The sequence below is a fragment of the Solanum tuberosum genome, unplaced genomic scaffold, assembly GCF_000226075.1.
Source record: "Solanum tuberosum cultivar DM 1-3 516 R44 unplaced genomic scaffold, SolTub_3.0 scf00266, whole genome shotgun sequence".
Lineage (NCBI taxonomy): Eukaryota > Viridiplantae > Streptophyta > Magnoliopsida > Solanales > Solanaceae > Solanum > Solanum tuberosum.
Window position 1 is genome coordinate 642469 of NW_006239201.1, and position 62741 is coordinate 705209.

Genomic DNA, 62741 nt, shown 5'->3' on the forward strand with positions numbered 1-62741 from the left:
GTTGACCATCCTCCAGATACAATCAGTTGAGTGACCTCATTACGCGAAGGCATACAAGTTATCATTAAGCTTCCATCTTGGTAGCTTTCTTCCTCGGAAATGGGATCAATGACAAAGTTCTTTCCAATACAAGATACAGAAACTGAGGCAACCAAGTCATATAGCAAAATTCCTGCATCTGCTAAAGCTAGACTAGCACATGATATGACCACGGGGAGATCACTTCCACCAGATTCCAATACCAAAGCAAAAACATCCACACAAGTTTTTGGGAAGGAATCCAGAATTATAACACCCTCTAAAGCTTTGTGTAACATTGAAGAAAGTTCCTTGTTGTCGGATCCCTGCCCACGATTAGGGGAGGCAAAACTTGTGTAACTAACATTACAATTCAAGCGTCCTGTATCACTGTACATCATTGCCTTTTTACTTTCCCTTGGCCCAAACACAGATACGATTACCTTGGTGTTTCCAAACTCTGCATATGCTGATCCTGCAGCTGTACTCACAGCACCAGTCCTCAGATAAGCAGGACGGCACTGATAGAAGCCACGATTATCAGGACGAACCCAATCAGCATCAGCAATGGGGATTCTCTTCTTCTTGCGCGTTGCTGGAGACGGTGAATATGTCGTTGGCGTTGACCCTGATTTTCCAGCCATCAGCTTCTGAAAAGAAAAAATTCCCCGGTAGGTGAGTCCAAGAGATGTCTTCATTTAATGATAATACAGAAAAAACAGTAGAACACCACGGATTTTAGTCATTGTAACACATCATTAAATATAATTAAAACTCTCCACTAAAATTGAGCTATATCAAATTGGAAGTATTATGATGGTATTACAGACTCCAAAGGCTCTTTAAACCCAATAGGCCAAAACCAACAAGACAGCTGACCTAGCCAAAAAATCTGGCCTATATTACAGTAAAGTGTAAGTTGACTTCAAACCGATTCAAATCAGACTCTCAATAATTTCAGGCAAGGTGTAGTACAGTTTGATAAAACATAAGCTTATTGAAAGCTTTTAAAAAGTATGAACCTTCAAAATAAACTATAGTAAAATGTAATAACATAACTGGAGAAAGTAATATAGGTATCACTCGACTCTATATAGGCAAAAGCAAACTCACTAACTAGATCATTTTGAACTTGTCTTCCAATTTTGACAAAAACAATGGAGGGGAAGAGCTGGTTAATGTTTGTTCTCTCCTAAAGTCAGGTATATTTTTGCCTATATTTGTAAAAAAGTTCACATTGTGCAATACACATAATCAACAACAACAACATACCCAGTGAAATCCCACAAGTGAGGTCTGGGGAGGGTAGAATGTAGGCAGACCTTACCACTACCTCATTGAGATAGAGAGGCAATACACATAATCAATGAGCACATATCACAATGCTAAGGGGGGATTAGATTGTTAAAATGATAAAATCTCTTGGTACGTGTTACTACCAACATGCAAAAAGATGTTTGTAAATAAGAAATCAATCAATCATTAACTCCTCAATCCCAAACAATATGTTCGCAATTTACAAAGTGAAATACTTCAAACACATATGTTTAGAAGTAAAATTTAAGCACTTTGACATTCCAAAACTGCAAACACAAAAGATAAAATAGGAAAAATGCAAAAAACATATTACTGACAGGATGCAACATTCACCATATATTCCTACCTGTTCACCATACCTCCAGTTACCCTATCGTATGAGAGTTCTATCTTAATTTTTGTTCCTTTATGGCAGAAATATCCGGACACATCTTGCTAGTATCTCGACTAACCCGCTGGATACGTGCAACTAGCATAGGTACCACATAATCCTACCAACCAAGGCTAGTCTGATGAGAAGGATTCACCCCCTTTTTGGAAGAGGGATAAATTCACCAAATGTCACATTTATTGGACAATGCATACATATAGAAATAGGAGGAGGGGGTGTAAGATAACCCAGAAAAGTTCAGCTTGAAAAGTTTCAGATTCAACGTCTCACATAGAATGCAAATATCTAGAAACTTGGAAGGCAAGAATTACTAACAAATGAGTGATGACCATACATACAGAAAGAACTATTCCTTACAGATAATCAATGACTAAAATGATAAGCACATCACAAAAGTAAACAACATTCTCCTTGTCAATTTATGCTGGTAGGTTATTAGCAGCCATCTCTATGGATCTATGAGACAAAAAACAACACTTGGATCAAAAAGTCTAGTTACAGGTCTGATCTCAATGCAAAATAAACAGAAAATACTTTGTTTTTTTTTTAAACCGAGAAATGTCTGAGGGCTAGTGATATTTAGTTTAAAACTCGAGGGATAATGGGCTCACCCCTCTGCCCTTCTCCACTTAAATACAAGGCTTTCTTCAGCAAGGTTCAAACGCGTGACATACACCTAACCCACATTTCACAAGCTACAGTCTTACCACTAGGCAGACCTGGGGGAGGGAAAATATGCTAAAAGAACTTTATCCTAGTAAAGCAGAGAAATGTGAGGATGATGTTAAAATCTGTGCAACGAATCTACTCTATTGTGTGTACCAATAGCTACTGCACCCACTGCCTTCCGGGCTTCAACTCAATGCTGTTTGAGTGTGTTTGTACAGAAGGATGACTTCCAATCGTCATACCATTATGCCCTTGGCAGTGAATCTGCTACATGAGTAGCAAGTTTAAATGCACACACTGCCTTGAACTCCATGTGTCTAAGCATACATTTAACAATGGCTGAGCCAAGAAAATTCTATTAGGAGGATTCAAAAAAATTCAAACTTCCATAATGAGCAAATACACACAACTACACCAATGGGATTCAACAATCAATATAAACAACAACAACATACCCAGTGTAATCCCACAAGATTCAACAATTAATACAACATATAATCTCACAAAATAGAATATGGGGTTACAATATACACTGACCTGAATCAAGGGAAAGATTCAACAATTAGTATATTCACATAAAAAATTAGTCTTTATGCTAACTATACCAAGTAACTTTCCAACAAAAAGGATTCAATTGAACCCTCTTCACAAACATAATTACATTCATATTGAAACAAGCATGATAAAAAACAAGTGAAGAAATTTACCGATAAAATTATCTTTCTGCTCTTTTTTCGTATTTCAAAGAGAGGGGGAGAAGAAATGATGTTTGGCTTATTAGGGTTTAGTTAGGGTTTTTCTTCCAAGTGAAAAGGGAAGTTTGGATGGTACAACCCGACCGACAAGACCCGACCCGAACGTTATGGTTCTTGGGACAAAAAGATGGTACTTGTTTTTTTCTCAATATTTTGGAAAAACTACATAATATAGCAAACATCAATATATATTTAAGGTAAATGACTATAGCTCATTCTTTTTATGTTTTATGGATATAACTAAATGTTAAATAGCAAAGTTAGTATTAGACTCATAATCTGTTTTTTTTTTAAATAAATAAATTATATATGGATATAAATATTCATTAAAAAGCAAAGATAATTTTACATGCCTAATTAATACCAGTCAAACATGCTTTACGGTGCTTTACTCCCCATGTTTACCCTCTTTGCTATTTTCTCTTTCAATATCACCAAATCACCATTTTTTTCTCCAATTTCCTTCCAATTCACAATTCTTTACTTGATTTTCATGAGCAATTTTTGTGACATATCTTCCTCAAATATCTTCTATTTGCATTTTTTTCTCGTTTATATGAAATTTGTATTTGTATACATCTTGTTGAAAGGTTGAATGTATTACATGAAGAACGTGAGCAAAAAAGAGTTTGAGGATTGTCTGATTTTTATTATTTTATATAGTGAAATACTTATATATTTGGATACTTGTATTGTATTATATCCACTTGTCATTTTTTTTTGGATTGTCCCAATATATTGAAATATTAACACAAGTTGAAAGGTTGACCAGGTAATACAAGTATATTTTGATATATAATTACATTATTTTTGTATAAACAAATACTTGAGTTATCAATTATATATATATATTGTAAAAAAATAGCAAACATGAGAAAAAAAGATTGAGTTTTGTTGGCGTTTCAATTTTTTATATAGTCAAATACTTATATACTCACATTGTATTATTTTCCATTTTCTTAATTCTGGATTGTTCACTGTATCTAAATTTTGTTTATTAACATTGGCACTCCTATATGATATAGGTGTATTCATAAGGTAAAATTAGTTGTTAATTTAATATTAGTTATTAATTATTAGTTGGAATCCAAGCGGATAGGGACGTAATCATTAGTTTTTAATTTAATTATGGGAAGTTGAGAGTTTTAGAAACATAATTAGGGGGCATTCAGTCACTATAACAAGAGATTACCTTATTTAGTGCATTGTAATTATAATTGTATCATTGTATAAATAAAAAAATTGAAAAAAAAATACAAATATACAACAAGATTAAGACATAAAATATAGTCATTTTTTATAAATAGCATACTTATAGCTATTGAACTTCAATAACCCTACAACTATAGTCATTTTTGTAAGTTACTTTTTTTTTTCCTAAAAAAGATATTGTGTCAATTTTTTACATTAAATTTGGAAAAATATAATTCAAGAGCTAAATGCATGTTCAGATAAAATTTTATTTTTACATATCATTTTTAAAATTTAACTTCAAATATCATAACAAAATATTTGTTACATAAATTAAGATAAATTTATGCTAAAAGTTAATGTAAAGTCTGTATCAGTTAGTGGAGTTTAATAAGTACTTTCTCTATTTCATTTAGTCCATAAAAAATGATGCATCTTTTATTTAACAAATATTTTATTATATCAACTTTTTGATCCTATTGCGTCTCACTTAATTAGCAATTTTTTTTTATAAAGATTAACTTTTCTATTTAAAAATTTATTTTAATTAAAGAGTAATTTTGAGATAGTACAAAGTCTCACATATTTCTGAAATTCTATGTCTAATTAAATTTCATCACATAAATTAGGATATATGAAATAATAATTATCATTTAATATGTAGTTGTTTGGCTAAGTTTTTGTGAGACCTATTTTCTTTTTTAAAGTACTTATTTTTAAAAGAATAAGGTGTTTAACCAAAGCAAAAATAATTTTATCATAAGATAAAACAAATTGCAGCCTTTTTCAAAATATTGTCAAACACTACTTGCTGCTCAAAAATATTAAATTTATTGATCAAATATAAACTGCTCGTTATAAAAACACTTTTTAAAATAATGTGATTTTAGGAGAGACTAAACAAATAATCTATTTCGGTTGAATTAAAACTATTCACTTTAACAAAATTAATATAATATAAAAATGAAATAACTTAAATGAGATTAAACCTAGGTCCTTTGCCCAAACAGCCAAACCCTCTTAAAACCCTCAGCTATTTTTCCTCTCTCGCTTCTCCTCTTGGGCCCTTTTGCCATCACTTCTCTGTTAGATTTTCTTTTTTTTTTCCAACAAAATTTCAAGCTTTTGCTTGTGGTGGAGCAGCAAAGTTTACATCTTTGGCCTTGAATTAAGGTACCCTTTTGTTCTAAGTGTTTATTTTCATCTAAAAAAATTCCTTTTTGCTCAAAAGATTCAAGTTTCTTTATTATATTTCACAATCTTAGTTAAGTGGGTGAAATTATGTGCTACTACTTCTTTTGTCCAAATTTAGGTGAATGGGTCAAAGCATCTTATATTTTTGTTTGTGTCTATTGGGGCATAGATTCTTTAAGTTGTTTTAGAGTAAAATTTACATTTTTGGAGACTACATAATTGGTAATTCAAAGGATTTAAAAAAGAGTTTGAGAGAATCATAGTTGGTTTCGTTGATTTTTGTATCTGAAAACACAAGGGTAAGTAGGCTTGACACGGAATTATCATTGTTGAAAAAGCTAAACTTTGCATTTTGCGTTCTACAATGTAATGGGACTATTGATGACACCATAGACTATGGTTAAATATATTTACATAGAACAATTAGGGGTCGTTTGGTAGTTTGTTTGGAGGTGAGTTATCCATTCCTATATAGGTAATACCACGTTTGGTAGCCTGATTAGTTGGTAAGTTATTCATGTATTAAATTAATACGGTGTTTGATTTTCAATTTAGAAAGCCACATAACTAATATATATACAAGTTATACATATATAAGCTAATACATGAATAACTAATTCCTACATAAGATAATACATAGATTCCATCGTAACTAATCCCTAGATTAAAAATATTTGCATAACTCTAACCAACTACCAAACTACCCCGTATAGTCTCTTTTGAAATTTGTACTTATATTAGATGTGATATGCTTTACACTTTTACCAATCAAAAAATATCCTTGGTGCTCAGTTAAATGGAAGGACCTTGGCCAGATTGAAATAAACTCTAGTGGTTTGGCTGAAAATTGAACAAATCAAAACTTAAATTTCAATTGCTTTTAAACCTCAAAATTGTGTTAATACTCCTCCGCAGCTAACTTGCTCCCCCTCTTTCCAACAACAACATACCTAGTGTAATCCCACTAGTGGGGTTTTGAGAGGGTATGATGTATGCGAACGTTACCCTACCTTTGTGTGGTAGAGAAACTATTTTCAATAGAACCTTGGCTCAAAAGGAAAGTATCCGATGTAGGATTATAAGAAAAGAGCTAGCGAAGTAGCAAAATACAAAACAAATGCAACAGGAAATAGTAATACACATTGAAGAACAAGAAGCTATGTGATAACTAAATAATACTACTAAAAGGACAAAAGGAGAGGGGGAGGCTAGCCCACTCTCTCTCCCACACAGAATGTGACAACATCCAACTACTTGCTAGCCTTCTATCCTAATCTTCAAGACCTCAACTTTGATATGATAGATCCTTCTATATATGACACCCCATTGATATTATGTCTTCTGAATTTAACCGGATAGTATTTTTCTTATTTGCTTCCCATGTGAGTCATGCAGTGGCAAGAAGCAATATGCCCCATTGCCTCCAAAATAGTGTGTCACTGGCCAAGGAACTCTGAGACATACATTTGCTTCTATTGCTATTTTATCTGTGGTTACTTGTTTCCTAAAGTTACCTTTCTTTGGGCACTTTTTCATGTTTTTTTCATCCATTTGGACCTCTGTTGAATGTTTTTAGATATGAAGCAAAGCTAGAAAACAGTACCTCTGACTAGTTGACTCAAAGGAGACAACCGCAAAACGCCTCTAAGGTCTATTGGGGCTTTAAGTGCAAAGCGCAAAGAAAACGTGACCTTTAATGAAGAAATGCACAAATGGAGAAAACATACAAATATGTATGTGTAGTCTGGTTAATTTCATGAAATAGAAAAAATAGATATTGGCTAAGAGATATACTTAAGATCTGAAAGCATGAAAACATGTTAGGGATAATGCATTAATTCTGGAAAATTAGGTGATACGACCAGCTTTTGGGCCTGCTATGAGATCTTAGTCATTGTTTGAAAAGTAGTACTCCCTCTGTCTCAATTTGTGTGAAGGTGTTTGACTAGGCATAAAGTCTCAATTTATGTGAAGGTGTTTGACTAGGCATGAAGTCTAATACTTATAAGCATGAACCGAAAGTATATAAACAAAGAAATTGAAAAGTATGTCTTAGAAGCTTCGTGACGACACCACATGTTAAGCGAGGCGAAACACTCAACATGTTTTGCACCTCTGACAACACTGGTTAAACATTCATAGTTGATTATGCTTTGGTATTGTAAAACATTGGATCACATAATTAAGGTCCTTAGGGTTTTGACTGTTTCTTATTGTAGTACAATATGGTTTGCTCTTTAGGTAATAGTTCACTGAAAGCACTAATCAGGAGAAACATGTGTTAGGTGAAATTGCTTTCTTACCATTTGACAACTCTTGTCTCACTTCTTATATGGTTCTTTTCTTCTTTTTCAATCCATAGATTACATTACATTCGAAATTTCAAAAATTTGCTAATTATTTTCAAATTATCCTCATTTCTGGAAACAGTCAATGGAGCACGGTTCATTCGAAGATCAGTCAAAAGCAACATTCTCGCTTACAGATGAGGACCATACACTGGCAAATGCTGTTAGATTCACTCTAAATCAAGAGTTAGTAATTCATCTCTTCCTCTTTCCTTTCTTCTTTCATTATGCAGTGATCACTGCAAGTACTAATATCAGGGCCGTCTTAACCACTAGGCCACTAAAGCCATCGCTTGTGGGCCCATATTTTTTGGGCCCCCATTTTTTAGAAAAAAAGTACTTGTACATATTATTAAAAAAATTATATTAATTTTTTGAAAGAAAAAAAACGTGTAAGGGGGTTTTAGAGTTTTTCTTGAAAAATTGTTATTGTTGATATTCTTAGTTCATAAGTATATGTAAATTGTATTAAAATTTATTCAATTTCAATATGTCAACTAGAAAACATGATACCGATTTTGCAAAAAGAGAGAAAACTTGAAGAATTAAATAAATCTTAAAAAAGAGCCCTTGATAGATTTTTAACAAATAATAAAAATTTTGAATAAAAAATATTGGAGGATGTTCTTCAAATGAACAAGTCACCAATAGAATTGAGTTAGATGATAATAATATTCAAGAAGAAAATCTAGAAGAAGTTGGTGAAAATGTGACATTGTTCCCGATATCAAGAACTCCTAAATAATTTAAATAGTTGCATCCCTAAAAATATATATGATCCAAGTCAATGGAATAATGTAGATACAAAATTGAGAGTATTCAAAGTGAATTATTAAAATTATTGGCAAGTGAAGTCAAGAATAAAATTATTAAAAAGATTAAAGAAACAAAATACTTCTCAAAATATTAGGGCATCTCTTGAAGGTTTGGCTTTAGGCCCCCGATCTTGTTGAGTCGGCCCTGACTAATATAAACCATCTTCTAGAATTTTGCTTGAAGATTATTACTCAACTCGTCATGTAGATAGCCTCCTTATCTCATTTTGTTACATTCCACTGATCTTATGTTTATGTTGTTGCATGATCTGTCTGCCACTCCCCACCCCCCTCCCCCTCTCTCTTTTTTCTTAAGAGTGGTTTATGAAACAAACTTAGGGCAATGATTAACTTATGTCTATTTTCTTGCAGTCCCAGAGTAACATTTTGTGGCTACAGCATTCCACATCCCTCTGATGCTCGAGTGAATATAAGAGTTCAGACTACTGGTAAAGCTTAAATATGTAGATATTTCTACAACTTGTACAAAAAGAAAACCTTATATTTTTTGATTTTTTTAAAACTTATCTTATCTATGACGGGAATATGCATCCTGCTTCCACATTAACATAGCATGCTTGATACTAGCTAAAGCTTTCATCATGGACTTTTTAAATAGCTGTTGGACTTTCTGGCCAGTTGGTTTTGGTGGAGAATATATTGTGATGCCCTTCCCATTAAAAAATCGCCTTTTTCTTTCAGCTTATTTGATCTGGTTCATGCAGTAGATTGTGGTGTTAGATATTTCTACAACATGCCTATGTACATAGTATGATAATTTTTTTCGATAACCGTGGTGTCCGGGCTAGTTTAAGTGCACCTCGACTAAGTCCACGGAATACCTATCAGCTGCCACCTCCCACCAGCAACAAGTACTGGTATCTCTGTCCACCTCGGCTAGGACATATGGGAAAAAATCGTTTACTGTTTTTTGTCTCTGCTGGGATTTGAACCCTCATGGTTCTCAACATACTTTATTGACCACTAAGCCACACCCTTGGGTATATTGTACATCGTATGATAGGACTGCTTGGAAATCCTTTATAACAATTTATAATAGTCTTTTTATGCTTCCATATGTTTATACCCTTCTATTCTGAGAAATGTTGTGGATCTCTGTTTGTGTTTTGGTACATCAAGATTTTATGCAACTTTTAGTGGTCTTCTATTGCAGGGGATCCAGCAAGAGAGGTATTTAATGATTCATGCCAGGATCTAATGCTTATCTGCGAGCACGTTAGAGTCACATTTGATCAGGCTGTTTTAAAGTTTAAAACCGGAAAAGGTCTGAGAGCTATGGATATCAAGAAATGATTTGACTAATAGTTTATATAGCCTTCTATAAATGTGAATTTTTTTCCCGTTTTGCAAACACTGAGGAAACTTTTAAATGTAATTGTTCCATTTATTTGGTGCATTAAGTTTCTTTTTTTGCAAAACCATGCTAAAGAATGCACCTTGGGTTGTATGGAAATATTAATCTGCACATTGGTTGTTGTAAGTAATAATTTTGTGTTCTAGTTTATGTGATAGTGAATCATAGATCTCTTATCTGCTTGCATTCATGCGCGTATTGTCTCAGTTTGTGCATTATGAACTCCATCCATAGAAACCTTAGTATGTAAATGAGGCCTACAAGTTATCAAATTTGGTTGGCCTTTGTATATATCCCTTTGTTTTTAATTTACTATTCTTTAGTTGTTACGTAGAGTGACCTTATCTTCTGTTATTTTAATCGTGTAAGCCATCTTTCCATTTGGTCCAAGAACTAAGAGCACCCTCAGAGAATGTGCTTGAAGGCTAGTGGTCATATTAGTTGGTGTCTGAGAAATACTTTTTGTAGATGATTGTGATGATAGAGGTGGTTAGTGACGATGATTTCATGGTAGAGTTGGTTGATGCTAGTAGTTGGGGGTGTTGCTTGCTAAGGAACGTGTGGTAGTTGATAATGGTGTTGTTGGTAGTTGGAGGTGAAGCTAGTTGTGATGGTGGAGATGGTTGATATTAGGGATTGATTGCAGTGGTGGCAATATTGATAGTGGTGACATTGGTGATGGCAATTGCAATACTGGTGGTGGCGTTGAAAGTGGATATAATTATAATGTTGGGGTGATCGATACGATAGCGAGTACCAACAGATGACAACAGTGGTGGTTGTGATAACAAAGGTGGTGGTGACTAACGGTGGTTGTGATGACAAAAATGGTGATGGTAGGTTGTGGTTGTGGACAAAGTGATGGTGAAAATTATCTACATAAAAATACCTCTAAATGATATTAAAACTTTGCTGAAGATGTTAATGATTAAGACCTATTCAGACCAAATTAGTGCTTAAATCTTAATTTTCTAAGGTCTGAACCATTCAAATTCAGACCTTCATCAAGTGCAAACAGATGAAGCCTAAATCATTCTTCTATCAAGCCTATCTAGATGTATAGAGTTTGTATATCATATCCAAGATAGAAACATAATTTTCAAAAGGCCTAATCTATCGGTGGCCCCCTAAAGTTGACACTAACTTTCACTTAGACAAACTAGACTTTGTTCATTTTAGACACTTCATGTAAGATTTTGTTGTGTCATTTTGACACTTTCTTTACAATCAGCAAAAATGTGTAATAATGCACTCGCGAATGATGTGTAAAGTGTCCAATTAAATGACGACATTTGTCATTTGTGCCTAAAATCATTCTTAAATAATGAATTTTGAGAAAAACAAAATGTAGTCAATGAATCGATGAAATGTGGCATTTTTGCCCACATAATTAAAAGAACATTTAACCAATTAACAAAAAATATTTTGCAACCTTCTCATTGTCTTCTCCAAAATAACTATTTTGCAGAAACGCTGCACCAACTCTTTTATTATAGAAGAATAAAGCTAAGTCATGGATTAGCATTCTTCTTAATCAATAACAAACAGTAAAATTGAATAGAAATAATTAAAATTAACTGGAAAAAAAAAATAAGAAAGCGCTTACTGTGAGAGCAAAGTTTGAAGGACAGTGAAGGAAGAGGAAAAATCAAATCCACTTCCATATTATAATAGTAAATTCCTCCAAAAAAGAATTTCATGATTATTTCAATATTTAAATCTTATAATAGGTCTTTTTTGAAAATTTTAAAACATTCGCCATGGATGGAGTTGAGCTTGAAAAATGGAGGCTAAAAATGGGGAAGAAGAAGAAAAAATAATTAAAAAAGCTTTTCACGCGCAATAAATGAGTGGATCACACACTCTATGACGTGTCTGCAAAAAGTGTCAAAATTACACAATGAAAACTTATATAAGGTGTCTAAAATAAATTAAGTCTAGTTAAGGTGTCTAAGTGAAAATTGGTGCCAACTTTAGAGGGCCACCGATGGGTTTGGCCTTTTCAAAATGCATCTGCTTATCAGTACACTTCTAAAATAGCTAATATAATAGTATATCAAAACTACATATATCAAGAAACTAGTTGTTTCCTACAACCTTGATTAAATACACTTGAGTAGAATTGAAATCTTAACCTAATTGGCATAGGTAATCAAATAATATACAAGAGCAGACAGTCTGATTCCACCTAATGCCGATTATTGACAAGCTGTAGCCTGATCTTTTTGAGTGTTGAAAGAGCATCTTTCATGCTAATTCTTGCATCAGGTTTCACTAAAGTGCAGTTCAAAGATAATTCCATGATAGATAACAAACATCGCATCTTTGCATCAATTTGTTCATCCCCTGGCTGTACCAAATTGCAATCCACCACCTTATGAATTTCACCCGGAAAGGAATCACTAACCCAACGCTGTATGCTCAATTCACCGGTAAATGTTTCATCACTTGGTCTTCTTCTTGTGAATGCCTCCATCATCAGGATGCCAAAACTATAAACATCACAACTCGTGGATACTATGCCATCTTGTCCATACTCTACGATTATTTTTAAAAAATTATCATAAAAGCTTCCTAGTTAAAATGGAATATGCCAAAACTGAAAGGAGAAACAAGAAAAACTTTAAGAAGTTTTAATATACCTGGAGCAATATATCCAATGGTTGAAATTGTCCTTGTTTGAACAGAAGCCTCCCCTTCACCTAGCAATTTCGCAATGCCAAAATCACTGACATGACCAACCATTTCCTGATCAAGCAAGACATTACTTGGCTTCAAGTCACAATGAACCACAGGCGTTGTATAGCCATTGTGGAGATAGTCAATTGCAGATGCAACATCTATCATTATATCCAATCTCTGTAATAAGTTCAAGAACAAGTTGTGGGAGTATAACCATTTATCAAGTGTCCCATTGGGCATGTATTCCAACACCAGGGCCTTGAAATCAAGGTTGGCACAGCTTGTAATAACTTTGGTCAGATTTCTGTGGCGAAGGTTCCGGAGTATCTCACATTCCGTATCAAAACTTTTAAATGCACCCTCCAATTGCACATTGAATACCTTTGCTGCCAAAAGAGTACCATCCTTAAGTATCCCTTTGTAGACCACACTAAAACTCCCTGTACCAAGCAAGTTGCTTTCGTCGAATCCTTCTGTTGCATGTTCAAGTTCATAATAGGAAATTCTTTCATGTTCTTTTACCAGAGACACATCTGCTTGACTTGCATTCTTCTTTGTCTTTCTCAATCTTAACACCACATATCCAACTACCAACACAAAGAGCGACCCAATCCCTAACAGCGTATATAAACCTATAAGCACTCTTTTTCTTCTTGACTTCTTTGTAGATTTAGTTTGACATGGTTTTATGTTAAACCGGGAGTCACCACAAAGTGCATCATTGGACAAGAAGGATTGACTAGTGACATTTACAAAAGGACCACCAATGGGAATTTCTCCACTGAGTTTATTGAATGAGAAATTCATGTATTTGAGATACACTAGAGCTTCTAATGACTTTGGAATTTCACCACTAAGATTGTTATAAGACAAATCCAAGAATTCCAATGCCAACAATTTGCCAAATGAATCTGGAATAGGCCCCTCTAATCTATTATGTGCTAGAGGAAGATTAATCAATTCAGCTAGACCTCCTAAAGTGCTAGGAATTTTACCAGAAAAATCATTTTTTGACAAATCAATTAGTGTTACTGCCTTTAAATTTCCCAACTCCAGAGGAATATGACCACTTAATGAATTGGATGAAACACTTAATTCAATGAGATCTTGAAGGCTCCCCAAGTTTGCAGGTAATCTTGAATTCAGCCTGTTGTAAGCTAGATTAAGATACCTCAAACTAGTTACATTCCCTAAGCATGAGGGCACTGAACCAGAAAAATGATTTCCTGACAAGTCTAATGCACCAAGATTCTTTAAACTGCATATAACATTTGGTATGGTACCTTTAATCTCATTGCTATGTAGATAAAATTCTTGGAGGTTCAACATGTCTTGGACAGTATTTGGAATATGTCCAGCCAACTTATTGTTAAACAGACTCATATGTATCACTCCAGTAAGATTACCGATTTCTCGAGGAATGACGCCCTTTAGCTTACAGCCATTTCCTTGAAAATTTTGCATCGAGTTTGAGAAATTACCAACAGACGCTGGTAATGCCCCATCCAATGCATTCTCATTAAATCGGAGTGCTCTTAGTTTCCTACAGTTTGTTAATGATGTAAGGAAGCTCAATGATGAATCACTGATAAAATTATTCATCTCTAAGTTAAGAATCTCAAGGTATTCTAAGTTACCAAATGATTTAGGAATTGGACCTGTGAAACTGTTGAATGAGATGTCAAACATTCTGAGTCTTGAAGAATTTGTGATTGAATCAGAGATAAAACCACTCAGATTATTTCCTCCACAAAGAAATACTTCTAGGTTGGGAATTCTACGACCTAAATCTGAAGGTAGAGTACCTGAAAGCTTGTTTTGTCCAAAATCTATAATCTTCAGTGCTGACATGTTGAAAATGCTGTCAGGAACAGAGCCAGTAAGCTCATTTTCTGCTAACTGCAGTACCTGAAGTTTCTTAAGATTACCTAGCTCCATTGGTATCTCTCCTGTCAATTTTGGGAAATATATGAGTTACACTTACCTTATGCAGAGCTCCGAAAGGAAGAAAATTTTCATTTTTCTTGTAAAGAAATATCATACTACCTTCCAAATGCAGAGTTTCGAGATATAATTCTGTAAGAGCTGTTAAGTTGGCTATCTCTCTTGGTATAGTTCCTATAAACTCATTGAGCGACAATGCCAAGACTTGAAGCTTTCTGCATTTCTCGAGGCTTGGTGGAAGCTTACCAGTAAGATTATTGTCAGTAAGAGTAATGATTTGCATTGTGGTAATGTTGAAGATTGATGGTGGTATAGAGCCACTAAGTTGATTAAATTGCAGATCTAGGATAGTCAAGTAACGAAGATCACTGATTTCTCGAGGGATCTCTCCTGTCAATTTCAGGAAGTATATGAGTTACCAGTTTAGCGGAAGAGAGAAAAGGAAGAAAAATTTCATTTTTCTTGTAAGGAAATATCATACTACCTTCCAAATGCAGAGCTTTGAGATATAATTCTGTAAGAACTGTTAAGTTGGCTATCTCTCTTGGTATAGTTCCTATAAACTCATTGAGCGACAATGCCAAGACTTGAAGCTTTCTGCATTTCTCGAGGCTTGGTGGAATAACTCCATCTAGGGAGTTGCTTGTGAGGTGAAGCCCTTCCAAGTTTGGAAGATGGTCACATATAGTTGTTGGAAGCTTACCAGTAAGATTATTGCCAGTAAAATCAATGATTTGCATTGTGGTAATGTTGAAGATTGATGGTGGTATAGAGCCACTAAGTTGATTAAATTGCAGATCTAGGATAGTCAAGTAACGAAGATCACTGATTTCTCGAGGGATCTCTCCTGTCAATTTCAGGAAGTATATGAGTTACCAGTTTAGCGGAAGAGAGAAAAGGAAGAAAAATTTCATTTTTCTTGTAAGGAAATATCATACTACCTTCCAAATGCAGAGCTTTGAGATATAATTCTGTAAGAACTGTTAAGTTGGCTATCTCTCTTGGTATAGTTCCTATAAACTCATTGAGCGACAATGCCAAGACTTGAAGCTTTCTGCATTTCTCGAGGCTTGGTGGAAGCTTACCAGTAAGATTATTGCCAGTAAAATCAATGATTTGCATTGTGGTAATGTTGAAGATTGATGGTGGTATAGAGCCACTAAGTTGATTAAATTGCAGATCTAGGATAGTCAAGTAACGAAGATCACTGATTTCTCGAGGGATCTCTCCTGTCAATTTCAGGAAGTATATGAGTTACCAGTTTAGCGGAAGAGAGAAAAGGAAGAAAAATTTCATTTTTCTTGTAAGGAAATATCATACTACCTTCCAAATGCAGAGCTTTGAGATATAATTCTGTAAGAACTGTTAAGTTGGCTATCTCTCTTGGTATAGTTCCTATAAACTCATTGAGCGACAATGCCAAGACTTGAAGCTTTCTGCATTTCTCGAGGCTTGGTGGAAGCTTACCAGTAAGATTATTGCCAGTAAAATCAATGATTTGCATTGTGGTAATGTTGAAGATTGATGGTGGTATAGAGCCACTAAGTTGATTAAATTGCAGATCTAGGATAGTCAAGTAACGAAGATCACTGATTTCTCGAGGGATCTCTCCTGTCAATTTCAGGAAGTATATGAGTTACCAGTTTAGCGGAAGAGAGAAAAGGAAGAAAAATTTCATTTTTCTTGTAAGGAAATATCATACTACCTTCCAAATGCAGAGCTTTGAGATATAATTCTGTAAGAACTGTTAAGTTGGCTATCTCTCTTGGTATAGTTCCTATAAACTCATTGAGCGACAATGCCAAGACTTGAAGCTTTCTGCATTTCTCGAGGCTTGGTGGAAGCTTACCAGTAAGATTATTGCCAGTAAAATCAATGATTTGCATTGTGGTAATGTTGAAGATTGATGGTGGTATAGAGCCACTAAGTTGATTAAATTGCAGATCTAGGATAGTCAAGTAACGAAGATCACTGATTTCTCGAGGGATCTCTCCTGTCAATTTCAGGAAGTATATGAGTTACCAGTTTAGCGGAAGAGAGAAAAGGAAGAAAAATTTCATTTTTCTTGTAAGGAAATATCATACTACCTTCCAAATGCAGAGCTTTGAGATATAATTCTGTAAGAACTGTTAAGTTGGCTATCTCTCTTGGTATAGTTCCTATAAACTCATTGAGCGACAATGCCAAGACTTGAAGCTTTCTGCATTTCTCGAGGCTTGGTGGAAGCTTACCAGTAAGATTATTGCCAGTAAAATCAATGATTTGCATTGTGGTAATGTTGAAGATTGATGGTGGTATAGAGCCACTAAGTTGATTAAATTGCAGATCTAGGATAGTCAAGTAACGAAGATCACTGATTTCTCGAGGGATCTCTCCTGTCAATTTCAGGAAGTATATGAGTTACCAGTTTAGCGGAAGAGAGAAAAGGAAGAAAATTTTCATTTTTCTTGTAAGGAAATATCATACTACCTTCCAAATGCAGAGCTTTGAGATATAATTCTGTAAGAACTGTTAAGTTGGCTATCTCTCTTGGTATAGTTCCTATAAACTCATTGAGCGACAATGCCAAGACTTGAAGCTTTCTGCATTTCTCGAGGCTTGGTGGAAGCTTACCAGTAAGATTATTGCCAGTAAAATCAATGATTTGCATTGTGGTAATGTTGAAGATTGATGGTGGTATAGAGCCACTAAGTTGATTAAATTGCAGATCTAGGATAGTCAAGTAACGAAGATCACTGATTTCTCGAGGGATCTCTCCTGTCAATTTCAGGAAGTATATGAGTTACCAGTTTAGCGGAAGAGAGAAAAGGAAGAAAATTTTCATTTTTCTTGTAAGGAAATATCATACTACCTTCCAAATGCAGAGCTTTGAGATATAATTCTGTAAGAACTGTTAAGTTGGCTATCTCTCTTGGTATAGTTCCTATAAACTCATTGAGCGACAATGCCAAGACTTGAAGCTTTCTGCATTTCTCGAGGCTTGGTGGAAGCTTACCAGTAAGATTATTGCCAGTAAAATCAATGATTTGCATTGTGGTAATGTTGAAGATTGATGGTGGTATAGAGCCACTAAGTTGATTAAATTGCAGATCTAGGATAGTCAAGTAACGAAGATCACTGATTTCTCGAGGGATCTCTCCTGTCAATTTCAGGAAGTATATGAGTTACCAGTTTAGCGGAAGAGAGAAAAGGAAGAAAATTTTCATTTATCTTGTAAGGAAATATCATACTACCTTCCAAATGCAGGGCTCTGAGATATAATTCTGTAAGAGCTGTTAAGTTGGCCAGCTCTCTTGGTACAATTCCAATAAACTCATTGTAAGACAATGACAATATTTGAAGTTTTCGGCATTTCTCAAGGCTTGGTGGAATAACTCCATCTAAGGAGTTCTTTGAGAGGTAAAGCCTTTGCAAGTTTGGAAGATGGTCACATATAGTTTTTGGAAGCTTTCCAGTAAGATTGTTGCCCGTAAGAGCAATTACTTGCATTGTGGTAATGTTGAAGATTGATGGTGGTATAGAGCCACTAAGTTGATTAAATTGCAGATCTAGGATAGTCAAGTAACGAAGATCACTGATTTCTCGAGGGATCTCTCCTGTCAATTTCAGGAAGTATATGAGTTACCAGTTTAGCGGAAGAGAGAAAAGGAAGAAAATTTTCATTTTTCTTGTAAGGAAATATCATACTACCTTCCAAATGCAGATCTCCGAGATATAATTCTGTAAGAGCTGTTAAGTTGGCCAGCTCTCTTGGTACAATTCCAATAAACTCATTGTAAGACAATGACAATATTTGAAGTTTTCGGCATTTCTCAAGGTTTGGTGGAATAACTCCATCTAGGGAGTTGCTTGTGAGGTGAAGCCCTTCCAAGTTTGGAAGATGGTCACATATAGTTTTTGGAAGCTTTCCAGTAAGATTGTTGCCTGTAAGAGCAATTACTTGCATTGTAGTAATGTTAAAGATTGATGATGGTATAGAGCCTGTAAGTCCATTATATTGCAGGTCTAGGATACTCAGGTAACGAAGATGACCGAGTTCCCGAGGGATCTCTCCTTGGAGAAAATTGTTCTGTATTGACAACACTTGCAGTTTTGTCAGATTGGAAAGGGAGGATGGAATTTTACCTGAAAATTGGTTTCTCCAGAGGTACATAATGTGTAAATTTGGTAACAAACTTAAAAATGACGGAAATTCTCCGGTGAAGTTATTGCTTGTGACATCAATCACTTTCAACCTCTGCAAACGAGCCAACTCTTGTGGCAAATCTCCATGAAAAGCGTTATTACTGATGTTGAGGGAAACAAGAAATGAGAGGTTTCCAAGGTGTGGAGTAATGGTACCATGAAGTTGCATGCTAGAAATGTCTAAAGCAGTGACTCGATGGTGGCGGGAGCTGCAAGTGATTCCAATCCAGCTGCAAACCGAGGTTGAAGAAGACCAGTTGCTTGCTAAGATGTTGTTAGGATGAGAAGAAATGTGTGATTTAAGTGCAAGAAGAGCAGCTCCATCAGTGCTAATATTAGCAAGTGAAGTATGGTTAAGAAGCAGAATGAAAATTGAAAGTTGAGCAAAGAGGAGAGTATAACTTGTGTCCATAACTATGGCAAGAAGAATTGATAATGCAAAGCAATGCTGTTAGAAGACCTATTTAATCATATCAAATTCATTAAAATAACAAGTAAAATTATTCGCACCTCGCGTGGGAATTTAATATCATGAAATTTATAAAATAATACTTAAAACTTATCAATCATTAAAACTAAAACATTATATTATCTTACATACAAGATTACGTAGTGCCCGACCCTCCCCATTCAAAAAAAATATATATTAAATTTTCTTATTTTTTAAATTTCAAATATATTTCAATTAAAAAAAAATCATTTTAATGATGTCAAATTTATTGGATTGGTTAAGACTTAAGAGTGCCAACTTTAGGTAATCAAAGTTGTATTAGTGCACCACTTATGGCATTGGAGAACCTTATTAAGCATTAACCCATAAAGTCAAAAAAATGTGTAGAAAAAGCTAAGTACACTCAAACTTTTTCTTGGTAATAACTCATTAATATGTAAAATGACAATAGTACTAGTTGACCTAAACTTTTTCTTGGTAATAACTCATTTACCCCCTTTCCCTAAATTATTTGTACATATTAACTGGATTTATTAACATAAATATAGAGTTTTTCGTTAATCTATATTGAGTTCTCTTTTGAACGTGTAACTAGAACTCTAACTCTGTTTAGAAACTACTTGAAACATCACAAGAAGACGAATTTCTCTATTTTTATGTGATAATAGAAATAAACCCTAACGTTAAAAAGAAAGATATTTTTATGTTCTAAATGAATTGATATCGCAAAGGAATGGCCTAGTTAATGATGTCAAATTTATTGGATTGGTTAAGACTTAAGAGTGCCAACTTTTGGTAATCAAAGTTGTATTAGTGCACCACTTATGGCATTGGAGAACCTTATTAAGCATTAACCCATAAAGTCAAAAAAATGTGTAGAAAAAGCTAAGTACACTCAAACTTTTTCTTGGTAATAACTCATTTACCCCCTTTCCCTAAATTATTTGTACATATTAACTGGATTTATTAACATAAATATAGAGTTTTTCGTTAATCTATATTGAGTTCTCTTTTGAACGTGTAACTAGAACTCTAACTCTGTTTAGAAACTACTTGAAACATCACAAGAAGACGAATTTCTCTATTTTTATGTGATAATAGAAATAAACCCTAACGTTAAAAAGAAAGATATTTTTATGTTCTAAATGAATTGATATCGCAAAGGAATGGCCTAGTTAATGATGTCAAATTTATTGGATTGGTTAAGACTTAAGAGTGCCAACTTTTGGTAATCAAAGTTGTATTAGTGCACCACTTATGGCATTGGAGAACCTTATTAAGCATTAACCCATAAAGTCAAAAAAATGTGTAGAAAAAGCTAAGTACACTCAAACTTTTTCTTGGTAATAACTCATTAATATGTAAAATGACAATAGTACTAGTTGACCTAAAATGCACAGCCAAGTCAACATGAAATAAATCGATGAAATTAATTAAGTATCCTTCTTACATAAACCTTATGAATAACTATTAACTAAATCAATCAATTTCTAAATTATCTAAACAAGAAAGTTTCGATAGTTCATAACTAAAATTTGCCCCTTTTCCCTAAATTATTTATACATATTAACTGGATTTATTAACATAAATATATAGTTTTTCATTAATCTATATTGAGTTCTTTCGAATCTGTAACTAAAACTCTAGCTCTATTTAGAAACAACTTGAAACATATATCACAAGAAGGCGAATGTCACTATTTTTATGTGATAACAGAAATAACTTCTAATGTGATAAAGAAAGAGATTTTTATGTGCTAAAGCAGATAAAAATAACACATTTTTCTTAGAAAAATATGAATTCATGGGAATTGTCAGAGCATTTTTAGTAGTCTTGTTTTCTTGTAATTTATAATTGATTAATCAAGCAGTGAATATATAATTGTCAAGATAATGGTTGATGAGTCCAAGAAAATGAAGACATAGAAAGAAAATTAGTGTCAAAGTAAACCAACAACTAGGAATTAATTGTTGCTAGGATGTTGTTAGGATCAAAAGAAATGTGAGATTTCAGTGCAAGAAGAGCAGCTTTATCAGTGTCAATATTAGCAAGTGAAGTAATATGGTGATGAAGCATAATGAAAACTGCAAGAGCAAACAGAAATTGCAATTTCTTCCCATAACTATGACAAGAATTGATAATACAAAGTAATGATATCAAATTTATGGTGTTTTTATATTGGAATGTCTTTTAGCTAATGGTGTCACATCAACTTGTTGGATACAACAACTAGCTAGTTAAACTTATTATAATTTGTTGGGTCCCAAGCTGTTTAATTGCTTTAATTTAACATATATAATTTTCTGTGCTTCACCTTAGAACTTTATCTTATAAAGACAGCGTTGTGACTTTACCAACAATTAAAATGATCTTTTTATCCACGTAACTAACGAACAAAGTTGTTTAACTAGTGATTCTGTTTTTAAATCCTCAAATGGAACCGTTTTTCATAGGCAGATGAAACTTTTCAAATTCCAAAATAATCGGGACTTATCCGACACCGAGTGGTAACAAACAAAAATCCTTACACAAATGTGGTAGAAATATAAATTTAACATGATTGAAATAGGAAGATAGGTAGAGATAGGTTTTAACACCACATCTTATTCACAGAAAGCAAATAATTTAAACTAAAATCCTATAAAGAAGAAGATTCTGCAGATTCTTTCTCGTCTATATATACATGTAATTCTGATATAGTGAAATAAGGACTTCTGTTAAATTTCAAAAAGAACCAGCTGCAATTGTTAAGTTGCTCACCAAGTTGATTTTGTGAATCATAATCTTGTTTGCATACCAAATTGATATGCCTCACAACTTCGGAGTTCCTCTTCAAGTGGAGGTAAACCTTTACGGTAGCTCATTTTTCTGAATATACAAAAGATCCTGGTGGTGGAAGTGACCCAACCGTTTCTGCAACAGTGGACTCACTTGGTAAAGCTATATGTTCTTCCCCCATCGGATTCAAGGAAATACTTTTTTTACTGTATTTTAATTCTGAATAATTCCTGACCACTTGAATCAATGATCAGACACACCTTATCCGCAAAAAAAAAAATGATGTGCGCGCTGTCGCACAGATACGTCTTGTGCACACACTGTTATGAACCAGCCTCGGCCCAAGGCCACACAACTAGTTATTGGGCCGAAAAGAAGCAACAAAATTGGAAGGCCTTTACCAGGGTTGATTTGGGACCCAGACCCAATTAACAACTAGCTAAAAGGACCAAGGATGAGAAAGAACGGGTTATGAAAATTGTTATGAAGAGTCTATGTTCCCTCGTCCCCTTTCTGAGTATCTGGCTTCTCATCTCTTTCTAGTTCTTGTTGTTGTTTAATTTAGTTGATTAATTATTGCTATTTCCCAGAATTGCTATTGTGTAATTGGAATACCATTATGAGTTTGCTGAAGATTGGGTACATAACACACACCCGATGCGCATCAAGGCAGTAGCACTGCCGTCAGTGAACTATAGCACAGCTGATAGCTTGGGCACGCAACCGGCGTGCAACATGGCAATGTCAGTAAAATAGGCATAACTTCTTACAAAAATATCGGCTTGACTGATGAATTATTGCGTTGGAAACTATAATGAAACAACTTTAATTTTATAGGTTATAGGCCACGTAACTTTTCCTATTCTAGTAGATATACTTTTTTGAAGTTGACTCTTCTGTAAACTTAAATGAGTTTTGTTAGAAAATTAAGATTTGTCTAGAAACTCCTAGATTGGAGATATTTTTGTATTAGATATGTTTGAAAAGTAAGAATTTGTCTAGAAACTCCTAGGTTGGAGATATTTTGTAGTAGATATGTTAGTCTTGATTTAAAATGAGTGGTGGTTAGTGAGCCACATAGGTACATAATTTGGTGTGAGATATTTTGCTTATTATGTGGTTGTAATTCTCACACTTTATAAAAAAATTGAACTCAAGAAAACTTAAGCCTTCTTCTTCACTTTCAGATTTTCAGTAGCAATTTACAGCTGCGATTTCCTATTGTTTACACCTTGTAGACCTGAAGTTCTTCTTCCTTTTCGTTGTAACATGGTATCAGAGCCTACTTCCTAAGGGATTTGAATCAAATTTTGTTTGTTTCGCTCATCTATTTTATGTTCTTTCTTGAATTTGCTTGCTGAAAAAATTTATGGCACCTGAAAATCAACCAACGACAGGTCCTTCGACTTTTATCGGAGAGAATTATCACATATGGGCCATCAAAATGAAGGCTTATCTAAAGGCTCTCAATTTATGGGAAGTTGTTGAGCTTGGAGAACCTGTTGTCCATTGAGAGTTAATGCAACTCTCAATGAAATTAAGAAGTATGATGAGTTGGTGACTAGATCCCACGAGCTCTCACTTGCAGACATCCAAGTCTTACAGACGTGATGTTTACGAGGATTATGACTTGTGAAACAGCCAAAGAGGCTTGGGATAAGTTAAAAGAGGAGTTTGAAGGCACCAGTAGAATAAAGTCTGTTAGACTCTTAGCATTGAAGAGAGAGTTTGAGCTTTTGAAGATGAAAGACTCAGTGTGAAAGAATATTGTTCAAAGCTGATGGAGATTGTGAACCAAATAAGAATACTTGGTGAAACCTTTCCAGATCAGAAAGTTGTAGAGAAGATCTTGATTAGCCTTCCAGACAAGTTTAAATAAAAAATCTCAGCTATTGAAGAGTCTTGTGACTTGACTACTCTTACAATAGCCGAACTAATCTCCAAATTGCAAGTCCAAGAGCAACGGGTCACTATGAGAAGTGAAGGGATAGTAGAAAATGCCTTTCAAGCAAGGCATAAATTCAAAAATCAAAAGGAAAGTAGAAAAGTCTGGTTGGATAAATCTGGAGAGGTAAAATCTGATGGAAACCAAGGTGATTTGTCGATAAAAGGAAAATTTCCACCTTGTGGCATTTGTAAGAAGACAAACCACTTAGAGAAGAATTGTTGGCAGAATTCAAAGATGTCTCCAATTCAATGTAGATATTGTAAGAAGTATGGTCACATTGAGAAGTATTATAGGCAAAAGCAAAATCAAAGTGGCCAGTCTTCCCATCGAGTGAATTTTGCGAATGATCACCAAGTTGGAAAATCAAAAGAGGAGGTTTTCATGGCCTCGCACACATCACATTTTGACCAATGTAAATGGTATGTTGATAGTGTGTGCAAAAGGCACATGACGATTGATGAAAATCTGTTTGTTACCTTGGACAGATCGGATAGAACCAAAGTGAAGCTTGGAAATGGCGCATTGGTGGAAGCTCACGGTAGAGGGTCAGTAAAATTTTCTACTGATGAAGGTATGAAAATTATTAATGATGTTCTTTATGTGCCAAATTTGACTCAAAAGTTGTCAAGTGTTGCTCAATTGCTTCATAAAAATTATTCTCTTAATTTTAAGGACAAACAATGTGTCATGATCCTAAAGGATGTGAAGTAGCTAAAATTAGCATGATTGACAATTCCTTTCCAATTTCATGCTATTCTATTGATACTTTCTCTTTTAATGTTGAATTGAGCGATACTTAGCTTTGGCACAAAAGGTTCGGTCATTATAATCTTAGCTCACTGGTGTATATGCAATCAAAGGGCCGTATGGTGCTTGAAGTACCCAAAATTGACCTGTGTAGAGATGTTTGTGAGTCATGTCAATTTTGTAAAATGCATAGATAATCCTTTCCTAAAGGAAGTCTTTGGAGAGCTAAGGAAAAGCTAGAGTTGGTTCATACAGATTTATGTGGACCAATGAGGACGGGAGTGGCTCTAAATTGAAGTATATTAGATCCGATAATGGAACTGAATATACTTCGTATTAGTTCAGCAAGTATTGTAAAGATTTGGGTATCCAACAACAATTCACTGTTAGCTACACTCCACAGCAGAACGGGGTTTCCGAGAGGAAGAACAGTGATGGAGATGGCGAGATGCATGTTGGCAGAAAAGAAGATGCCTAAATACTTTTGGGCTGAAGCAGTCAATACCGTTGTCTATTTGCTATATAAATTACCAACTAGAGCAGTCCAAGATATGACACCAATTGAAGCATGGAAGAACAAAGCATATCAACATAAGGTTTCATGCTTTAAGAGATGCCGAGAAGAATGGTGAAGTTAAGTTGGTGCATTGCATCAGTGAAGATCAGCAGGCCGATATTCTGACCAAGGCTCTTTCCACTAAGAAGTTTGAGTTTCAAAGGTTGTTGCAAGGAGTTTCAATGAAAAATATTAAGGAGGAGTGTTAGAAAATTAAGATTTGTCTAGAAACTCCTAGATTGGAGATATTTTGTATTAGATATGTTAGAAAAGTAAGAATTGTATAGAAACTCCGAGGTTGGAGATATTTTGTAGTAGATATGTTAATCTTGATTTAAAATGAGTGGTGGTTAGTGAGTCACGCAGGTACATAGTTTGGTGTGAGATATTTTGCTTATTATGTGGTTGTAATTCTCACACTTTATCTATAAATAAACCATATGTAATGAAACATCTAGTGAAAAAACAATTGAACTAAAGAAAACTTAAGCCTTCTTCTTCACTTTCAGATTTTCTATAGCAATTTATAGCTGCGATTTCCTATTATTTACACCTTGTAGACCTGAAGTTCTTCTTCCTTTTCGTTGTAACAAGTTTCATCATAGTGATGCTTTTAACTCAACTTTGTGCAAAATTTTCCTTATGACCTTAAATCACATCCAACACAATTCTCACACTTGAGACTTGACATACACAAATTCACCAAGTCCGAGTTTAACTAGATACGTAGAACGGTTCAATTCTTAACCCGAAAGTATGAGGTGTTACAGGATCTAATACCAATTTGTTAATGTTTAATTAACAAATTAAAACAAATGGCAAAAGAAGCAAAGGAGAGATATATTATAAGTTGAAAGAAGAGTTTATTAAATAAAAAAGAAATGTTGAACAGATTTCATGCCAGCTCAAGCTCATGAGGTAGATTTCAAGACATGCATAATACAACAAAAATTACTACAACGCCTCAATCCCAAACAAATTGACGTTAGATATAAGAATTCATATCACTTCATTTGATCTCATCTTAGTCCAATTACATAAAATAAAATTAAAAATAGAAATCCATGCAAATTCTCTATTTTACCAAAAGACTGTCCGAAAACATTGGACCTAAAAGTAACCTACTAATGTGACTAAAATATAATTCCTTGTGATAACTCCATTAATGGAGATTAAGATCTTAAGTAATTGGAGAAAGAGTTGAGAAGAAGAGAGGAAGAGAAGATATTATTGAGCTCACATCAAGTTGCCTTTACATTGTTTTACACGTGAATGAATAATGCATCAGCTACCGAAGTGTATATATACACACTTATGACTCTAACAAACTTACTAACTGATTCTTGGGATCTGGACCCTTTTAACTAACTAACTAACTAACTCATACATGTAGCTTGTTATTTCTCTATACTGATCAACACTCCTCCTCAAGCTCATGGTTGAAATACATTCTTCAGTCCAAGCTGATCCATCAACTCATTGTGTTGCATCATCCCTAGGCCCTTAGTAAGTAGGTCGGCTGGTTGGTCTTTAGTCTTCACATGTTCAGTCCTGATCACTCCTTGACAAAGTCTTTCTCTAACAAAGTGACAATCAATGTCAAAATGTTTTGTTCTCTCATGAAAGATAGGATTAGCTGCAATCTGTATTGCTGCTTTGCTGTCACATATCATTTTCACTGGCAAGGATACTTTAATTCCTAGCTCTTTGTACAAACCAATCAACCAGGTTACTTCAGCAGTGCATGCAGCCATACTTCTAAACTCTGCTTCAGCAGAACTCCTTGAAACTGTGTCCTGTTTCTTAGACTTCCAAGAAATGAGTCCTCCTCCAAACTTAACCAAGTATCCTGTGACTGACTTCCTGGTTTCCAAGCATGCTCCCCAGTCAGAGTCACAGTAGGCTGTTAGTATAGTGGTGCCTTCTGCAGGCATAAACAAACCTAATCCAGGTGTTTTCTTGATATATCTGATGACTCTTAGAGCTGCATCCATATGTGATTGTTTAGGGCAATGCATAAACTGACTTAAGACCTGTACTGAGAATGCAATATCAGGTCTTGTCATGGTAAGATATAAAAGCCTTCCTACTAGTCTTTGGTACTGTGTAATATCAGTTAGAATGTCATCATCCCTAGCATGTCCATTGTTAATGTGCTCATCATATTTGACTGATGTGAGCTTTTGATTAATCTCCAATGGTGTGCAAGCTGGTTTTGCTCCCCCTAGGCCAGATTCAGATATCAACTCTAAGGCATACTTCCTTTGCGACATTATTATCCCCTTGTTGGACCTAGAGAATTCAATGCCAAGAAAGAACTTCAATTCCCCCAAATCTTTCATCTTGAACTTTTTTGAATTTCTAGTCTAGTGTCACACAGCAGCTGGTGATTGTTTCCAGTGATCAATAAGTCATCTACATAGACTAGTATTACCACAATATCACTCCCAGCCAATTTTGTAAACAAGGAATAATCATAATGACTTTGCTTGAACCCCATAGTTACCAGAGCCTCTGTTAGTTTCACATTCCACTGCCTTGGTGCTTGTTTGAGCCCATACAAAGACTTGTGTAATTTACAGACCTTATGACTCTCCCCCTGTCTGGAAAAACCACAAGGAATGTCCATGTAGACCTCCTCAAGAAGATCTCCATTGAGAAAGGCATTGTGAACATCCATTTGAAAGATGTGCCAGCCTTTAGAGGCAGCTAGTGCGACAATTGATCTGACTGTAACCATCTTAGCGACTGGGCTAAATGTTTCTCCATAGTCAAGGCCCTCTCTTTGGCTAAACCCCTTGGCTACTAGTCTGGCCTTGAACCTTTCCACCTCTCCAGATGACAAGTATTTAACCTTATAAATCCACCGACAACCAATTGGCTTTTTACCAGGCGGAAGATCAACAATACTCCATGTCTTGTTGTTTTGTAAGGCATCAATTTCTAACTGCATTGCTTTTACCCAAGCAGGATCAGAAGCAGCTTCATTGTAAGACACAGGCTCACAGACAGCTGAATATGCTTTTAACACTAGCTGATAAGATTTGGACAACTTAGAATATGTGAGCTGATCAGCTAAGGGATAGAGACAAGTGTTGCCTCGTGGCTGAGTAACAAAGCCCTGCAACCAAATGGGAGGTCTGCTGGCCCTGGTGGATCTTCTAGTGGATTCAGCTGGCAAAACAGAAGGTGGAAGGGGAGCTGTAGGCACAAGAATAGGAGAACCAGTTGTACCTTCAGGCAATAAGTCAGACACCTCAGAAACCTGCTGTGTAGGTGAAGTATTAGCACCTGGTATGACAGTGGGACTGTCATCTCTTGGCACTAAATCCAGTACTGGAAACATAGGATTGATGCTTCTTGAGCATGCTTAAAGGGAAATAAATGTTCATGGAACACAACATTGCGGCTAACAAAGAAATCATGACCATGAAGATCATACAAAATATACCCTTTTTGTGTGGAGGAATATCCCATAAGAATTGCAGGAATTGCCCTAGGTGAAAATTTGTCCAACACTTTAGGACAGGCTGCATAACATAGACAACCAAATACCCTCAGATGAGACAAAGAAGGAGGATGCATGTACAACCTTTCAAACGGGGATTGGAAACCAAGAACTCTTGAAGGCAGCCTGTTCAATATGTATACAGAAGTGGAAACACATTCACCCTAGTACTGAAGTGGAATAGAGGCTTGAAACCTTATAGACCTTGCCACATTTAAGATGGTTCTGTGTTTTCTTTCAGCAACACCATTTTGTTGTGGTGTGTACACACAAGTTGTTTGATGGACAATGCCAAGGTCTCCTAGCATGCTTTGAAAAACATGACTAAAAAATTCACATCCATTATCTGTTCTCAAGGTTTTAACAGTGGTGGAGAATACATTTTTAACCTGTGTAAGAAATTTCCTTAGGACCACTATAGTATAAGCTTTGGAAGCAAGTAAAAACACCCAAGTATATCTGCTGTAATCATCCACAACTGTAACAAAGAACCTTTTTCCATTGTAGGTGGGCACTTTGTATGGTCCCCATATATCACAATGCAACAATTCAAATACACCTTTAGACACAGTAGTACTTAGGAAAAAAGGGAGTTTAGTGTGCTTAGCTAGAGGGCACACTGTACAATGTGAATTATCCTTGCTAGTTAATGCACTAAGAGATTTGTGTCTCTTTATTATATCAATGGGTGTATGTCCTAACCTTTTGTGCCATACATCAGCTGACTCACAATGTAAAGAAGGTAAAACAATGGACTTAGCAACAGAGGTGCTATGACTATGACTCCTAGAACTCATACTACTATTGACCAGCTTCCTTGGAGCTTGATTAGGTCCTCTTGTTAGTATGTAGAGTCCATGATCTTCCTTACCAATCCCCTTCACCTGACCAGTGTAGAGATCCTGAAAAACATAAAAGTCAGGAAAGAGTGCCACCATGCACTTGAGTTCCTTAGTGATCTTGGAGACTGACACTAAGTTAACTTGAAAGTCAGGTAAGTACAGCACATTGGATATGGTTTGGTTAGCCAAGATACATGTGCTACCAATGTGAGACACTGCAACTATGTTACCATTAGGTAGGTGCACTTTACTAGTTGAATCACCTGGAGCTGCATTGTTAGTAGCAAGGGAAGCTAGAGAAGAGGTGATATGGTGAGTAGCTCCAGTATCTATAATCCATTCACCTGGACCATAGGAACACAAAGATGCAGAAGGAGAATTACCTGCATCTACAGAAGCCACTTTTGCAGGGGACTCCACTGATTTGTCACCATCAGTTTTTGAGAGCAGTTGAAGGATCTGTTGGTATTGTTCCTGAGTGAAGAAAGCTGCAGATTGCTGCACTTGAGGAGGACTGGTCCTGTGATTGCTCCCCGAAGAAGTCTCAACCTGGTTGGCAGAAACACTTGGAGTTGAGCCTTTTCTCTTTGACTTAAAATCTGTGGGATAGCCAACAATTTTGTAGCATTGCTCTTTGGAGTGACCTTTGCATCCACAGTGAGAACATATTAACACATTCTGCCTAGGTTTGTAACTTCCAGATGAGCTTGCACCACCACTATAGACTCGACTAGGACCAGCGTTACTACTTGATCCTGTATGATAGGTGTTCCTATGACTGTACATAGCTGCACCTTCAATCAGACCAGTTCCTGAACCAGGTGAAGTGGAGTGCACTAGGTTCCTTTGAGACTCTTGATCCATAAGAAGAGCATAGGCTTTGTTCAATGTAGGAATAGGACTCATCATGAGAATTTGACTTCTAGGTGGGGAATAAGACTCATTTAGACCCATCAGAAATTGAAGTAATCTCTGATAGTCACAATGTTCACTAAATTTCCTTGATTCTGCACAAGGACATGATGGACAGGGCATAATGGCATCATATTCATCCCAGAGATCTCTCAGTTTGGAGAAATAGTCAGCAATGGACATTGTTCCTTGTGTGAGAGTATGAATTTCTCTATGAATGTGAAAGATCCTAGAGCCATTCACAGTATCAAATCTTTCCCTAAGATCTAGCCAGACTTTCCTTGCATCAGAAGCATACACCACTGAACTTAGTAATCCTGGTCTAACAACATTCATGATCCAGGACAACACTACAGCATTACACTTCTCCCACTGATCATGTAACACTGGTTCAAACATAGATTTAGGAAATCTACCATCCACAAATCCTAACTTGCTACGACCTACAAGTCCAATTCTAAACGATCTACTCCACAGTGCATAATTCTCAGAACCAGTTAATTGCAGAGAAATTAAAGAGCTACCTGGAGTATCTGTATGTTGTAGAAACAGAGGATGATTGTGATCTATGATTGGAAATGTAGTCACTGGAATAGCACCACTATTTGTACCTTCACTTGCACTGTCAATCGCCATGTGCAGAGATATGAATTGCAGTTGAATTTCAACTTAGTCGAACCTTTGATACTTCCTTTTGAGTCTCACTTGATTAGTGATAAACTCTGAGTATACAGTGGTCAAGTAATACTCACAAACGCTACCCTACGATCAGTAGCTCTGATACCATGATAACTCCATTAATGGAGATTAAGATCTTAAGTAATTGGAGAAAGAGTTGAGAAGAAGAGAGGAAGAGAAGATATTATTGAGCTCACATCAAGTTGCCTTTACATTGTTTTACACGTGAATGAATAATGCATCAGCTACTGAAGTGTATATACACACACTTATGACTCTAACAAACTTACTAACTGATTCTTGGGATCTGGACCCTTTTAACTAACTAACTAACTAACTCATACATGTAGCTTGTTATTTCTCTATACTGATCAACACCTTGTATCTGCTATATTTATATCGAGATCGAGAGAGATCTTTTTCTCCCATTTTGCCCCTATCTTTTGCTATAATTTACATGGATTGGTGTGTAAAAACTAACTAGTTTCCGTATAAAGAAGATGCTACTTTTTTTCTATAACAGACAAAAAAATTAGTGAACTGTCCAAACTGAAAAGAGCAAAAATGAAACTGAGGATTGAAAATTGTGAGTGAACAGAATGACTCAACTTTACTGATCTGTGATGGAACAGAAAATGCAAGTCTTCCTAAGTTTTTAAGTCAATAAATCTATTAATTAGTTGTTGTGTGGAGGCAACTAACCATTATAAAGTCTCTTTATTCTTTGATTATCTGGCTTGACCTTGCTGTGTGAAATCTGCCTTTGGAAAGTGAATCTTTTTCTTTCAAGATTGCTTTGCTTTTTTGCATAAAAGGGGATATTATTGTTCCTTTTCACTTTCCTTTTTATAATGGAAGACTCCTGAAAGCAGTTATAGTTTATTCCAACTTTTATTTCTTCCTTTAACTTCTTGTTCAAACAAAAATAAGTTTTTCAATCATGTCTTCTGAGGTGATTGAAGTGGTCAACAATAGTTACTAATATTCTCATTGAAAAAACTAAAGTACTTGTGTTGAACTAATCTTAACACGACCAACATATGTAATCAAGCAACATACAAGAGGCTATACTACAACTATATTCCACCTAGTAGCAACTAATGACAAGTTGGAGCCTAATCTTTTTAAGTGTCGAAAGAGCATCTTTCATGCTAATTCTTGCATCAGGTTTATCTAAAGTGCATCTCAAAGCTAATTCCATGATAGATAACAAACATTGCATCTTTAAGTCGATCTGTTCTTCCCCTGGCGTTACCAAATTTGAATCCACCACCTAATGAATTCCACTTGGAAAGGAATCACTAACCCAACGTTGTATGCTCATTTCTCCTGTAAATATTTCATCACTTGGTCTTCTTCTTGTGAACGTCTCCATCATTAGTATGCCAAAACTATAAACATCACAACTCGTGAATACTATTCCATCTTGTCCATACTCTGCACATGATCGAAAAATATCATAAAAATTTCCTTGAGAGTATTGATATACATCTAGGGGCAAGAATTATTTTGAGTATTTAAATGATATGAGAGAACTCTAAAGCATTTTGATTATATACCTGGAGCGATATATCCAATAGTTGCAATTGTCCTTGTTTGAACAAAAGAAGCCTCCCCTGCACCTAGCAATTTTGCAATGCCAAAATCACTGACATGGCCAACCATATCTTGATCTAGCATGACATTGCTTGGCTTCAAGTCACAATGCACCACAGGTGTTGAATAGCCATTGTGGAGATACTCCATTGCTGATGCAACATCGATCATTATATCTAATCTCTGCAATAAATTCAAGAACAAGTTGTGGGAGTATAACCATTTATTGAGTGTCCCATTGGGCATGTATTCCAGCACTAGGGCTTTGAAATCAAGGTTGGAGCAGCTGGTGATGACTTTGGTTAGATTTCTGTGGCGAAGGTTCCGGAGTATCTCACATTCCATGTCAAAACTTTTGAATGCACCCTCCAATTGTACATTGAATACCTTTGCTGCCAAAAGAGTACCATCCTTAAGTATCCCTTTGTAGACCGCGCTGAAACCCCCACTACCAAGCAAGTTGCTTTCATTGAATCCTTCAGTTGCCTGTTCAAGTTCATAATAGGAAATTCTTTCATGCTCTTTTACCAAAGACACATCTACTTGACTTGCATTTTTCTTTGTCTTTCTCAATCTTAACACCGCATATCCAACAGTCAACGCGAGGAGTGATCCTATCCTAATAGAATATATAAACTTGTGAGCACCATTTTTCTTCTCAACTTCTCTGAAGATTTGGTTAGGCATGGTTTCACGATTAACCGAGAGTCACCACATAATGCATCATTGAATAGGAAGGACTGGCTGGTGATGTTAGCAAAAGGACCACCAGTGAGAATTTCTCCACTGAGTTTATTGAATGAGAAATTCATGTATTTGAGATACACAAGAGCTTCTAATGACTTCGGAATTTGACCACTAAGATAGTTATAGCACAAATCCAAGAATTCTAAAGCTAACATTTTGCCAAATGAATCTGGAATAGGCCCCTCTAATCTATTATGTGCCAAAGAAAGATTAATCAATTTATCTAGACCCCCTAGAGTGCTAGGAATCTTACCAGAAAAATCATTTTTTGATAGATCAATGAGTGTTGCAGCCTTTAAGTTTCCAATCTCAAAGGGAATTTCTCCACTCAATAAATTTGATGAAATATTGAATTCTATGAGATCACGAAGGCCCCCCAAGCTTGCAGGTAATCTAGAATTCAGCCTATTAACAGCTAGATAAAGTGTCCTCAAACTAGCAACATTCCCTAAGCATGGTGGCACTGAACCAGAAAACCGATTTCTTGACAAGTCTAACGCACCAAGATTCTTCAAACTGCACATAACATCTGGTATGGTTCCTTCTATCTTGTTGCTTTGTAGGTAAAGTTCTTGAAGGCTCAACATTCCTTGGACAGTATTTGGAATATGTCCGGTCAACTCGTTGTATTGCAGATCTATCCTTGTCACTCCTGTAAGATTACCAATTTCTCGAGGAATGGTGCCCTTCAATTTACAACCATCTCCTCCAAAAGTTTGCAGTGAGTTTGAGAAATTACCAACTGATGCAGGTAAGACACCATCCAATGGATTTCTATCAAACCAGAGTGATCTTAGCTTCCTACACTTTGTCAATGATGTGAGGAAGCTCAATGTTGAATCGCCGACAAAATTATTCCCCCACAAGCTCAGAAACTCAAGGTACTCTAACTTACCAAGTGATCCCGGAATCGAACCTGTGAAACTATTGCCTGAGAGCTCAAGTATTCTGAGTCTTGAAGAATTTGAGATAGTAGGAGAGATAAAACCACTAAGATGATTTCCTCCACAAAGGAATTTTTCTAGGTTGGGCATTGCACAACCTAAATCTGAAGGTAGAGTACCTGAAAGTTTGTTTTGTGCAATATCTAGGGCCTGCAGTGATGACATGTTGAAAATGTTTGCAGGGACAGAACCACTAAACCGACTCCCTGATAATCCTAGTGCTTGTAGTTTCTTCAGATTACCGAGCTCCACTGGTATCTCTCCTGTCATTAATTTAGGGAAATATATGAGTTACCACTTCTGCAGAAGAACATTTTCATTTTTCTTGTAAGAAAATATTGTATTACCTTCCAAATGAAGACCTCCGACATATAATTTTGTAAGAGCTGTTAAGTTGGCTAGCTCTCTTGGTACAGTTCCAGTAAACTCATTGTAAGTCAATGACAAAAATTGAAGCTTTCTGCATTTTTCTAAGTTTGGTGGAATCACACCACCGAGGTAGTTTCTTGAGAGGTAAAGCCCTTTCAAATTTGGAAGATGGTCACATATAGTTGTTGGAAGCTGACCAGTAAGATTGTTATAGGTAAGACCAATGTTTTTCATAGTTGTAATGTTGAAGATTGATGCTGGTATAGAGCCACTAAGTTCATTAAATTGCAGATCTAAATAGGTCAGATAGCAAAGATCACCGAGTTCCCGAGGGATCTCTCCTTTTAGAAAATTATTTTGCATACTCAACACTTCCAGCTTTGTAATGTTGGAAATGAAAGAAGGAACTTCTCCTGAAAATTGATTCATCGAAAGGTACGCAAAGCGTAGATTCGGTAACAAACTTAAAGATGATAGAATGGCTCCGGTGAAGTTATTACTTGTGGCACTTATAAATTTCAGCCTCTGCAAATGAGCCAACTCTACTGGTAAATCTCCATAGAAAGCATTGTAACTTATGTTGAGGGAAACAAGAAATGAGAGGTTTCCAAGGTGTGGAGAAATGGTACCATGAAGTTGCATGCTAGATATGTTTAAAGCAGTGACTCGGTGGTGGCGGGAGCTGCAAGTGATTCCAATCCAGCTGCAAACTGGGCTGGAAGAAGACCAGTTTCTTGCTAGGATGTTGTTAGGATCAAAGGAAATCTGAGATTTCAACGAAAGAAGAGCGGCTTTATCAGTGCTAATAGTAGCAAGTGAAGAAGTATGGCGATGAAGCATAATGAAAATTGCAAGAGCAAAGAGAAGATTGCAAGTTCTTGCCATAACTATGACAAGAGTATTTGATAATACAAAGCAATGATCTTAGAAAGTTCTATTTAATGATATCAAATTTATTGTGTACCAATCTACTGTTTTTATATTGGAATGTCTTTTAGTCAATGGGGTCAATTTAATTAGTTTGATAGAACAACTAGTTAAACTTTTTAAAAAGTTTGGTTGTTAAATTGTTTTAACATAATTTTCTGTCCTTCACCTTTGAACTTTATCTTATCAAGACTTGTCGTGGCTTTACCAACAATTAACATGATCTTTTTCTCCACGTAACTAACAAATAAAATTGTTTAATCTTTTAACTAGAGATTCTGTGTTCGAATCCTAAAAATGGATTCGCTCTCTCTCTGATGCGCTCAAAGTTGTTGGATCACCACTCACCAGTAACAGATGATGAACTTATTGTTAAGATTTTAAGAGGACTGGGCCCCGAGTACCGTGACATCTCAGTTGCCATAAGAACAAGGGATTCTTCCTTGAGTTTTGAAGAGTTGCAAGCTCACAAATCATGAGCTTTTTCTCAAGCACCAAGATCATGAAACCATCCACAAAAGTGATTAATAACCTATCCCTAACTTAAGAAACAACAAGACATGGTCCACAAATATCCGAATGAACTAACTCAAAATGTCGATTCAACTAGAATAAAACTTTAAATTAAAGCAATCCAACAAACTTTGCAGAATTTGAAGGAGAAAAGAAGCAGGGATCAGATATACAACAACCCAAATCAATAAATTTCACAACATTCAGCTACCCACCGCGGCTGTCAAATATTACAAATCTCCCAAACAGAAGTAGTATTTATTTATTTCAGGATCAACCAGACTTGTACCGGAATCGCCAAACTAAATGTGTCAGAATATTCTCACACTCACAACCAAAGTATCTAACGAATTCCAAAATAATGCATCTAAAGTTTCATGAAAGGATACTTGAGTAGACTACCATTTTCAACTTTTATATATCATCAAATTTACATATATCAAGAAACAAGCTGCTTCCTACAACAGTGATTACAACACTTAAAACTACTTGTGCAGAATTGAAATCTTAACCTAACCGACATAGGTAATCAAATAACATACAAGAACACAGGGGTCCGATTCCACCTAGTGCAGACTACTGACAAGCTGGAACCTAATCTTTTTCAGTGTTGAAAGAGCATCTTCCATGCTAATTCTTGCATCAGGGGTCACTAGTGTGCAGCTCAAAGCTAATTCCATGATTGATAACAAACATTGCATCTTTGCATCGATTTGTTCATCCCCTGGTTGTATCAAATTAGAATCCACCACCTTATGAATTCCACTTGGGATTGAATCACTAACCCAACGTTGTATGGTCAAGTCTCCGGTAAAAGTTTCATCAGTTGGTCTAATTCTTGTAAACGTCTCCATCATTAGAATGCCAAAACTATAAACATCACAACTCGTGGATACTATTCCATCCTGTCCATACTCTGCAATCATGGTAAAAAATTATCATAAAATCTTCTTAGTTAAAATGGAATATGCCAAAACTATGAATATCGATCTATATCTAGGGGAAAGAGTTGTTTTGAGTATTTAAACAATATGAAAACTCTAAAAAAAGCTATAATATACCTGGAGCAATATAACCAATGGTTGCAATTGTCCTTGTTTGGACAAAAGCCTCCCCTGTACCTAACATTTTTGCAATGCCAAAATCACTTACATGAGCAACCATTTCTTGATCTATCAAGACATTGTTTGGCTTCAGGTCACAATGCACCACTGGTGTTGAATAACCATTGTGGAGATAGTCTATTGCAGACGCAACATCTATCGTTATATCAAGTCTCTGCAGTAAGTTCAAGAACAAGTTATGAGAGTATAACCATTTACCAAGGGTCCCGTTGGGCATGTATTCCAACACTAGGGATTTGAAATCAAGGTTGGAGCAGCTGGTGATGACTTTGGTCAAATTTCTGTGGCGAAGGTTCCGAAGTATCTCACATTCTGTGTCAAAACTTTTGAATGCACCCTCCAACTGCACATTGAAGACCTTTGCTGCTAAAAGGGTACCATCCTTAAGTATCCCTTTGTAGACCATGCTGAAACTTCCATTACCAAGCAAGTTGCTTTCGTTGAATCCTTCTGTTGCTTGTTCAAGTTCATAATAGGAAATTCTTCCGTGCCCTTTTACCAGAGTTACATCTTCTTGACTTGCATTTTTCTTTGTCTTTCTCGATCTTAACACCACATATCCAACAGCCAATGCAAGGAGTGATCCAATCCCTAACATCATATATAAACCTATAAGCACTTTTTTTCTTCTTGACTTCTTTTCCGATTTGGTCAGGCATGGTTTAATGTTAAACCGGGAGTCACCACAGAGTGCATCATTGGACATGAAAGATTGACCTGTGGCATTCGCAAAAGGACCACCGGTGGGAATCTCTCCACTGAGTTTATTGAATGAGAAATTCATGTTTTTGAGGTACACAAGAGCTTCTAATGACTTTGGAATTTGACCACTAAGATTGTTATAGGACAAATCCAAGTATTCCAAGGACAACATTTTGCCAAATGATTCAGGAATAGGCCCCTCTAATCTATTATGTGCTAGAGAAAGATTAATCAATTTATCTAGACCACCTAGAGTACTAGGAATCTTACCAGAAAAATAATTCCTTGACAAATCAATGAGTGTTGCAGCCTTTAAGTTTCCGCTCTCCAGTGGAATTTCCCCACTCAATAAATTGGACGAAATATCGAATTCTATGAGATCTTGAAGGCTCCCCAAGCTTGAAGGTAATCTAGAATCCAGGTTATTGTTAGCTAGATGAAGTTTCCTCAAACTAGTAACATTCCCTAAGCATGAGGGCACTGAACCAGAAAAATGATTTTCTGACAAGTCTAATGCACCAAGATTCTTTAAACTGCATATAACATCTGGTATGGTTCCTTCTATCTTATTGCTTAATAAATAAAGTTCTTGAAGGCTCAGCATGCCATGGACAGTGTCTGGAATGTGTCCTATCAACTCATTGTTATATAGACTCATTGATGTCATTCCAGTAAGATTACCGATTTCTTGAGGAATGGCACCCTTAAGTTTACAACCATTTCCATCAAAAGAATCTAGAGATTTGGATAAATTACCAACAGATGGAGGCAAAACACCATCCAACGGATTATCACCAATCCAGAGTACTCTAAGATTCCTACAGTTTGACAATGATGTAAGAAAGCTCATTTTTGAATCACTGAAAAAATTATTAGTTTGCAAGCCTAGAATCTCGAGGTATTCTAAGTTACCAAGTGATTCGGGAATAGGACCTGTGAAACTGTTGACTGTGAGATCAATTTCTCTGAGTTTCGAAGAATTTGAGATTGAATCAGAGATAAAACCAGTTAGATTAGTAGCTGCACAGTAAAGTCCTTCTAGATTGGGCATTCCGCGACCTAAATCTGAAGGTAGAGTACCTGAGAGATTGTTTATTGAAAGTTCTAGGATCTTCAGTGCTGACATGTTAAAAATGCTTGCAGGGACAGAACCAGTGAACCCGTTCTCGGCTAATATCAGCCTCTGTAGTTTCTCAAGATTACCTAGCTCCGCTGGTATCTCTCCTGTCAATTAAGGAAAATATATGAGTTACTAGTTTCATGAAAGAGAGAAAAGAATGAAAATTTTCATTTGTGTACCTTCCAAATGCAGAGTTGCAATATATAATCTTGTAAGAGCTGTTAAGTTGGCTAGCTCTCTTGGTACAGTTCCAGTAAACTCATTCAGCGACAATGACAAGACTTGAAGATTTCTGCATTTCTCCAGGGTTGGTGGAATAACACCACTTAGGTAGTTTTTTGAGATGTAAAGTCCTTCTAAGTGTGGAAGATGATCGCAAATAGTTGTTGGAAGCTTACCAGTAAGATTGTTATTGCTAAGACCAATATTTTGCATCGTCGTAATGTTGAAGATTGATGTTGGTATAGAGCCAGTAAGCTGATTATCTTGAAGGTCTAAAAAAGTCAGGTAGCGAAGATCACCGATTTCTCGAGGGATCTCTCCTTCGAGAAAATTATTCCGCAAGCTCAACACTTCCAACTTTGTTAGATTGGAAAGGGAAGATGGAATTTTCCCTGAAAATTGGTTGCTCCAGAGGTACAGAAAGCGTAGGTTCGGTAACAAACTTAAAAATGGTGGAATGGCTCCAGTGAAGTTATTGCTTGCGACACTAATGACTTTCAACCTTCGTAAATGAGCAAACTCTTCCGGCAAACCCCCATGGAAAGTGTTGTCACTGATGTCGAGGGAGACGAGAAATGAAAGGTTTCCAATGTGTGGAGGAATGGTACCATGAAGTTGCATGCTAGAAATGTCTAAAGCAGTGACTCGATGGTGACGGGAGCCACAAGTAACTCCAATCCAGCTGCAAACTGGGACGGAAGAAGACCAGTTGTTAGCTAAGATGTTGTTAGGATCAGAATAAATGTGAGATTTCAATGCAAGAAGAGAAGCTTTATCAGTGTTAATATTAATAACATTAGCAAGTGAAGTACTTTGATGTAGTAGTAGATTGCAAATTGCAAGAGCAAAGAGGAGATTGCAAATTCTGCCCATAACTGTGACTAAAATAAGAATTGATAATGCAAAACAATGATTTTAGAAGATGTATTTAATACACTATTGGAGTATTATTTAGTTAAGAGTACAAGTTGTATTAGTGAGTAAGTCAATCAACTTGTGGAGTGTCTTTTGAAGTTGAGAATGCTGAATTCTTTGCCATTTCTTTGACTTTAAAAACTTTGATTGCTGAAAGTCAGTCAACTTGTGGAGTGTTATTTGGTTAAGAGTACAAGCTGTATTGCTGAAAGTAAGTCAACTTCTGGAGTGGATTCACATTTACTGAATGTAATAGAAACCATGTGCTAAGATTAATTATGAAAGAACTAGGTAATTTACCTGCGCGAATAATCTTGCTTAGGCTTTTGAACAATCTTTTCAATAATCGACTGTTATAAGAAATAAAAAGAGAGTAAATTTTAGTAGGTTTTAAGAGCATTTCAACAGAAATTAAATGATTTGACATTATCACATATTTGAAGAAATGTAAATATATAATGAATGATTAAAAATATCTTGATATCTAATCATTTTTATCTTTTACATAATTTATCATAATATACGTTTGATGATATAATTGTGTTGGTAAAATTGAGTGATGTTTTTATGTAGCAATGAAGCATCACTTTTTCTATCTTTTTGTACATGAAATTTTTTAAATCTGATAATTTTATGGTTAGAATAACTCCTTGTGAAAAAAATGATGTGAAAGATTTTGATAATCAATATTAGTTATAAATAAGTTCAGACCGATAAAAAATGTACACCACAACAACATAAATAATTATTTTTAGAGACAATCTATTTGTCTGAGGTCAAACGTTCACCACTTTTCGTTATTGTTACTTTGTTACTTTAACAAAATTTATAGAAAGAGAAAAATAAATTTGAACCAACAGCAAAATAATATTATTGACCCTTTCAGAAATTCATTCTTCATTAAACTACTGCTCTCAATGCCCTTCAAGTTGCTTCATCAATGCAACTTTATGACTTTTTCAGAAATATGTATGTATAATTGTTGCATTATGAAAGTACAAGTAGATCAAAATATTGGATTCTAGACTCATGTTAAAGAGTATTCTCGAACATGAAAAAATTAAAAATGAGTCTAACCTAGATAACTCAAACGCTCAGCAATGACTTGGGACATGAAGGACAACAAATCTATGTTAATAGACATATCGTTTGTAGCTTTAGATATTACTTTTATTTAGAGTAGATTTTGTTTCATATTCTTCAAATTAAGCTTGCCGAAAATAGTCATAACTCACACCAATTTTTTTTAGAAGAGCCGAATGAGAAGGAAAAAAGGAAAAAACATTAAAAAGACGAAAACTTTGTCCAAGTGAGATCATATACATACCAAACAAAAAATAATCAATACAATTTTAAGGAGACAACATAACAATGAGAAAAAGCATACATTAAAGAGAGTAAACTGTAACATCCCGTATCCTAAACAGACCAAACCAACAGATTTTCCAGAAGTTGTAGGTGCAACCCACGATTGCCATCCATGGACCGTAGGGTGACCCACGGTCCGTCTTGGTGGTCTGTGGTTCACCACCTGCAACCCCCTCCCAGAAAAGATCCAGAAATTATTCTAAGGCACGACCCACGGCCGGACCCACAGACCGTAGGTCAGACCACGGACCATGGTCCAAGTCCGTGGATCGAGACCCCAAAACTTAGTCCCAAAACCCCGTCGACGATTGACCAGAACAGACCATTGGTCCATCCACGGTCCGTCGGTCAGTTCTATCGGTGGCCCCAACAGCTTTGAAGTTAGGGGTCGTTTGGTCTTTTCCCTATGAGTTGGACCCCTAAACTACGTCGTTTAACCCCTAAACTACGTGGCTTTGGTCAGTTTTAGTTTAGTAAACTAATTAGAACCTAACCTAATCAATTATTCACCAAAATCAAGATAATCTTAGAGCAAAATAGAGGAGAAAGTCGAGCAGTCCTAGTTTAAGAACGTAGCGAGTTTTCATCAATTCTAGCCCCGAAATCGAAAGATTCCTCTGTGAATTTCGTCACCAGGTATGTGGGATTACACTAGTGGGTTCCTTTCACCCATTATCATAATGTTGCTTAGTTTCTTGTATGATATTCAGAACCCTAGCTATGTAGTTATTTTAGTTCATGAATTACACATGCTAGGTCAGTTATTTTAGATATACAAGCTTCAGTTTACGAATGTCACATTATCAGTTATAATTGTTGCATTGTCAGAGTTTGCATGTCAGTAATTGAGTTATCCGATACTTCAACATTTCATTCATAATATTGCTTATATACATTTTAATTGGGAGTAGGCTTAAACCAAGTGGACTAGAGTTCAACGTACCCGAATAGTCTCAGAATTACGTGCCCCCGTAGGTTTATAAGTCCCCTCTGTGGGAATTACATTTTAGTGATCACGTCAGTCATGCCTCTATACCTCTGGCAGGGTATATTGGGTCCTCTCGATGGGGCGTATACATCGGACTCCATATTTAGCTCATGTGGTTTTATGTCAGTTATTAGTAGCTCTTACAGTAAGATTTTATTGCATTGACCATGTTATTAGTTACAGTCAGATTTCAGTCTCAACATGTTGTAAACTTGGTCATTGCATTCAGTTTGTTCATGTTTAGTATTTTCAGTATAGTATCATGCTTATCGCATGTCATTGCTCAGTTATATGCTTTGTTCAGTTATGTATATTGTTCAACTTTACTCTATCTTGCATGCTCAATACCTTTCAAGTATTGATGTATACTCTGCGCTACATCTTCTCGTGATGTAGGTTCAGGTCCTCAATTTCCAGATCACGCATAAATCAGTTCCCGATCTTCAGCTTAGCAGTATCAGTGGTGAGTCCTCATTCTCCGAGGATGACAAACTTGTTTCTTTTGCTTTTAGTCTTTAGTTTCAATTTTGCTAGATTTAGCTGGGGCATGTCTCAACACTTCTAGTCAGTTAGAGGCTTAGTTTCGACATAGTTAGTTTTAGCTTTAGTATTTGAGTTTGACCTTTTAGTTGTTGTTAAACTCTCAATTTTTATATATATTTAGATAATTATGGGTATTCCCCATCATTTCATTTCATTTATCTTATGATTTAGCTTCCGCATAATCTTTTCTTACTTCAGTTTATTTAGTATGCTTATGATATGCCAGCAGGGTTAGCTTGGGGTCACTCGTGATCCTAGGTCCCGTGTCCACGTCTTGCGGGTAGCTTCGAGGCGTGATAAACTTGGTATCAGAGCTTTAGGTTTAAGTGTCCTAGGATGTCTGAAAAGTCGGACTAAGTAGAGTCCTTTTCATGGGTGTGAAGTGCACCACATCTAATGAGAGGGAGGCTACAAAGTGTTTTAGGAAAAACTTCACTTTCTTGATATTCTTATCGTGTGTAAGGTATGATCTAATTCCTCATTTATAACTCGACATTATGCGCTTTCAGATCATGCCTCCTCGTAGAGCTTACGAAAGGAATGTGAATTCCCGCAACACTAATGCAGCTCCTCCAGTCCCAAATCAGGAAGTTTTGAATGCTGAGCTTCGGAACGCCATTCAGCTTTTTGTCTCAAAGTGTGACCAACCAGAACAACTAGCAGGTTCCAGTTCCTCCAAATGCTAGTGGTGGATCAGTGGTAGCCAGGGTTCATGATTTTGTTAGGATGAATCCGCTTGAGTTTTTAGGGTCGCAGATTGGTGAGGATCCCCAAAACTTCATAGATAAGGCCAAAAAGATCTTTGGAGTGATGCAAGTGACTGGTAATGATAGGGTAGAGTTAGCATACTACCAGCTTAAGGATGTAGCTCACATCTAGTATACGCAACGGAAAGAAAATAGGGGTGCGGATGCAGCTCCTATCACTTGGGAGTGCTTTAGTGAGACTTTTCTGGACGGGTTCTTCCCAAGAGAGTTGAGAGATGCAAGAGCTCAGGAGTTCATGAATTTGAGGCAAGGTAACATGACAGTCCAAGAGTATGGACTCAAGTTCACCCAACTCTCCATGTATGCTCCTCACATGGTTGCCGATTCTAGGGCTCAAATGAACAAGTTTCTATATGGGGTATCCGACTTAGTGAAAATAGAGTGTAGGAATGTTATGTTGCTGGAAAATATGAACATCTCTAGACTCATGACTCATGCTCAGCAGGTTGAGGGAGATAAGCTTAGGGAACATGCCAAGGATAATAAGAAGGCTACAACAGGCAACTATGAGTATTCTCAACAGAAATTGGGTGGTGGAAATCGCTCTCAGTTTCAGCAAAAGTCTTCAGCTCCAACACCTTTATCAGCTAGTGTTCCATCTTTTAGGTTTTGACAAGATAAAAAAGGTAGGGCATTAGGCTCTAAGTCTCAAGGGAGTGTTTCAGGCACCAGAACCTACCCAACTTGTCCAAAGTGTGGTAAGAACCATGTGGGTGAGTGTCTTGCAGGAAGGAAGGATGCTTTGGGTGTGGTCAGTCTGGTCATAGGTTGAGAGATTGTCCTTCTGTTAAACAGGGTCAATGAGGCAATAATAGTAGGGTTCAGTCTACAACTTCAGCAGCACCAGCAAGTTGCCCAACTAAGCGGGTAACTCATCTGGTACAGGTGGCGGACAACACCAAAACAGGTTGTATGCTTTTCAGACTCGCCAGGATCAGGAAGATTCTCCTGATCTAGTCACTGGTACGTTATGAGTCTTTAACTTAGATGTTTATGCTTTGTTAGATCCAGGAGCTACTCTTTCCTTTGTAACTCCCTATATAGAAGTCAACTTCAATGTTAGTCCAGAAACTCTCTTAGAACCCTTCTCAGTCTCTACTCCAAATGGTGACCCAGTTATAGCTAGATAGGTATACAGAAATTACCCTATCACAGTTTCCAGAAAGTCACCTCAGCAGATCTTGTAGAGTTAGAAATGGTAGACTTTGATGTCATTCTAGGCATAGATTGGTTACATTCATGATATGCCTCAGTCGATTGTAGAACTAGGATCATTCATTTTCAGTTTCCAGACGAACCAATCTTAGAATGGAATGGTAGTAGCTTAGCGCCTATGGGTCAATTTATTTCTTACCTTAAGGCCAAAAGATGATCTCTAAGGGTTATCTCTATCATCTAGTTCGGGTTAAGGATTCAACCTCTGAAACCCCAACTCTCGAGTTAGTTCCAGTAGTTAATAATTTTCCAGAAGTGTTTCCAGAAGATCTTCCCGGAGTTCCTCCCGAAAGGGAGATCGACTTTGGAATTGATCTTCTTCCTGATACCCAACCTATTTCTATTCCTCCTTACAGAATGGCTCCAATTGAGCTTAAGGAATTGAAAGAGCACTTGAAAGACCTTCTAGATAAGGGCTTTATTAGACCTAGTAGTTCCCTATGGGTGCACCAGTGTTGTTCATGAAAAAGAAAGATGGTTCTCTCAGAATGTGCATTGACTATCGGCAGTTGAACAAAGTCACAATCAAGAATAAGTACCCTATCCCCAGGATTGATGGCTTGTTCGACCAACTTCAGGGTGCTAGTCATCTCTCGAAGATAGATCTTAGATTCGGTTATCATCAGCTCATAGTCAGAGATAGTGATATCTCGAAAACCGCCTTCAGAACACGGTATGGTCATTATGAAATTGTAGTTATGTCATTTAGATTAACCAATACTCCTGCAGCTTTCATGGATTTGATGAACAGAGTGTTCAAGTAGTATTTGGACTTGTTCGTTATCGTCTTTATTGATGATATCCTCATTTACTCTAGGAATGAGTTTTGGTTGCAGTCTGTTGCTTTTCTTGGGCATATTGTGTCTAGCAAAGGGATCCGAGTGGATTCTCAGAAAATAGAAGCAGTGAAACAATGGCACAGACCTATCTCTCCTTTCGATATCAAAATTTTCTTGGGTTTGGCTGGTTACTTCAAAAGGTTCATGGAGGGATTTTCATCCATAACTTCTCCATTAACTAAGTTAACTCAGAAAAAGGTTAAGTTCCAGTGGTCAGATGATTGTGAGAAAAGCTTCGCAGAACTGAAAACTAGGTTGACTACAACTCCTATTTTTGACTCTACCAGAGGGTTCAGACGATTATGTGATCTATTGTGATGCATCCAGAGTTGGCCTAGGTTGTGTGTTGATGCAGCGAGGTAAGGTCATGACTTATGTTCTAGAAAGCTTAAGGTGCATGAGAAGAATTATCCAACTCATGACCTCAAGCTTGCAGCAGTGGTGTTTGCACTTAAGATTTGGAGACATTACTTGTATGGTGTTCACGTAGATGTGTTCACAAACCACAAGAGCCTTCAGTATGTGTTCACCCAGAAAGAGTTGAATCTTTGCTAGATGAGATGGCTTGAGTTCCTCAAGGATTATGATATGAGTGTTCATTACCATCTTGGTAAGGCCAATGTAGTAGCAGATTCCCTTAGGAGACTATCTATGGGTAGTGTAGCACATGGTGAGGAAGAAAAAAAGGAACTAGAAAAAGATGTTCACATGCTTGCTCGTTTAGGGGATCACCTTATGAGCATATCAGATGGTGGTGTAATAGTTCAAAATAGGTCAGAATCTTCATTGGTAGCGGAGGTTAAGGAAAAACAAGACAGTGATCCTATATTGCTTCAACTAAAGAGTGCAATCCATCAGTAGAGAGTTGAGGTTTTCTCCCAAGGGGGAGATTTGTATGCTTCACTATCAAGGTCGATTATATGTTCCTAAGGTGGGTGAGTTGAGACAACAGATTCTTGCAGAAGTCCATAACTCCAGGTATTCTATTCATCCAGGCACCACTAAGATGTACCGCAATCTGCGGGAAGTCTTTTGGTGGAATGGTATGAAAAGGGATATAGCGGATTTTGTGGCTAAGTGCCCTAATTGCCAGCAAGTGAAGGTAGAACATCAGAAAAATGGAGGTATGACTCAAAAGATAAACATTCCTAGTTAGAAGTGAGAAGTGATCAACATGGACTTCATTACAGGTTTACCTCATACTCGCAAACAACATGATTCCATTTGGGTGATAGTTGACAGAGTTACTAAGTCTGCGCGCTTTTTGGTTGTTAAGACTACAGATTCGACGGAGTACTATGCCAAACTTTACATTAATGAGATAGTTAGGTTGCACGGGGTTCCTTTGTCTATCATTTTAGATAGAGGTCCTCAGTTTACCTCTCATTTCTGGAAGTCATTTCAGAAAGGTCTTGGTACTCAGGTTAATCTTAGCACCGCATTTCATCCACAGATGGATGGTCAGGCAGAGTGTACCATTCAGACCATAGAGGACATGTTGAGAGCTTGCGTGACCGATTTCATGGGTAGTTGGGATGATCACACTACAAGAAAAAAGGCATTTCCCATTAGTTTTGTTGCTATATATAGGATGTTGTTGCAAAAAGTACTTTTGGCAACAATATAAAAGTTGTTGCATGTTGTTGCAATAAACGTTGATGCAATTTTTTTTTGCAACAACAAAATATATTGATGCCAAAACTAACTTATTGCAACCAAAATAATTGTTGCTTTACATTAATATAGTTGTGGCTTATAAAAATTTCGCAACAAAATTTAGTGTTGCCACAAATTAACTTTTTACCAACAATATCAGTTGTAAAAAATTGACAAAAAATTAGCTAGTAATTTGTTGGGAAGGCTTTTATCAACAATAAATTTTATTGCAATAAACATATTTATTATATACCTTTAGCAACAATTTGTGAGTTGTTGCTACATACATAATACACATTTTCCTTTTAGAAATTTTATACAAATATTTCTACACTTTAAGCAACAATTTGTGAATAGCTACTATATACACAATACACTTTTCTTTTAGAAATTTTTCACAAATATTTATACTAAGAATTATATAAATTTGCAAAGGTCAATATAAGATTGATATTCCAAAGAACTAAATACTTCTACATATGTTTGTACTTGTAAGAAAAAATAATAAGTAAGTCATTAATTATATTCTAATCCTACTAGTTATAACTTTTGAATAGTCCGATCTTCCAATAGTACTTGTATTGAAGCAATGGTTCAATTATGCATGTTCATCTTGCAAATAAAAGATAAATATAATTATAATTGACAAAGTAAGTTATAAAATACACAAATATAAATCTAAAAAGCAGAGATATTCACATGAATGCACTCACTAATACACCCAAACACAGTTTAACCCTCCTGATAAATCTCCTTATTTCATTTGAAAATGATCAAAATCAGAGACACTATAAATTATGTACAAAAGAAAGAGTGAGATGTTCCAGATTTGGCAAAGGATCATCTGTTCACTTCTTTCAACCCCAAGAATGTCACAAAAACAAAAGGAAGTAAAATGTAATCTTAATCTCCTGGAATAATTTTGTGAAATAAACTATTGATGGAAGAAGGTAGTGCTCTAATACCAGTATGACTCAGATTCACAACTCTTCGAGCTGAAAATGCAAAACAAGAGATATTTAGGCAACATACCTCACTTGATTTCTTCTTTTCCAGCTCTACAATTTTTGCCTCAAGTGATGATTTTTCACTCAAAAGCCTCTTTTTTGTTTCTTCTGCGGTACACAACATAGAACAAGCTTTCAACTCTTCATGGATCTTTTCAAAGACCTGCAATTTGAGAAGTCACATGAGTTTCTGTTTTATGGATACTAATCTGGACAAAATATAAAGGCCAAATAATATTTTATAGCTTTACCTGATTATTTGCGTCAACCAACTCTTTCGGAATAGTTTTCTTTGAACCTTGAGAACTCAACTTTGGAAGCCGCATTTCTAAGCTTCGCTTCTCTGATAGGGCAGCCTACAAGGAATGGAGTAATAAAATGAATGATTGTCCCCTTAATAAATCAAATTTAATAACATTAAAAAATACCTTAAGCTCTATATCTTTTTCATTGCACAACGAACTGAATTTATCACAATCATAAATAACCATTTCTAAGTTTTGCTTCTCAAAAGTCAAGATATCTTTCAAGTTATCCAATTCTTTTTGCATCTGTGATTCTTGGTTTTGCTTTCCATGTAAATCTTCTTGCAACTGCTCATCAATACAAAGATTATAAGCTTGAAGTAAATATATATCTAAAATACGTTTATTACATATTGTGTTTTTCTGTTGTAATTAAAATGATAGATGGATATGCATAGAGATACAACACATAAGGAGAAGAAAAATATATTACAATAATAATATAGCAAGTCAATGTTAACAATAAAGAACAATCTCTATTTTCATCTAATTACCAACAACATATACTTGTAAACAAAAACAAATTTTCAGCAACATATACTATTTTCATCTAATTACCAGATGTGATGCTCGAACAAACTAACAACATATGTTTTGAGATCAATGAGCAATACCCGACAATAGCACTAGTTCAACATGTAATAATAATAGTAATTAGAGTTTGCTTACCTAGAGAGGCAGGAGGACTAAACATCCTAGATGTAGCCTATTGGAATAAGATAGCTATATGCAAGTTGCTATGAAATTTGTGCTATGAAAAAGATAAGTTATGGGTCAAGTGGGTCCACTTCCATTACAGAAAGGGCAATTTTATCTGGAAATGCACGCCAAAACAGGCTTCATAGGTGGTGCAGAAGATTTTTCAAGCAAAGAAGTATCTGGAGAAAGCGGACATAAGGGAGGTGGAGCTTACAACAATGGATGCATTTTCCATTACAGAGATGTATGTGTGATTGAGAGGTAATTTCCAAGTGGTAGACTGGTGGAAACTGATTCACATTAACAAGGGTTCCCCAAAAGGTAATCAGGAAAATAATCCAAGAGGTCGTGTTCAGAGGATCATATCAAGCACGCCTAACAGCAGCCAATGCAAGTCTAAATTTTTACCCTTGAGAATAGAAAAAATAGATATGAGACATATACTTACCCAATTGTTATTCATTAGACTTGCAGAACTTGTCTCATTTGAATTAGTTGAAGTTGTAATGATATTGAAAATCGAAGCAGGAAGGCCATTCTGTTAAATATGGTACAAATTAATAACTTAGTATGTCGATAAAAGAAGAATAGATCGAGGAAGAGGCAAAGATGTATAGTGAGAGTGAAAGAAATTTAAGTAGTAATGTAGCATATACTAATTTAGCAATGGGTTCCACTCCTTTCTCAAGCTCTTGCATCACTCCCTATTTGTCACCAAGACTTGAACAGTGCAGAAGATGATAAGGACCTCCTGAGTCCATTCTTTGAGGTAGCATCTGCTGCTCAAAACGTACCACTAACCAAAGTTAGTCTATAGTGCCAGAAAAACCTTTACTAGATAATTGAAAAGAAGAAAGCGCGACATGGAGACAACATCCGGTATAGCAAGCAGCGGGCAATCCCTAGCATTCCTCAACAATTTTCTTCCCTGTCTCTTCAAACCCAGATAATTTCTACAGAGGAATACAATCCCATCGCACTGATCTCACCAAAGTGACTAAATCAAAACAATTGAACTTTAACAAAGCTATTGGATTTTACAAAATAACCTAGGAGATTGAATCATAAGATAATCATATGCAAGAATTCACCGAACTTTGTGAAAAGAAACTAAATCATAAAGAGAACTCACCGGAGATAGACTTTAGAACACTGATCTTCAGCGAAACACTTGAACAAAGAAATAAACCTAGTTTACATTTTCCCCAAATCTGATGAAGAGGCGCAACTGTGTGGAAAATAAAAATAAAATTTGGTGAACTTCTAAAAAAAAATTGGCGGAAACAAAAAAAACCCGCAATTGTATTGGCGGAAAACTAAAAAAACAAATATAATTTTTGCCACAATGTATAAGTTATTGTGAAATTAAATACATTAGCAACAATAAAAAAATTATTGTTGCCAAATATTTTTTAAGATAGCAACAAATTAATTAAATTGTTGCCATTATTAAAGTTGGGCAACAATATCATTATTGTTGCAAAAACGTAGTTGCAATTTTTTAATATTTGAAATGTATTATATTAATTATTATTAACAATATAATATCGCAACAATAGTAACATATTTGGCAACAACAAAAATATTGTTGTTAAAAATCAAAAGATATACCAACAATTAAATCAAGTTGTTGCGATTTATCAAAATATAAGCCAACAATAATATAGTTGTTGCAAAAAAGTTGTTGCTAATTTCATAATTTCTTGTAGTGATCACCTTCCTCTTATAGAGTTTGCCTACAATAATAGCTAACATTCTAGTATTCAAATGGCCCCTTATGAGGCATTGTATAGGCGTAGATGTAGATCTTTTGTTGGTTGGTTTGAAGTAGGTGAAACAGCCTTGATAGAGCCAGATTCGATTCATGATGCCATGGAAAAAGTTCATCTCATTAGAGATAGACTTAAGACAGCCCAGAGTCGCCATAAATCCTATGCAGATGTAAGGAGAAAGGGACTTGGAGTTCCAAGTTGATGATTGGGTTTTCCTGAAAGTGTCACCTATGAAAAGGGTGATGAGATTTGGCAAGAAAGAGAAGCTCAGTCCTAGATATATAGGCCCTAACAAGATCTTGAAAAGGGTTGGAAAAATGGCTTACGAGTTAGAGTTACAAGTAGAACTAGCAGCAGTGCATTCGGTCTTTCACATTTCGTTATTGAAGAAGTGTGTGGGTGTTCCAGCATCTATAGTACCTTTAGAAAGTGTGGCTGTGAAGGATAGTTTCACTTATGAGGATGTTCCAGTTGAGATTCTTGATAGTCAGGTTCGAAGGTTGAGAAACAAAGAATTCGCTTCAGTGATGGTTTTGTGGAGGAGTCAATCTGTAGAGAGAGCTACTTGGGAAGCAGAAGCAGCCATGAAGGCCAAGTATCCTCATCTCTTTCCTTTCGATTCCATTCCAGCTAGAGGTAATAGTTCCTCTCTAGTCTTTCAGTTACTCATATGTAGTTTCAGTCTTAGTATCATGTTCCTTCAGTTTGTACTTGCATTTTTAGCGTATTTGCATGTTCTTGGAACTTAGTTCAGTCAGAAATGAGTTTCAAGTATTTTAGTGGTAGGGTTGCAACTCTTCCCCTTCATATTCAACTAGTTTAGTCTTCATTCGAGGACGAATGTTCCCAAGGGGGAGATAATGAAATACCCTGTATCCTAAACAGACCAAACAAGCAGATTTTCCAGAAGTTGCAGGTGCAACCCACGGTTGCCACCCACGCATCGTAAAGTGACCCACGGTCCATCCTGGTGGTCCGTGGTTCACCACCTGCAACCCCCTCCCAGAAAAGGTCCAGAAATTATTCTAAAGAACGACCCATGGACCGTGGTCTAGGTCCGTGGATCAAGGCCCCAGAACTTAGTTCTAGAACCCCGTCGACGGTTGCCCAGCACGGACTGTTGGTCCATCCATGGTCCGTCGATCAGTTCCGTCGGTGGCCCCTACAACTTTTAAGTCAAGGGTCGTTTAGTCTTTTCCCTATGCGTTGGACCACTAAACTACATCGTTTAACCCCTAAATTACATGGTTTTTGGTCAGTTTTAGCCTAGTAAACTAATCAGAACCTAACCTAATCAATTATTCACCAAAATCAAGTGAATCTTAGAGCAAAACAGAGGAGAAAATCGAGCAGCCCTAGTTTAAGAACGCAGTGAGTTTTCATCAGTTCCAACCCCGAAATTGAAAGATTCCTCCGTGAAATTCGTCACTAGATATGTGGGATTTCACTAGTGGGTTCCTTTCACCCATTAGGTCCCTAGATTTCAGTTAGAATCTTGATTCCCTTAATATTATCTAATCCTAGGGTTTCTTGAATGTTAGAAATTGTTGGGTTTTAGCTGTTAGAATGATCCAAATCAAATTATCATATTGTTGCTTAGTTTCTTGTATGATATTCAGAACCCTAGCTATGTAGTTCTTTTAGGTCATGAATTACACATGTTAGGTCAGTTATTTCAAATATATGCTTTAGTTTACGAATGTCACATTATCAGTTATAATTGTTGCATTCCCAGAGTTTACATGTCAGTAATTGAACTATCCAGTACTTCAGCATCTTAGTCATAATATTGCTTATATACATTCTAATTGGGAGTAGGCTTAGACCGAGTGGACTAGGGTTCAGCGTACCCGAATAGTCTCAGAACTACATGCTCCCATAGGTTTATAAGTCCCCTCTGAGGGCTTTACATTTTAGTTATCATGCCAGTCATTCCTCTATACCTCGGGCAAGGTATATTGGGTCCTCTCGATGGGGAGTATACATCGGACTCCATATTAGCTCATGTGGTTTTATGTCGGTTATTAGTAGCTCCCACAGTCAGATTCTATTGCATTAACCATGCTATCATTTACAGTCAGATTTCACTCTCAGCATGTTATAAACTTGGTCGTTGCATTCAGTTAGTTCATGTTCAGTATTTTTAGTATAGTATCATGCTTATCTCATGTCATTACTCAGTTATATGCTTTGTTCAGTTATGTATATTGTTCAACTTTACTCTATCCTGCATGCTCAGTACCTTTCAAGTATTGACGCATGCTCTGCGCTATATCTTCCCGTGATGTAGGTTCTGGTCTTCAACTTTCAGATCACGCATAAATCGATTCCCGATCTTCAACTCAACAGTATCAGTAGTGAGTCCTCATTCTCCGAGGATGACATACATGTTTCTTTTGCTTTTAGTCTTTAGTTTCAATTTTGCTAGATTTAGCTGGGGAATGTCCCAGCATTTCTAGTCAATTAGAGGCTTATTTAAAACATAGTTAGTTTCAGCTTTAGCATTTGAGTTTGACCTTTCAGTTGTTGTTAAAATCTCAATTTTTATATATATTCATATAGTTATGTGTATTCCCCATCATTTCATTTTAGTTTATCTTATGATTTAGCTTCCGCACAGTCTTTTCTTACTTCAGTTTATTTAGTATGCTTATGATATGCCAACAGAGTTAGCTTGGGTAACTTGTGATCCTAGGTCCCGTGTCCGCGTCCTGGGGGTAGCTTCAGGGTGTGACATAAACTCTGAGATATCTTATGATGATAACAAATCATTCTAACTAGAAAAGTTTCTATGTTTTGAAATAACATACCTCAAAAAATTGACCAACACTTTAATCAACTTTCAATCCTTAAAGTACTCATAATATCCACTGATAAAATTTAGTTAAAATAGATAACAACAATATAAAAACCAAAAAATATGGGAATGCAACGTCATTAACTCTCAGAGGATTTTCTAAAGAACAAAATAATTCATCCTTATATGTGAAGGAATGACATTGCTGATGAAGAAATTAGATATGTTTAAGAGATTTTTGTATTGTACCTTCAATAATTCCAGTAGGAAAAACTTTCATAAATACTCAATTAACGTGTGTGATTTAATATGTACTAACAAATACTTATAACAATAACTTTGTAGAAATATAAACAAGCTTAAAGCATGTACTAAAAAACAATAATTAATAATATAAGCATAAATTAATGACTATAGAAAACAAATTTGAATTTTGTCTTCAAGAGATGGGAGTATAGATCTTAAAGGAATTTTTTATCGTACCTTCAACAATTTCAATAGAGAAAACTTGTGTGATTACTCAATTAACGTGTACCCGAGGAAATTATTCCCCCCCTAGTACCCGAGGTTTAAAGTAATAGATCCTCGCACGATAGAACGATTCTATTCAGCAGTGTATTGATGCAAAAAAAAATGGTGTCAGTGAGCCACTCAACAGGAGCAAAGTACACAATATTTAATTGTGCAAAAGAAGAAGAAGTTTATAATTTTCATTGTTTTAAAATGAGAGGAAATCCCTCTATTTATAGAATATAAAGGGTGGTGTGAAAAAATTCTTATTGTGCCTTATCGAAAAGGTCACAACTCTTTGGAAAATTTACAACCCTTCGGAAAGGTCGCAACCTTTCATAAAAGTTACAACTATTCATAAAAGTAGCAACTCTTCATAAAAGTTATAACTCTTCAAAAAAGTCACAACTTTTAATAAAAGTCGCAACTTTTCATGAAAGGAGAAGGCTAGTTTTGGAAATAAAATAAATTAAAAGGGAATCCTGGTTTGTGGTGGCACCACGTAAGCAAGCCTAGGATTCTCTTTTATATATATATATATATATATATATATGATTTGTTGGGAAGCAGGAGAACATATAAGTAGTTTTGATGATTGATAAAGTGAACATGGTTTACTACTTGTTGTCTTATGTGTACTCTATCAGGTGAACCAAGTTTCCAGACGTGAATGCAGACAACCTGTACAAATATGGGAAATTGCGGCAAAGAAGACTCGTAATAAAGTGCAGAAATAAAGGAGTGAAAATAGAAATAAATAAACTAGAAACCGGACAAAGTGAACCTGCTTCACAATCCAGTAGTAGAACCAACACGGGAACTAAGAATCCTTATTAAATCAAAAGATTCCTAAATAAGAAAAAGAAGTGCATAGGACTCCTTATAGGAAAAGGAAAGATCATAAATAAGGAAAAGAAGTGCAGAAGACTCCTTATAGGGAAAGGAAAACTTTTTAAAGAGTAAAATACTTTCCTTGTAGGAGTCAACTACGAAAAACAACTCCTATGCCGAAAATGGAAGAATGCAAACACGTTCTATAAGGAAAATGATTAGTTTTTCGGAAAACTTATTCCTTTCCTTGTAGAAGTCGATCAAGGAAAAAATCAACCTTTACAAAAGGACAAAGTCAAAGAAGAGAAGATCGGCTTATGCAATCACAATTGAGAGAATTTTCCAGCAAAGGCAGAGCGACACCTATTGCATATTCACGAAATTTATCATCTTGAGAGCAATATCCATTGGAGCAAACGTGCAAGGCTTCGTCACAGTAACACTGAAACCAGGGTCATGATTTGTGTTTGAGTCTAAACTATTGAATGTTGAAGTCTGATCAATTAAAGTCTAGCGTTATTAGTCTTTAATTTGTTGATTTGTTCTAGGTTTATTATTGAAAAACGTTCAACATCCATTTTTAAAAAGGAAAATCAGTATAGGTTGAAACAATTACAAAGTATATATTTCTGCCCCTTTTTCAAATTGGTACTTATCTCTCTTTCAGAAAGAAAAAAAATCTTCAGGACGGGTCATATTAGGTCTGGTCGATTCACGTGGGAGATCCACGACCCAAAACTTACATCTCCCACTTCACACATAGTGGACAAGACCTAAATCAATATGATATCAACTAAACACACAATTTATACGATAAATAGTTCGTGCGACCTGTGAGTACCAAGGCTTGCCTTCAAGGTTTTTACAAGCCCTACATAGGAATTCAATCATACATGGAAAGAATTCACTATTAATTTAAGGACACTATTACTCACAATATCCCTGACTTCATTCAATACTTCAATATTTACTTATTCAATCCCTCATCCTCTTAAAGAGGTTAACTTGTGTTTATGTTTAGCTTTATATACACAATTACACTCGAGTGTAATAGTCGGCTTCTGTATACAAGTTAAATTGTTCACTTTAATCATCTTTCCATTCTACTCGAATCTATCTGTTCCATATCAACTGCTTTTATAGACATGCATTGCTTTACCAAATCACTCATGGCTATTAGTAACATGCTAAAGTATCAACACCGATTGAAACTTCAAGAAACGGTAAAAGGTCGAAGGGTATTCCAATGAAAAGTTAATTTTACTTTTTGGGGTCTCACACAATAAAAAAAGCAGGGAACCATTCTTCTATTAACCCAGTGATATCTTGACACACGTGGTATGAAATATGTGCTACGATGTTCTCACCTTATATTGGTGCTTGTGTCTCGTTCTTTTAATCATTCCAACATCGTATAAATCTTAATCTAGAAACCTCTAGATGTCTAATTTGAGCTTTTCATTTCAATGATCCTCAAATACATCTTCTTAGAGAGACTTTTGTTTGGCTAATAAAACAAGTCACAACATGGTAGAGAAACTCCTCTCTTCACGTTCCTCGACGTAGGAGACGATTGCTCATGTGAGATAGCCAATCTCATGACTTGTTTGACACACTTTATTTCTAAATCAATATCACATGCATATGAGTTGTGAATATAAATTCAAAATAGTCATATATTGATGAGAATGTTATAACTATCAAGTTATTTTACAATACATAAATATTATCATATCTACGCAAACCTAGAGCCTTAACATGTTTCTCAAATAAGTCTCTAGATATTGCATTTGGTAAAGGATTAGCTATCATTTCACGAGTAGGAATGTATTGAAAATTTATTTCTCCACTTGCTACTATGTTTCTCACAAAGTTATACTTGATGTCAATGTGTTTGGTCTTGTTGTGATACTTAGGATCCTTCGTGTATGCGATAGCCGCCTGACTGCCACAATATAGAATCATGGGACCCTTAGAATTCTTTGCAATATTCAAATGCTCAAAGAATCTCTTTAACCAAACAACTTCTTGTACTTCAAACGCACAAGCCACGAATTCAGATTCCATAATTGAGAGAGTTGTGCAAGTTTGTTTCTTACTTTTCTATGAAATAGCACTACCATTAAGTAAGAAAGCATAACTGGTGCTGATTTTCTATCATTCCGGTCACCAGCCCAATCACCATTTGTATGACCTCTTATTAATAAATAATATCCACTATAACATAGTGAATGATCGGATGTTCCCTTCAGGTATCGAAATATTCTCTTTACTTCTTTACAATAAGCTCTTTTGGGATTGATACCTGCTAACCAAACGTACCGTATAACAAATGTCTGGGCTAGTACAAATCATAGCATACATCAAACTCCCGACAACGCTAGAATATGAAACTCGGGACATGTCTTCTTTTTCTTTTTCAGTCTTTGGACACATTTCAAGGTTGAAAGTTTGACCCCTTGCTACAAGAGTATTCATGGATTTGCAACTATTCATTCGAAAGAGTTTCAATATTTTCTTTATGTAAGTTTCTTGAGATAAACTCAAAAATTTCTTCGAACGGCCTCTTTGGATCTTAACACCCAATATATAGTCTACTTCACCCATATCTTTTATTTTGAAAGTCATGACTTGACAGTTTTCACATACTCCAAATTATTTCTAGCTAGTAAAATATCATCTACGTAAAGAGAAAGAATTACAAATTTTCCCTTGGACTTTGTCACATAAATGCAATGGTCTTCATCGATCATGGAGAAATCAAATGGCATCACCTCCTATGAAATCTCAGGGACCACTGCCTTGAAGATTGCTTTAGCCATACATTGATCTTTTCAATTTACAGACTTTCTTTTCTTACCCCTTGACAATGAAACCTACTGGTTGTTCCATGTAGATTTCCTCGTTTAATTCTTCATCAAGAAAAGCGGTCTTCACATCCATTTGGTGTAATTCTAGATCTAAACGTGCAACAATAGCTAAAAGTAATCGTATGGAGGTAAACTTCACAACTAGTGAAAAAGTTTTCTCATAGTCTATTCTAACTTCTTGAGTAAAACCGTTTGCTATCAATCGTGCTTTGTGTCTTTCTATTGACCCATCTGATTTTCATTTAACTTTGAGAATTCATTTATTCCCAATAGATTTACGTTCCTTAAGAAAGTAATTCCAGACTCTAAATGATAGTTTACGTATCATATCATATATATTATTAAAAGTGGGAAGCTTCTACCTTCAAAGTTGATTATACCTTTTTCAGTTTAAAATTTCAAAGCTAATAGCAGGTTTCTATGCAAATAAATACAATTGGATAAAATTAATCACAAATTTATTTTTATTTTGTGTATAATTCTTTTGTTCCATACGTGAACTGAATTGGTGTAAACCAAAAATAAGGCAAGAGCAATATTTTGAACTTTTGATTTTAGAAAAAATAGTTTATTTAAATCTAATAAATTATTTATATATATTAAATAATTTTTTGAACATGAATATAAAGTATAAATTAAAACCAAGGAAAGTTGTTAAACCCGTAAGTAGAGTTATAACACCAAACAAATGTGCGTAACAGATTTTAACGGGAGACTTGTGTTGTGTGAATGTGTTTATTTTAAGTTGTAAAAATGAGAAACTAATATACAATGAAATATATATTTTGATAATAGCGGTATCTAAGTTGGTTTATGTGTACCTCGACTAATTTACAGGATATCTGGTACCTCATATCAATAACAAGTACTAGATAACTCTATTCACAAGGCTAAAAGATGGGGGGAAATAGCAGATCTCATGATTTTTAACCCAGTTTATTTGATCACTAGGTCACACCCTTGAATATTTTATTTTATATATATATATATTGATAATTGTGGTGATCAAGTCAATTTTATGTGTATCTTAACTAATTTCACGGGATATATGTTACCTTATACCAGTAATAAGTACTAGATAACTCTATTCACAATGTTAGAAGATGGAGAAAAATCATAGATCTGGTGATTTTCAACCACTTTGTTAATGACTAGGTCACACCCTTAAATATTATAACTAAATAAAAATAAAATAACTTGTATGCTTTAAGTGCAAGAAAGTTACTAATAATAATTGGAATATCCTATTAAGTAATTTGTGTCATTAATAATTTTTCTCTATCTTTTACTAATATATTTAGTCATGGCTATAACTCATAGAGAGTATAAGTGTATGATATTTTCATAATATAAATGGTGTAAGTGTTTATATTTTAAAATACAAGAGATATATTCAGAAATTAGATTATATTATAGGAATATTTAATTTAATAAACCTTTAAACTCATGGGATACCTTTAATCAAAGATAAGTTGAGACTTTGATTTGGTTGCTATAAAATAATGTTTGAAGATTTAGATATTTTAACTAATGTTCCTTCCAATTACATGTTCATTTACTTATCATAACCTAGAAATCCAAGAGTAAGAAAATTATATTTGGGGAAAATTTTAAAAAAAATTGGTAACTAGTGTCTGGTCATATAATTGGTTATCCCAAGTACCCAAGTTCTAGCAAAAAAAGAATTTGAGCCAGATTTTAGTATTCGTGAATTTTAAAAAATTAAAAAATTATCCTAAACTTTTATATTTTATAAAAATTCCAACATTTATAAAATACAATTTTTATCCAAGCTTACTCTTCGAAGTCACTTCCAATTACAAGTAGTAATTGTAGTTTTCGTATACAAATCAATGGTATTTTCGTTTTGTTTTCTTCCTTTTTTTTTTGAATTCATATTAATTATGTTCGTTGTCACTGCTTTTAACGAAACATTTTCATTATAAAATGACAATACAAACTTATGAGCATTTTTAATAGATTTTTAGAACTTATGGGTATAAATCATTATATATATATTTTTTAAAAAGTCAAATATATCTCCCAAAAAAATTTATGGCCAAAAGCAAGCAAAACCTCACCCAATAATGACTTGCCAAAAATATTGTAAATTTGTAGCCAAACACATGGCAAAACTTCACCCATAAATGACTTGCCAAAAAAATTTAGAAGTTTGTGGCCAAACACATGGCAAAATTTTACAAAAAACTAATTTACCCAAAATATTTAAAAATATATGGTCAAACGCTAGCCTAGCATTAGGTAAGTTGATCAATAATATTTTACCTATTTAAGTTTAAAGTTCATGTCTCATTACAAATATCATATCAATTTCATTTCGCTTCCATAATTTTTTTCATGAAAAAGATTTGATTTAATTACAATATTAGGTTAGAAAGTTAATGCTTCGTCATAAATAAAAAAAAAATTGTGATGCTTACAAATAATTGTGATATTTTATTTCTTATAAACATCCTTTCTTCGAAAATATTGATCAATACTTTATATAAATGAAGGTGTTAATATGTCACATTTCAAAACTTGTTCATGCTTATACAAAAGGCTAGTGAATTTGATGTTTATGATGGAATAATGTTATTTTCATCAAATTGTATTCTTTATAAGTAGTTATTGATCAATTTTTTGAATCTTGATATAATTATAAGTGAAAGTACTCATTTTATTATCGCTTATTTCAAAATTTTTAAGGTTGTTGATCTTGCTCACTTTGTTTCAAGTCAACAAGATGAGTACTTTTATTTAGCATTATATTACGTTTTGAAAATCAATCGATAATTTCAAATTGTTTGATGGAAATAATATTATTCGGATATCAACATTACATTCTAATTTACTAGCTTTTTTGTATAAGCCTGAATGATGTTTTGAAAATGTGACGTATTGATCATCTTCTATCAACGGGGTTGTTGGTGTCCTTTCATCTATATCTAGGTATGGATTTACTTTTTGTTAACAATAAAATTTCTTGAAATTTTGATAATACCCAATTCTCCACCTTGTAGTTATCCCCTCCCCAATTTCCTCTTCCCCTATTGCCTATGTAATTAAAAAAATTGATTAGGATAAAGAGAATCATTAAAAAAAAAATCATTAGTCACAAGAATTAATCACCAAATCAGAACACCGATTGGTTGAGTTTAAAGAGCGCATATCCATGATTAGTTTAATTTGTTCAAGAAAATTCAAACATTTAGTAATTTTTACTGCTAACAACAAAATTAGCTCTTAGTATTGCACGAAAAATATTAATACACACACACAAATATATATACACCCAAAGTTCGTCCTAAAAAAGATAAGAGGTTGTAGCAAATATAATTCAATTTTTATATGTAGAATCGATCCTAAAGAGAACTTTTTCTGTCATACTTTCTGATGACAAGTCAATATTCAACAAAAATAGGTTTTGATGATTGACAAACCAGATAAGATTCTAAAAATAGTAAATCCACGTGAGAATAAATTAGAATCCATATAAGGTTCTATAAAAGTAGTAGCCGACCTATTGAAGAGCCACTTTCAGGCTCAATTAGGGTTTTCAGCACGTGCAAACATGATGACTATAAAAGGAGAAAGTTGAATAACTGTCACGCCCCGAGCCTACACCCTGGGCAAGACCGGCACTTGAAGACCATTGCTGGACCCAAGCGAACCTTTGGCCTGGTGATATACCGTGAGTTTACGGTATTTCTAATACATTTCACTTACAAGTTGTGTGTGTCTAGGGCCCTTTTATATTGGTTTTTATGTGCTTTTATCATGTTTTGCAGGAAAAGGTGTTCAGGCGCGGAAGTTTAGAGACAGCTGAAGGAATTACAGAAAAAGGGCATCCACGGAGGTGATCTACGGACCGTAGATCCATTCACGGTCCGTAGGTTATGACCGTAGATCAGCAGGCATGGTAGTGAGGACAAATCAGGGAAATCTGACCAAGTGTGGAACCACGGTGCCCATTGACGGTCCATAGACTGATCTACGGACCGTACTGTTGATCCGTAGAGTGATACTGCGAGGGTTCCAGTACCTGATTTTTGAAGATTCTAAGTATGGAGCTACGGAGGGGATTGACG

General features: G+C 35.5%; 8 protein-coding genes across 9 annotated transcripts in view; 1 reads left to right on the top strand and 7 right to left on the bottom strand.

Annotated features, from left to right (window-relative positions):
• The window catches only part of LOC102592953 (mitochondrial import inner membrane translocase subunit TIM10-like), a 14792-nt gene extending 11663 nt beyond the window's left edge, over positions 1 to 3129 (bottom strand). Inside the window, exon 1 of the mRNA XM_015314075.1 lies at positions 3103 to 3129. The gene's annotated coding sequence lies outside the window, so the exon portion shown is untranslated. The remainder of the gene's footprint in view (positions 1 to 3102) is intronic.
• The window catches only part of LOC102592274 (exosome complex component MTR3), a 3593-nt gene extending 416 nt beyond the window's left edge, over positions 1 to 3177 (bottom strand). Inside the window, exons 1-2 of one of the 2 annotated variants that reach the window (XM_006358648.2) lie at positions 3103 to 3177; positions 1 to 668 (exon numbers count right to left, since the gene is read on the bottom strand). The exon at positions 1 to 668 is cut by the window's left edge and continues 416 nt beyond it. In XM_006358648.2, the coding sequence (XP_006358710.1) occupies positions 1 to 662 (662 nt within the window). In that variant the 5' untranslated portion in view covers positions 663 to 668; positions 3103 to 3177. Of the gene's footprint in view, positions 669 to 2548; positions 2690 to 3102 lie in introns of those variants that run through there. The other variant, XM_015314074.1, reaches the window with a different exon arrangement.
• Positions 3178 to 5343: 2166 nt separating this feature from the next.
• On the top strand, positions 5344 to 10249 carry LOC102593288 (DNA-directed RNA polymerases I and III subunit RPAC2-like). The gene is made up of 4 exons (XM_006358651.2): positions 5344 to 5514; positions 7966 to 8069; positions 9071 to 9147; positions 9873 to 10249. Exons 2-4 carry the CDS (start codon positions 7969 to 7971, stop codon positions 10010 to 10012), a joined length of 318 nt encoding a protein of 105 aa, XP_006358713.1. The 5' UTR covers positions 5344 to 5514; positions 7966 to 7968; the 3' UTR covers positions 10013 to 10249.
• Positions 10250 to 12024: 1775 nt separating this feature from the next.
• LOC102596813 (LRR receptor-like serine/threonine-protein kinase FLS2) lies at positions 12025 to 19296 on the bottom strand. The gene is made up of 12 exons (XM_015314061.1): positions 18390 to 19296; positions 17933 to 18295; positions 17551 to 17838; positions 17169 to 17456; positions 16787 to 17074; positions 16405 to 16692; positions 16023 to 16310; positions 15641 to 15928; positions 15184 to 15546; positions 14802 to 15089; positions 12716 to 14704; positions 12025 to 12611 (listed from the first exon to the last, which is right to left on the bottom strand). The coding sequence occupies exons 1-12, from the start codon at positions 19294 to 19296 to the stop codon at positions 12262 to 12264; spliced, it is 5988 nt and encodes a 1995-aa protein (XP_015169547.1). The 3' UTR covers positions 12025 to 12261.
• Positions 19297 to 32368: 13072 nt separating this feature from the next.
• Positions 32369 to 34955, bottom strand: LOC102597134 (probable LRR receptor-like serine/threonine-protein kinase At3g47570). The gene is made up of 2 exons (XM_015314056.1): positions 32864 to 34955; positions 32369 to 32741 (listed from the first exon to the last, which is right to left on the bottom strand). Exons 1-2 carry the CDS (start codon positions 33585 to 33587, stop codon positions 32578 to 32580), a joined length of 888 nt encoding a protein of 295 aa, XP_015169542.1. The 5' UTR covers positions 33588 to 34955; the 3' UTR covers positions 32369 to 32577.
• On the bottom strand, positions 33598 to 35845 carry LOC107062879 (receptor-like protein kinase). The gene is made up of 3 exons (XM_015314063.1): positions 34939 to 35845; positions 33901 to 34854; positions 33598 to 33686 (listed from the first exon to the last, which is right to left on the bottom strand). Exons 1-3 carry the CDS (start codon positions 35843 to 35845, stop codon positions 33598 to 33600), a joined length of 1950 nt encoding a protein of 649 aa, XP_015169549.1.
• A 965-nt stretch (positions 35846 to 36810) lies between these two features.
• LOC102597462 (probable LRR receptor-like serine/threonine-protein kinase At3g47570) lies at positions 36811 to 40441 on the bottom strand. The gene is made up of 3 exons (XM_006358662.2): positions 39526 to 40441; positions 37462 to 39450; positions 36811 to 37316 (listed from the first exon to the last, which is right to left on the bottom strand). Exons 1-3 carry the CDS (start codon positions 40439 to 40441, stop codon positions 36967 to 36969), a joined length of 3255 nt encoding a protein of 1084 aa, XP_006358724.1. The 3' UTR covers positions 36811 to 36966.
• Positions 40442 to 48762: 8321 nt separating this feature from the next.
• Positions 48763 to 50404, bottom strand: LOC102593936 (uncharacterized). The gene is made up of 4 exons (XM_015314064.1): positions 50319 to 50404; positions 49295 to 49452; positions 49118 to 49222; positions 48763 to 49029 (listed from the first exon to the last, which is right to left on the bottom strand). The coding sequence occupies exons 2-4, from the start codon at positions 49415 to 49417 to the stop codon at positions 48763 to 48765; spliced, it is 495 nt and encodes a 164-aa protein (XP_015169550.1). The 5' UTR covers positions 49418 to 49452; positions 50319 to 50404.
• Positions 50405 to 62741: the final 12337 nt, after the last annotated feature.

What these genes read in the sequence shown, in the direction of transcription:
- LOC102593288 (XM_006358651.2), top strand. Translation starts at nt 7,969, where the DNA reads ATGGAGCACGGTTCATTCGAAGATCAGTCAAAAGCAACATTCTCGCTT. An exon ending in AGATTCACTCTAAATCAAGA is followed by an intron (nt 8,070 to 9,070) that starts GTTAGTAATTCA and finishes ATTTTCTTGCAG; the next exon opens with TCCCAGAGTAACATTTTGTG. An exon ending in TATAAGAGTTCAGACTACTG is followed by an intron (nt 9,148 to 9,872) that starts GTAAAGCTTAAA and finishes CTTCTATTGCAG; the next exon opens with GGGATCCAGCAAGAGAGGTA.
- LOC102596813 (XM_015314061.1), bottom strand. Translation starts at nt 19,296, where the DNA reads ATGGACACAAGTTATACTCTCCTCTTTGCTCAACTTTCAATTTTCATT. An exon ending in CAAAGCTCTGCATTTGGAAG is followed by an intron (nt 17,075 to 17,168) that starts GTAGTATGATAT and finishes TGAAATTGACAG; the next exon opens with GAGAGATCCCTCGAGAAATC. An exon ending in CAAAGCTCTGCATTTGGAAG is followed by an intron (nt 15,547 to 15,640) that starts GTAGTATGATAT and finishes TGAAATTGACAG; the next exon opens with GAGAGATCCCTCGAGAAATC.
- LOC102597134 (XM_015314056.1), bottom strand. Translation starts at nt 33,587, where the DNA reads ATGCCTAACCAAATCTTCAGAGAAGTTGAGAAGAAAAATGGTGCTCAC. An exon ending in TATTGGATATATCGCTCCAG is followed by an intron (nt 32,742 to 32,863) that starts GTATATAATCAA and finishes GATCATGTGCAG; the next exon opens with AGTATGGACAAGATGGAATA.
- LOC107062879 (XM_015314063.1), bottom strand. Translation starts at nt 35,845, where the DNA reads ATGGCAAGAACTTGCAATCTTCTCTTTGCTCTTGCAATTTTCATTATG. An exon ending in CGGAGGTCTTCATTTGGAAG is followed by an intron (nt 34,855 to 34,938) that starts GTAATACAATAT and finishes AATTAATGACAG; the next exon opens with GAGAGATACCAGTGGAGCTC. An exon ending in ATCAAAAAATGATTTTTCTG is followed by an intron (nt 33,687 to 33,900) that starts GTAAGATTCCTA and finishes CAATAAACTCAG; the next exon opens with TGGAGAAATTCTCACTGGTG.
- LOC102597462 (XM_006358662.2), bottom strand. Translation starts at nt 40,441, where the DNA reads ATGGGCAGAATTTGCAATCTCCTCTTTGCTCTTGCAATTTGCAATCTA. An exon ending in TGCAACTCTGCATTTGGAAG is followed by an intron (nt 39,451 to 39,525) that starts GTACACAAATGA and finishes CTTAATTGACAG; the next exon opens with GAGAGATACCAGCGGAGCTA. An exon ending in CATTGGTTATATTGCTCCAG is followed by an intron (nt 37,317 to 37,461) that starts GTATATTATAGC and finishes CCATGATTGCAG; the next exon opens with AGTATGGACAGGATGGAATA.
- LOC102593936 (XM_015314064.1), bottom strand. Translation starts at nt 49,417, where the DNA reads ATGCAAAAAGAATTGGATAACTTGAAAGATATCTTGACTTTTGAGAAG. An exon ending in AAAAAGATATAGAGCTTAAG is followed by an intron (nt 49,223 to 49,294) that starts GTATTTTTTAAT and finishes CATTCCTTGTAG; the next exon opens with GCTGCCCTATCAGAGAAGCG. An exon ending in TGGTTGACGCAAATAATCAG is followed by an intron (nt 49,030 to 49,117) that starts GTAAAGCTATAA and finishes CTCAAATTGCAG; the next exon opens with GTCTTTGAAAAGATCCATGA.